General features: G+C 40.0%; 3 protein-coding genes across 4 annotated transcripts in view; all 3 read right to left on the bottom strand.

Annotated features, from left to right (window-relative positions):
- Positions 1–24,522: 24,522 nt before the first annotated feature.
- On the bottom strand, positions 24,523–27,844 carry LOC108346634 (receptor-like protein 33). Its single transcript, XM_052867972.1, is given in 2 exon segments — positions 24,523–26,028; positions 26,030–27,844. Coding segments are annotated over 2 exon segments (3,195 nt in total). The 5' UTR covers positions 27,814–27,844; the 3' UTR covers positions 24,523–24,617.
- A 22,559-nt stretch (positions 27,845–50,403) lies between these two features.
- On the bottom strand, positions 50,404–50,811 carry LOC108346635 (uncharacterized). Its single transcript, XM_017585696.1, has one exon. It carries the CDS (start codon positions 50,809–50,811, stop codon positions 50,404–50,406), a length of 408 nt encoding a protein of 135 aa, XP_017441185.1.
- An 18,288-nt stretch (positions 50,812–69,099) lies between these two features.
- The window catches only part of LOC108346636 (receptor-like protein 7), a 4,311-nt gene continuing 1,321 nt past the window's right edge, over positions 69,100–72,089 (bottom strand). For both annotated transcript variants that reach the window (XM_052868946.1, XM_052868947.1), the window contains 2 exons: positions 70,170–72,089; positions 69,100–69,349 (listed from right to left, as the gene is read on the bottom strand). The exon at positions 70,170–72,089 is cut by the window's right edge. In XM_052868946.1, coding sequence (XP_052724906.1) covers positions 70,191–72,089 — 1,899 coding nt within the window. In that variant the 3' untranslated portion in view covers positions 69,100–69,349; positions 70,170–70,190. The remainder of the gene's footprint in view (positions 69,350–70,169) is intronic.

Genomic DNA, 72,089 nt, shown 5'->3' on the forward strand with positions numbered 1-72,089 from the left:
AGTGGATTGTTTTAGTAAAATGACTCACTTTATACCTTGCCAAAAGGTCGATGATGTTAGCAACATCTCAAGAATTTCTTTAAAGTAGTGGTTAGGCAACATGGTCTACCCAAAACTATAGTTTCCGATAGGGATGTTAAGTTCCTTAGCGATTTTTGGAAAACTTTATGGAAAATTCTAGGAACTAAACTTTTATTCTCTACAACATGTCACCCTCAAATTGAATGCAAACTAAGGTTGTAAATAGATCCCTATTAACTCTATTGAGGGTCATTCTTAGAGGCAATAAGAAGACTTGGGATGGACATCTTCCTCATGCAAAATTCACTTATAACCGAGTAGTCCATAAGATTACCAATCTTTCTCTCTTTGAGGTTGTTTATGGTTTTAATCCTATCATACCTCTTGATTTACTGCCTCTTCCAGATACAACTTCTTTAGTACATAAACAAAGAGTATCTAAAGATGAGTTTATTAAGAAGTTTCATGAGAAAGTCAAAAACCAAATTGATGGAAACATGGTCGAGGAGAAGGTTGATTAGAGTGTCGCGAACTTGATTGAGGCTTCTCGAAGCTTCCTCTGATGCCTACAACCCAATGGAACGAAAGAGAAACTCGAGATCGTGTTCAAAACAAAGAAGAATTGCAGATAACCCTAGGCACGAAGTTCTGTTCGGTGTATATTGAAGGATTGGTTAATGGAAACGCGATAAGCGGAAGAAAAGGAGGATTGAACAGTGAAAACCTTAGAAAAAGGGGAGAAACTCAAAATGAACCAATTAATCGGTTCAAAAGCAAGATTGGTCAGTGTAAAAGTATTTAATCGGTGCAAAAGTAGGTTTAATTTGTTGAAAATGAAGAAAATGGTGAAATACAAATCCTAGCGGAAGGTGTAGATCAACAAATGAATCGGTGGAAAAGGGAGCATATGTTGTCGCAATGGCTGATGCAAGGTTGTTACATGAAGAAATGATAAATTTGTGATGAATTAAGGCTTGAGAATGAAGATGTCCTGAGAGGAATAGTGACATTGAAGCTCTCTTAAGAGAAATGATATGTGTGGCTTGAGAGAAAACGTAAGAAGATGTGGCTCTCGTGAAGGAAGGTTCTCGAGAGAATTAATGAAGAAGTGGTGTAGAGAGAGTTGACACAAGCGCTAGAATGATGAAGCGGATTGGTGCAAAGCGTCATGGAGGAGAGAGGATTTGTAATGGAGCACCAATGGAGAATGGAAAATGAGAGTGAAGGTAGTGTGCTTGGAAGGTGGCTAGAGGCATATCCTTAGGATTCTCTAGCCTAACTTTCAAGGGAGAATTATTTCTGGTTGTTAGAAAATCACTTATCAATCATCTCAAAAGTTTCTAATACAAGGGGTGGAGATGGGTATTTATAGGGACCCATGCTCCTATGCAAGCTGAAAACAGAAAAAAAACATAAAATATATAAAAAAAAGGCTACTGAGGAGGGGTTGTCATGTAGTATTCCATCACAAGGAGTAACTAAAGATGAGTTTATTAAGAAGTTTCGTTAGAAGGTAGAAAATGAAATTGAAAAATAAACTAGAAAATATATTGAATAAAGCAACAAGGGGAGAAAGAAAATGGTTTTTTAGGGAGGAGACTTAGTTTGGCTTCAATTGAGAAAGGATATGTTCCCTCTCAAAGGAAATTTAAACTTGGTCCTAGAGGAGATAGTCCTTTCAAAGTGGTCTAGAAGATAAATGATAATGCATATAGGCTATATCTTCATATTGTGTATGGAGTTAATCCTACTTTTAACGTTTGTGATTTGGTTAGAGCCATGGTGAGGAGAATGGAAGAGGAAGAAGGTTTCTAAAGATTTTAGGTTCATTTCACTTTCTTTCACTTGTGTTAACTCCTTTATTCTATGAATATGAGTGCTCAACCATTGTAAATTCAACTTGGAAATAATATAGAGAAATTCTGCCAAATTGCAGCTCTCCCTTGTTAAGTTCAACAGGATAGTTTTTTTTTTACTTCTTCTAGCCTTTTCCTTGATGGTTGTCCAACCTCCTTCAAGAAACACATTCAAACAACTCCTCAAACTCCATTTCTTTCATCTTTACATGCTTCCACATCCAACGAATCATCTCAATGGAGTCTCCTTCAACTTGTGTGAAGTGGGTTTCCATCACAAATCATTTGACTTTTTATTCAATTCTCATTTTCTATTCTTTTTAATGTGTTTTTTTCTTCTTATATGTCTCTTTTGCTTAGTCTAGCATGTTTGTACTTTCCATTAAAGAGTTAAACACAAAAAAACAAAAAATCGAATTTTATAGTTATTCTAATTACACGAGAATTTTTTTCGTTAATTTTAGGTTTTTCAAATTTTCGATTTTGAGATATACTTGATCATTTAACTTTGTTATAAGTTATATGTTCAATTTAAGTTTATTAGAACTTATTTGCATGTGCATTTAGTATTTTAATCCATTTCAAGATTGTATTCAAACCTATCCTACACTTTCACACATTAACACTTACTTTTGTTTTATCAATTTTATGTTTACATGCTTAATTCATGATTTTTTTGGTTCATTTGGTTCACATTTAGTTTTAAATACATATTAGAGTTAGTTTAAGTGTATAAATCATGCTTAGGAAAATTGCATTGTAAAAATCATATATGAGTTTCTTTAGTTCATTTTTTCATATACATAGGCTATAGTAGAGGTTTTATTTTATGTATTTGTGTAGAGTTGAACCTAGGCTTATGCATCATATTGGGACTCATTTTAGGTTAATTTTAAATTGTGAGAAATCCAAATATATCAATATTTTCTTTTTAGTCCCTCTTGTTTAACCAAACTTTGGTTGACCTTTTGATTATCTAATAAGGAGCTACCACGTGACAACTCTCTCTTTCTCTCAAAATTAGGATTGATTTCAAGTGGTTGATTTATGTGATTTGTGACATGGAGAAGATGAAGGTTGAAGATGATGATGATGTGTCATCATCTAATTAGTCAGATATTTGAATATTTAGGATGTTGAACATGTGTCACGTTCTTATTGGTCATATTGTGTTTATTAGGATTTTGTCACGTGGCAACATATGGTTGGACAAATTTTGAAAGTGGTAAGAGGGGTGAAAATAGATAAATTTGGAGTGTAAGAGTAGGCTTTGTGACTCAAAGTTAGCATATAAATAATGTAAGAGTGTTTCATCCTACACCTCCAACATCTCATTCTGTATCTCCAAAAATTCCACTTTTAACCTTCTAACATCTCATTCTTATACTTATTTTACACCTCCAACTTTTTTAAAAATTTAATTTTTAACTTTAATAAATATCTCTTCATTTTTTTTCCTTTTCTTATTAAAAAATTATGCACCATCTTAATAATAATTAAATTTAAAATTCAAATATTATTTAATATAATTATATATTTTAATAATTATTAAAACATAATTTATATTATAATAATAGTTATATTCAAAATATAAAAACAAAATAAAAATAAAAATAAAAATATATTAAATAATATATTTAAATATATTAAATTATATTAAAAAATTAAATTAAATTAAATAATTATTAAATTTAAATAAAAACAAAATTTTAAAAAGAATCGAATATCAAATAAAATTATATTAAATAAAATATTTAAATACATTTAAAATATATTAAAATATTTAAATACATTTAAAATAATTATTAAAATTTAAATAAAAAATAAAATTTTAAAAACAATTATTCATCTTATATGATATCCGTAAGATAACTTATCAGAGGTCGATTAACAAATTTTAATTTGGTTTTTGTTTAAACTTTAATAATTATTAGATTTAATTTAATATTTTAATTTAATTTAATATATTTAAATATATTTAATGTGATTTTAAATTTACTTTTAATTTCATTATTATTATTATTCATATTTTAATTATTATTATTTTAATTTTTTAATAAAACTATTATAAAAATATAAATCATATTCCAATAATTATTAAAAAATAAATATAATAAATAATATTATAATTTTTGTTTAAATTCAATATTTATTAAATTTTAAATAAAAAAAAAGTGTTAATATATTTTACGGATTTTAAACAAGTTTTTAAAATTTGGTTTTTATTTAAAATTTAATAATTATTTAATTTATTTTAATATAATTTAATATGTTTTGAATATATTAAATCAAATTTATTATTATTTTTATTATTAATATTGTTTTTATTATTTTATTTTTATGTTTTCAATATAGCTATTATTATAATATAAATTATATTTTAATAATTATTAAAATATAAAATTATATTAATAATATTTAAATTTTAAATTAAATTAAATTATTATTAAGGTGGTGAAGAGTGTTTTTAATAAAAGAAAGAGAAAAATGGAAAAAATATTTATTAAAGTTAAAATGAAAGTTTTGAAAAAATTAGAGATACAGGATGCGATGTTAAAAGGTTAAAAATGTAATTTTTGAAGGTACAAAATAAGATGTTGGAGTTGTAGGATGAAACACTCATAATATAAGAGTGTGTAAGATAGAATTTTTTGAAATTTATTGACTTTGGCCTTATTCTAGAAATGTAACTTTAATCAATTTATTTTTACACATTCGAACTTAATCTAAATAATTTATATAACTAAAAATAACTTTGTAAGATATTTTTATTTTGCAAACTTAATAGGTTTAATTATGACAAATCCTATTTAAATTAATATTTTAAACATAAAAATTCAATTAAAATTTAAAATTAAAATTTAAATGAAGTATTTATATACATTCATTAAGGTAAAGAGATAAGGTGAAAAGAATAAGTGAGAAAACAAAATACTACCTATTTTAATTGGGGTTTGATAAAAGAATCTCAATATATTTATGGGTTAAATATGTTTTTCGTCCCTTAAGTATCACACGTTTTAGGATTTAGTCCATACTCAGAACTTTGATGGTTTTTAGTCCTTAAACTTTTGAAACTCTGAGTTTTAGTCCTTCAAATTGAACGGTGTTAAGTTTTAGGGGAGGTGGCAAACGGCGTTGCCACGTGAAAAACCAATTGCCTTCTTCTCTTTCTGCCACGTTGGTTGATTAACTTTGCAAATGAGATTAAGTATGTTAAGTGATTGGCACGTGCTTGATTGAAATCAAATTAACAATTAAAGTTCTTAATTGGGCAATTAGGGTTCTTAAACGGGGAAAAGTTAATTAGGCAATTAGGGTTCTTCATTATCAGCATTGTGGCACTGTTGTCAAAACATGCTCCAGGAGACATTGGGCAATTGGGCAATTAGGGTTCTTCATTATCTTCATTACAAGACTTCAGGAGATATCTTCATCCAAACACACCAGAACCTTGTCAAAAGTGATGGAGATTGGCTGAAAAAAACTTCCCAATCATGCTCCCTGGTGGCGGCACTGTTAGCCACCGCGGCCTTCGCCACATCCACCACCGTCCCCGGCGGTGTGAAAAAGTGCGCCGGCACCCCAACCCTGGAAAACACGGAAGCGTTCAACATCTTCGCGATGTCATCACTGGTTGTTCTGTGCTGTTCCATCTCCTCGCTGGTGCTGTTCCTCTCCATACTCACGTCCCGGCTCAAGGAGCAAGATTTTGGCAAAGATCTTCCTCTGAAGCTGCTCATGGGTTTGACATCGTTGTTCGTATCGATTACTTCCATGTTGCTTTCCTTCTACGCTGGGCACCCGTTTGTGCTTACGAAAAATGCTGATAATGCTGATACGAAAAACTGCATTTTATCAAATAAACGATATATATAAGAAAAATGTTGATAATGAAGAACCCTAATTGCCCAATTAACTTTTCCCCAATTAAGAACCCTAATTGCTCAATTAAGAACTTTAATTGTTAATTTGATTTTAATCAAGCACGTGCCAATCACTTAACATACTTAATCTCATTTGCAAAGTTAATCAACCAACGTGGCAGAAAGAGAAGAAGGCAGTTGGTTTTTCACGTGGCAATGCCGTTTGCCACCTCCCCTAAAACTTAACACCGTTCAATTTGAAGGTCTAAAACTCAGAGTTTCAAAAGTTTAAGGACTAAAAACCATCAAAGTTCTGAGTAGGGACTAAATCCTAAAACGTGTGATACTTAAGGGACGAAAAACATATTTAACCCTATATTTATTACGGATTTAGACAACCCGACACTTCTGTTTCTTCCTAGAGGTTATTACAAACTCTGTTTCAAAATAAAATTTATTGTAGTGTTATGTTTCTAATATGATATTTATTTTAAAAAAAATAATGAAATAAGAGGGTCTTTAACTATAATATTTATTTTAAAAAATAATTAACAAGGATTATGTAGTCTCTAATTACGATATTTATTTATTTAAAAGAAAATAAGTAAATTAAATATTACTCATATCTAACTATGATATTTAGGAAAAGAAAAAGAAAAACAATAAGAGTTTGGCACTCGTTTGACCATGTCAATTATTAATTATATAAAAATCGTCCACACACTCCGTTTACATATTTTATATTTTAATTTATTATTTTTATTTAAAAAAAAAAATCTTCAACGGATGTGGCACATCTGTTAACGGATTGTCACATCCGTTTTAATAAAACTTTTAAAACTATTTTGATTATTATTTAAATAATAATATATAAATTAAATTAATAATAATTATTTTATTAAATAAAATAAAATTAATTTATAAATAATTAAGTAATAATTTTAAATTAATTAAATAATATTTATATATTAATTTAAAGTATAATAAACTAAAAACTAAAAACTTAAAAAACAAAACTACACAGATGCCACATCCGTTAACACCCGTTTTAATAAAATTTTTAAAAAATATATTAATTATTATTTAAATAATAATACATAAATTAAATTAATAATAATTATTTTATTAAATAAAATAAAATTAATTTATAATTAATTAAATAATAATTTTTAAAATATTAAATAATATTTATATATTAATTTAAAATATAATAAATTAAAAAACTAAAAATTAAAAAAAAAGAGACCGGGATTGAGCTGTGATTAAGGCCCTGCTAATCATAGGCCCATGACCATAACTATAAATATAAGTCAAAGGTAAGAGGTAGGCAGATTCATTAATTGCATATTTATTGCGATACTAAAACAATCGACCGCACCTTTTACTAACTTAAGCATTGGAGCACCTTTAACAATACCCTCCTAGGCGCACAAGACGGACGAATTTCGACTTTCGGAAGGAAGGATCACGAGAAGAGACCGGACGGACATTGAGAGCCCACGGATTTAGGTGACTCGACCCCATACAGGAAAATTTTGACACCCACCGTGGGGCCAAGTGACTAAAGATGGAAGATGCACGAAGAGTGACCACTCATGGCAAGCTCGCGGCAAAGTGGGAGGGGCCCTTCAGGGTGACTGAAGACCTTCAGAACGGAGCATATCGTCTTTGCCACCCAAGCGGCAAGACCGTCCCCAATACGTGGAACACTTCCCACTTAAAATTCTACTTCAGTTGAATTTACTCTTGTAATGCCTTTTCCATTTCAGATATCTAATACAATGCTCTCGCTTTCCACTACTCATACTACTTAAACTATTGGCGCATTAACCAAAGAACGGGTGGTGAATGGTGAGCTCACAAATAGAACCAATGTCACCCGAAAACTAACTAAGCCGGACAAGTGGTGAATGACGAGTTCATAAATAGAACCACTGCCACCCGAAAACCAACTAAGTCGAACGGGTGGTGAATGGCCAATTCATAAATAGAACCACTGTCACCCGAAAACCAACTAAGTCAGACGGGTGGTGAATGACGAGTTCATAAATAGAACCACTGCCACCCAAAAACCAACTAAGCCGGACGGGTGGTGAATAGCGAGTTCATAAATAGAACCACTGCCACCCGGACGGTCGAAACCCAACAAAAACTCTTAGCAGCATAATTTTCCAAAAACCATGTATGACAAATATTGTAGGTAAAAGATAAAGTTGACGCTTGGATGATAAAGCACAATTTAAAGACTTCAAAAGTTCATTGACAAAATTCAAGTTTGTAGTTACATTCAGGAGTGAACGACCACCGGCCGATATACAAAATGTTGTAATTCCCACAAAAAGCGAAAACAAAAAACAAAAAACACGCCCCCCACGCTCAATCATTTATCATTCATCATCGTCCTCGTCCGACTGGACATCCTCATCGTCCGCCACCTCTTCATTGACCGGCATCATCTTGTCGTCATAAACATCCTGCCTAATGTCGAAACCAACAGCCAAAGGGTCCACCCCTAGCAAAAAGGCAGCTTGACAGAGGGCCTTGTTGAAACCTTTTTCATGCTCAATCTGAACCTTGTTGTTTAGAGTAACAATGGCCTTGTTGGCCCTCCCCAGTTCGTCGGCCATCACCAGTTCGCCGGCCAGGCGGTCTACTTGCATTTGCAGATCTTTTTCGCTCGCGGTCAACCTCTTCGCCTCTAGGTTCGGGTATCCTTCAGTTGTTGGACGATCGTGTTCAGCTCAAGACCCGCATCGTTCAATTTCTCAGGTAATGTCGACCGTTTCTTCTCGCATTCTTGATGCTCAAGGGTGACAGCATCCATCTGAGTTCGAAGATCCTCCACCATCTTCTTTTCGACGACCAACTCTGCTTGGACATCCCCGGCGCTCCTACGGTCAGCAAACTCGCGCAGATACCAGGCCAGCATAGGCCCCCAACTCGCGAACTCCAGGCCGGCCTCAGTGATGTCCTTTTCCAACATAGGCTCCACCACCGCTCGTTGCAACGAGCTCATATGAAAGCTCACGTGACCCCTAACATTAAAAGTCGGGTCGAAAAGACCGCGCGACAAGGGGTGAGGAGTGTTACCGTCCCGACGACTCTTCTTCGAGGACGACTTCTCTCCCTCTTTGGACTTCCTCTTCTTATCCAAAGGGGTAGCGACGGGGATTACGGCCGCCTCGAACGTCTCCAGGTTTACCACAGGAGGCGGTTGAGTGGCAACTATCACAGGTGGATCCGACTGCGGCATCATCCTCGATTGAGAGCCGATCAACGCATGGCTTGATCCGGTCGACCGGGGATCCCTCCTCCGAGAAGACGACAAGTAACTTGTCTTGCGGTGCGTTGGGAGAGACATGATATCTGAAAAGGAAACATAAATTTAGCTAAGTTAATAGGAAAATAACAAGCAGATAATGGCAAACGCCGTACCGAACACCATTTGGTCAAAATCCTCATGCCCAAGGCATTCAACTAGGTCTCGGTCAGGGAGGCGGCAGGATAAGGCGTCAATGGTCTTAACTGCCTCTATCTCAATAGGGGTCATAGCGCCGACCGGCACAACATTTATCATGGCAGGATCCCTCGTCCAATAAAAGCGGAACAAGGGACCGCCTGACTTGGTATGAAATTGGGAGCGAACACCTTCTTTGATTATTACTTTGAAGTAGCGGTGCTTAAAATTTTTTAAAGACTCCGAGTACGGCTTGAACAGACAGCCATCATTGACGAATGTTAAAGAGACCCAGCCCTGCTTGGCAATCGGCCGAACATTAAAGTAGTGGAAAAAGATGGGAATAGTAGGGGTAATCGCCAATGCCGAACACATCGCCACGAACACTTGAATACAAGCCCAACCGCTACAGTGTAGTTGTGAGAGGGCGACGTTCAGCCTTCGAAGCACGACCGATTGGAATGTAGTAAACGACACCCGAACGAACATCTGGTTGAACAGATGCATATATACAAAAAAAAAGTCTTCGTATGAGTCCCCTTTCCATGAAAGACTCGCTCGTTAAGATGACTAACGCCAAGACGGAACAAACGGGATGACTCCCCGCCTCCCCTGCCCGTCGACTCATCGGAAGAAGAAATACAAACAGTAGACATTTATTAATTACCTTGGAAAAAGAATTTTCAGCCGAACGATAACACTACAAGAAAGTGGTTAATTACCGAAGGTGTATTTTCGAAGGCCTTTGGGCCTTCGGTAAAGTTGATATATCAAAGGCTTTTGACCGTCGGTATTGGTGCAGTGATTACCGAAGGACTTTAACCTTCGGTATTGGTGTAGTGATTTTACCGAAGGAATATGCCCGTCGGTACAAGGTTCGACTTTATGAAATTAGAATTTGGAATTTCCCTCTCCCATTCTCCCAAATTTTGTCTTCGTTAAAACTTCTCCTCCTAAAACAGCAAGAAGCAGTCGACCTTTAATCCTCTCCGAAGGTAAGATCGAGTCCGCTGTCGTGGTCCTCCTGCACTCCCTCGCCTACCTCCCGCGCGCCGCCCAACGCCGCCTCCGTTCCTACCACCTCATCCTCTACCTCGGCTCTGGGGACCGCGTCGTCGACTCCGCCGTTACCGCTGACCTTTGCCTTCGCCTCGTCCACGTCGACACCTCGCGCGCCGAGGAGATCGCAGACACCGTTATGGCACTCTTCCTCGGCCTCCTCGGCCTCCTCCGCCGCACGCACCTCGTCTCCCGCCACGCGCTCTCCGCCTCCGGCTGGCTCGGCTCTATCCAGCCTCTCTGCCGTGGGATGCGCCGCTGCCGCGGCCTTGTTCTCAACATCGTAGAAATCTCTAGGTCGACTAGGTCTTTGTCCACTTGCATCTTGTGAGACTTGATTCTTAATTGATAATATTGGAGCATTTGTTTCATGATTTTGAAGCATTTGTTGTTTTTGTGGCATTGTAACTGGTGTGTGACAGTTTGGATTTTATGATTAGCGTGTGCGTTAACACTATTGAAATTTAACTTACAAGAAACCAAACAAAAAGGTGGGAATACTGGAACAAAGCATCTGTTTGGTTTGAACCCTTTGTAAGTAGCCATTTCTCAAACACTGACAATCAGCTCTGGTAATAATTAATAAGCATCCTAGCATTAGGGAACCCAACCATAAAGACTAGTTGTTATGGGGAAGAACCAACACTTGAATACTTTATCGAGCTTCGCATATTACTCTATGTGAGACTTAAGCACCACATAATACTCAAGTCCCTCCATTCTTTCATCTACTTAAATTCTATTTTCAGGTAAGAATAAGATATTGTGGTCTAACGTGAGACTTTACTGTTGTTTGGTTTAACTTATTTTAATGAAATAATAGCTTATTTTGACAGTTTCTAGAGATAGCTTAAAAAAATAGGTCATTATTTCCCCTAAATTTAAGCTAAGTTGTTAGTGGAAATTCCTGTGTTTTTTTTTAAACCAATGAATTTGTATCCTATTTTTGATTGTGAGAATTGACTATTAGTTTCTATAAACTCTTTCCGTGGTTAAGGCAAAAGCTTCAATTTATCTTAATCGCAACTGTTCCATAATAGTCCTTGAGGACTTTTTAAAATAAAAACTTGAAATAGTAGTCTGTACTTTTTTAGTTCACGTTTGATGATTGTATATTAGTTGGAGAGCCGATGAATCTATTTGTTGGTATAAATTCTTATTGGATAAATTTGATATGATGATACTCTCTTCAAATGGGGCTTGAATTTTGCGTAGTCAGTAAACTTTGTAATATAACTATTTACTTGTTCATATGCTACTATATATTTTTCTTTGTTTCTGTTAGTTATTTATTGTTTGAGTTATCTTACACATATATAATGTATATAATGTTTCCATACGAGCTTTTCTTGTAAATACGGGCAGTAGTCAGCTTTTGGATGATTGTGCTGTAAAATAGCTCTTGATTGATGGAACCATAGCTGGATGTGCTTTGGATGCTGCCGAAGGGCCCCAATGGAACCATAGCTGGATGTGCTTTGGATGGTGCAGAAAGGCCCCAATGGATGGAAGCATGGGTACGGTAAATTTAGGAACGCCCTTCGGTAATTACCGAAGGCTTTTGCCCTTCGGTAATTACCGAAGGCTTTTGGCCCTCGATATTTACCAAAGGGCTAACGACAAGCGATTTACCGAGGGCTCTTTGGTCATCGATAAGCCGTTTGTAATTACCTTTTACCGATGGTTTCGGGCGGTTTCCGAGGGCTTCTGGCCTTCGGTAATGCCCTTCTTTTTTGTAGTGTAACAATTGAAGAAAAAGAGTGTGTGTGAAAGTGACTGAGCCCCATGCTCTTATTTATAGCAAAATTTTAAAACCGCTGATCCACGTCCACCGTCCAAATCTGGCACGATCAACGGCTTAGATCAAACGACGATCCTGCTACTCGAGACAAATGTCCTATGATAGTATGACACGTGTTTTCCCGCTCAAAGTCAAATTCAAAAAGCGCCGACCGACCACTCCTTACTATAAAACCCAACGACAACTAGTTGTTTAGGGCTTGGGGGGCCTAATGTATCAGATAACCCCTAGACGGTCCCAGACATAACACATGGGACGTCCGGCCGGACTTGAGCACTCAACCCGAATGACCATGATAGGTAAGTTTGCATAGGTGATTAAGGTAAAACACCGATTAGAGGGTTGGGCTCGGGATTGGGCCGTGATTAAGGCCCTACTAATCCTAGGCCCATGACCAAAACTATAAATACAAGTCAAAGGTAAGAGGTAGGAAGATTCATTAATTGCACATTTATTGTGATACTAAAACAACTGGTCGGACCTTTTATTGACTTAAGCATTGCAGCATCTTTAACAGGTACCCTCCTAGGCGCACAGGACGGACGAACATTAACTTACGGAAAGACGAATCACAAGAAGAGACCGGACGGACGTGATTGAGAGCCCACGGATTTAGGTGACTCGACCCCATACAAGAACATATCTTTTAAACAAATTTAATATTAAAAATAAATATCAAAAGTAATAAATAATATATAATATCTAAAATACAAATTCTAAATTTAAATCAAATAAAATAAAAATTTAATTACGAACCGCAACTCCAAGTGCAAAGAAGACGAACCGCAACTCCAAGTGCGGAAATGACGAACCGCAGCTCCACGTGCGACGAAGATGAACGCAGCTCCGCGTGCGGCGAAGACGAACCGCAGCTCCAAGTGCAGCTTCCCATCAACCGCAACCCTCTCAATCACACTTCCCTACACGCCACCCATATGCCTGATCTCTACCGTCGCCCACTGCTACAACCTTGCCTCAACATCATGAACGTACATCCTAGAAACAAACACTCCTCATAACCCACAAAATTAGAGGAATCCCGCCAACAGTAAACCAGCTCGTTCAACAAAATCATTGAATAAGTTTAGACTCGATCGACACCTTATGCTCCAACCGCAGTGAAAGGGGCTGAATTCGCATCTCCATCAACGCCCTATTCTCTTCCTCCAACCCCATCGCCTCTCTTTGGCACCCCGCGCTCATAATAGAAGGTTGTAAAAGGCTCAAGGACGCTTGGTCTCCCTTTTTAGGGGCCCTGGGCGTTGGTTGTCATGCAAGCATGCCTGGTTACCCTTTTCTAGGGCCCTCAGCACTGGTGGTCACGCATGGATGCCTGAGCACCCTCTTCAGGGGCGCTGAGGGCCAAAGATCTCGCAAGCACGCTTCGGCTCCCTTCTAGGGGTGTTGAGCGCAAGTCAGCTACACCGTAGGACGCTTGGTTGCCCTCAGCCAGGGCTCTGAGCGCCAATCTTCGCGTAGGCTCGCCTGGTTGCCCTCAATTGGGGCGTTGAGCGCTGGCGACGTTGGCCCATATGGAATTTTGGATCTATTTAAAGGTCTCTACACATTAGGGTTCATATCTTTTGACGGCTGAAGCATATAAACGTGATTTTTGACCCTTTGGACGAAGATTGGGCATGCAGAAGCTTTCCTTTTCTCTTTCTAGGGTTTCCATCTCATTTACATTCTTCCATTGTAAGTCAAGGTTCTCCATGACAATGGAGAGCTAAATTCATTTGTTGTTGGGGAAAGATGTAACCTTTGAACTTCATGTATTTGAACATGTTTTGAATATTTTATGCTTATTTCATTGAAAGTTAGTGATTTTCTCTTATTCTTAATGCTTGTTATGTTTTGGCTATTCATAACTTGATGTTTGGATTTCTTTGTTATTGGGAAATACTTAGGAACCATGATCTGAAGAATTTCACCTAAAGGGAAATATTATCTAGGGATAAAAATATGACGTTTAGTTGTCTTAAGTTTCTCTTCTTAATGGGGAATCTGTGATTAGGGTTTCAAGGGATTTAGTCAAGACTAAGCCTTTTACGCCAAGGGATTGGGTTGTAAGTAATTTTGAAAGTGGCATTAGCATTTCAATGCAGAAGATGAGTTCTAATATGCATGAAAGTGGTGAAGTAGGTGAAATCTAACCCCAACAACATCATCATCTCATATACTTTTGTGTGATTCTTAACCAGTTTAGACTTAATATTTTTTTACTATTTTTAATTTTTGTTTATTCTTATTGTTTTAAGCTAAGTTGGTGCTCTAGTGTTGTGTTCTGTAGTGTATGCAGGGTAAAATCCGTACTAGGAACACAAGATCATCTGAACCTCTCCTTACAGGTTTGAAAATAGAGAAGATTGCTCAAAGGAACAATAGTAGAAGAAGAAGGCAGAACAGAACTTCTAGAGAACTTTTTCCCCCTCTTGAGATTCTTGAACAGACTTTTACTTCAGTATCTAATCAGAAAATAGAAGATATGACTGAAAATCAGAACGGTCGGGGTATGGGTCCAGTTAGATGTACTTTAGAGGATTACTCAACATTCGCTGGACCTCTCCATTTCAATAGCATTGCTCGGCCATAGGTTAATGTTGCAAACATGGAGATGAAGTCTGCCCTCATCCACTTGGTTCAAAGCAATCAATTCAATGGCCTAGCTCATGAGAATCCGTATGAAAATCTGACCACCTTCATAGAGATTTGCAATACCATGAAGAATCATGATGTACCAGATGAGGCTATCAGACTCAGTTTGTTTCTTTTCTCTTTAGGTGGCAATGCCAAGATGTGGGTAAATTCATTCCTAGAAAATAGCTTCACTGTGTGGGAAGATGTGGTAGCCAAGTTTCTGAACAAGTACTTCCCTCAGTCCAAGATAAACAAAGGGAAGCAGGAAATCTCTTTTTTCCATTAGGGCATGGACGAGACTTTAGGCCAAGCATGGGATAGATTCAAAGGCCTATTGCAGAAGACTCCTACTCACGAATTTGATGAACCTACAGTAGTCAATCTGTTTCTTGGAGGACTCAAATCTCAAACTAAATTGATGTTGGATGCCTCAGTTGGAGGTAACATCAAATGGAAGACTCCAGATGAAGCTTATGAGTTGATAGAGAACATGGCTGTAAATGATAATGAAACGCAAAATGAAAGAGCTCAGCTCTAACAAAGAAGGGTTCTTCAATTGCAATCTCAAGATGTTTTATTAGCTCAAAATAAGATAATGACTCAGCAACTTAAGGCCTTGATGAAGAAACTCTCTCAACTTCCTAAAGAGCTTCAAAATGTTTCTCAAGCTCAACATCAAGGTTGTGAGCTATGTGGAGGAGATCATGTAAATGATCAGTGTGTCATGCAAGCCAATGCCCAAGAAGAGGTGCATTATATGGGAAATCAAGGCCGCAAAGGTAACTATAACCAATGGTGGAAACCTCACCCAAGCATGGGTCAAGGGCAAGCTGGGTAATTTAATAGACTACCACAGTAGCAACACCAACCACAACCCTCTTTATTTGATAGGACTACAAAGCTAGAGGATACACTTCAACAATTCATGCAAGTGTTTGTCTTCAATCATAAAAGCACAAAAGTTGTCATTAGAAATTTGGAGATACAGGTTGGTCAACTAGCTAAGAAGTTGGAGGATAAGTTTGAGAAGAATTTTGGGGCTAATACTGAATTTAACCCTAAAGAGGAGTGTAATGCCATTATGACTATAAGTGGCAAGATGTTAGCTGAGAGGGAAATTGAGAGAAAAGATAAGAAAGTTGGTCAGAAGGAAAATACTTTTGGAGAAAAAAATTAAGAGAGAAAAAAAGAGGTTGAGAGAAAAGAATTTGAGAGAGATGAGAGGAAGAACAAAGAAAAAAAATGAACAAGGAAAGAGGAAAAATGAAGCTCATGAGAAATCCATTCCTTACCCTAAAGTTTACTCAAGGAAGGAAAAAGAGAAGCAATTTGAGTGTTTCATGGATATCTTCAAGAAATTGAAGATGACTATGCCCTAGACTGAAGCATTGCAACAAATCCCTATTTATGCAAAATACTTAAAGCAGTTCATCAGTAAAAAGAAGAAGTATTTAGATGAGGGGACAATTGAAGTATAGGGCAATTGTAGTGCCATTATGCAGAAGACTCTCCCTCCTAAATTCAAAGATCCGGGGAGTTTCACCATCCTGTGCACCATTAGGAATCATGATATAGGGAAGACTCTTGTTGACTTAAGGGCTAGCATCAATCTGATGGCCCTATCTTTGCTCAAGAAGATTGGTGGTCTGGAGGTCAAACCCACAAGAATTGTTTTGCAAATGGCGGACAGGTCTATCAAGCATCCTTATGGTGTAGTGGAAGATGTTGTGGTTCAGATTGATAAACTCAAATTCCCAGATGATTTTGTAGTGATGGAAATGGGGGAAGATGTAGAGATCCCTCTCATTCTTGGAAGACCATTCATGAAGACAACTAAGTTGTCATTCATGTAGATGATGGATTTTTAACGTTGAAAGATCAAGATGAAGAGGTGACTTTTAATGTCTTCAATGATGTGCAACCAATTCAAGTAAAACAGATTGGTCCTAAAACAACAGATGAAGTTCTATCAGTGACTAGTCTACCTGATCAAGCTGCCAAGTTGGTCAAGAGGAGTCATAATTGTTTTTTCTCCAAAAATGAAGGAAGAGGATGAAGACAATGAAGAGAAACTAGTCCTCTAAGACTCAGTGTTGGACAATAATGAACTCAAACCTGGAAAACCAGTGAAATTTAAGAACAGGTTATGGGTTATCAAGGCTATCAAAGTAAATGGAAATTTATAGATTGAGGCTCCCTATTCTAGGAGAGTCAAGTTGGTGGCTAGGAAGATGTTGAGATTATGTTGGTGTATTGAAAGAAAGAAGAATGCAAACATCAAAAATCTGAATTGAGCAAAGTGGTGTCAAGCTAATGACATTAAACAAACGTTTACTAGGAGGCAACCCAGCTTCTCTAAACTTTTCTTTTTAATTGAGTTAGTTGTTTGGTTTTGATTTGTTATTATTTCAGTGGTTTTAGGTTATATGCTACTTCTCCCGAACTTTAGTGCATTTCACTTTATGAGTTCATCACTCGCATGTCTTGGCCTGGGGACCAGGCCCAAGCTAGTGGAGGAGGTGGAACGTTCGAAGCCGAAGCTATGGCAAAGGATGATGAGGAAGATTCAGATGTCTTTGAGGGGAGTGCTAGATCAGGATTTATCTTGTGTTTTTGATATTGTTATGCATGTTTGAATTGTGTTTATTTTGTTTTTAATTTTAGTTTGAGTTATGTACTTGGTTAAATGGATAATTTACTACAATGGTTTGGTGTTAAGTGATAAATGGTTTGATGGTGAGAAGTAAGATTATCTTGTGTTTGCTTTATTGTTTTGAGATTCATGTTGAGTTAATGATTGGTTTTGCTCTTAAGCACAAATGGTGGTTTCTCATAGTTGTTTAAGACAGATGCATGATTTCAATATTGATTAATGTGCTTGGCATGATGTTTATCAAAGTGTGGAACCTTTAATTAACCTGTGAGAGGTTGGGCTCCAGAGTTTATTGTTGTTGAATGCTATTGCTTTGGGATCATAATTGATTTTGCCTGAGTTTCTCTATTGAACTATGTGTTTGCTTGTTACAAATGATCAAGGCCATCTGTTCTTCTCCATCGTAAGCCAATGCCAACATTTTAACCCAAAAATTTATTTTATCCTTTGAACCTTGAGCTGAATGTGAAAAAAAAACCTTTGAAATCCTTGCCTTGAATTGAGTTGAGTATGCATGTATGATACAGGAGAATGGTTCAAGTTTGGGATTGTTGGGAATTGAAAAAAAAAAGGAAAAAGAGTATTAAGTAAAGAAAGAAAAGAAAACAAAGGAAGAAGAAGAGAAGGATGGGTTCAATGAATAAAAGTTGGGATTAAGTTGAGAAGTAGTTTCTCAAGTGAAAAGTAGAAAGAGAGATTAATGTTAAATTATGAAGTAAATTGTTCACTCTCTTAACTCAAGGAACTTTGTTGTCCAGAAAAACCAGTTTTCTTCTTAGCCCAGCCACAATTCAAGCCTTAAAAGGTCCTTGTGATGATAACTTGCTTGTGAATGTGTTTGATGTTGTTTAAATGAAAGGCAAAGTTGATTTGTGTGACATTCACTTTCTTTGGTGAGGAATGGTTTCATGCACTATAGGATACCATTTTGCTTGGTTGTTGATCACTCATAAGGCTTTTGCATTTGTTGTGTATTTTTTGTTATGTGAGCGCCATAGATGAAGCTTGATTGGCTAAGACTTCATTATATCTTGACTGATCTTTTTATGATGGACAGACATGAGTGATTACTTGTCTTAGAAGAAAATGCTTTTTGGTGTGCTAGACCATTGTAGTATGTCTATTTTGTTTAAGCTAGGTTATATTTTGCTTGAGGACAAGCAAAGTTTCAAGTTTGGGATTGTGATAACGATTGACTTTACTGCTATCTGTGATGTAATTTTGATATTAAATCAACTCTCTTTGACTGTGAAGCTTGCTTAAACTCTTATTTTTAGTTGAATTTGGTGAATAAGTGATGCGAGGGTCGTACCTCACACAAAAGTTGATTGCAAAATTAATGCAGTATAGTTACTAGGAAGTGACTCCTAGGTCGTCTCTCAAGAACCAAATGTGGTTCAGTCTCAGATTAACACGAAGTAAGGGGTTTTGAAAGTGTTTTTGTGATTGTAATTGAACTAAAATTTAAAACTGGGAATTATACACAGATGTAAATACAAAATTAAAACGATTGGTCACTACAGCCAACATTACAACTACATTAAAGAAAACTTGCATGACTCACTTGTTATAGGTGAATAAGGAAATGCATCTACTGCCTTGAGATGCAACGCGTCAGCAAAATGAAGTATTGTGCAACTATAATAAAAAGAAAATGCAACGACGAATGAAATTTCAACACCAAGCAGCGGAAATAAAATTCCAATTCAGCTAAGTAAAGGACTTGAATTGCAAGGATAAATCAATGCTAGTAAATTTGCAATGATGAGCTAATAAAATAAAGGTACATTCCAGCTGAAGAAGAAAAATAGAACAACATTCAAGCTAATATAAGAAATGAAAACGCATTGGAGTGGGAATGGCATTAAAAGAAAACACGTTAATCAATGAAATAAAATAAAATGAGTGAGCTAACATGTGGAGTATATAAATCCTTCTAGGTCCAAGAGTGAATCTAATAAAACCCAAACCGTGTGCACCGCTCAAGCAAATAAAAGAAATGATCTTCTAAATGACCAGCAAACCGAGAATGGAAGTGAGCTGCTGCACCGTTTCTCCAATTGAAAAGCCTTCAAATGTTGATTTTTGGAGCAATCCGTATGCTTCCTTCCAGGTGGCGGATGCTGCACCGTCTCATTCAATGCTTGCTGGAAGTGATCTTTCAACCGTAGCCCTCCATCCTCCAAAGTGAGAAAGAATCCCCCTGCTCCTTGAGTGCTTCTTCTTTCTCCTCCAAGGGTTTTTAAACCCTCGTGTGCCCTCCTCCGCTTGCTGGATCGTGTGCGTTGGAAAATGCTCGATGCTGTTGTGCTAATCAACGCTGGACAACAATGGAAGGCCTGCTGTCTCCTTTTGCTGCACCTCCCATTCTCTCCAAACACACCTGCTCAAATCCAAGCTGCTGGACCAACTTCCGTGTTGCTGTTGTTGGATGTTGTCCGTGTTCTGTCCACAAACCTGCTGGACCTGCTTGCTGGATGGGCTCTCCAAGTTGCTGCTGGACCGTGCCTCTCCAATTGAAAGCTGGATGTGCACCCTTGCTGCTTCCCATTCTCCGCATGAAGCCCAAGTGTTGCTGGACACACCCCCAATTTTGCTGGACGCACCAAATGAAGGTCTCATCCCTACTGGACCGTGGACGTTCCTCACATCCATGAAAGCTGGATCGCTTTCTTCTTGCTTCCAGCAGGCCGTGTGTTGGCTTCTTCCAAGCTGCTGGATGTTGAAACTCTTCAAAGCTCTTTTCCATGTGGGCCGTGACACTACTTCCATGTTTCCCTTGGACGTAGCTGCTGCCATGCTTCTCAAAGAAACCGTGATCTTTCAACAAGTATGGCCCCTTCTTGTACACACTTCTTCTGTGGAGATTCTAGAAGTATGTGGTGTCTCAAAATATTATTCAATAATTTTCCTATAATTAATAATGCAAATAATTAGCCTCAAATAATTCAAATTAATTAAAATAAGAATTTCTGGTCAAATTAAGCACAATTAGAAAAAATGGGAAAATACTGGACATTTAAGCACAATTCCCTGATTAATTCTAGCACACTAAACTAAGTGAAGTCAAGAAAATATTGACTCATCAATAAATGAATAGAGGTTATATTTAATGATTTTTATCACTGATTCCCTTAATTTTTTATGTTATTGGTATGTTTTGGAAAAGTAGTAAAGTATGAAGGAGTTGGAACCTAGGAAGGACAGCAAAAGCACCAGAATGGAAGCCTATAGAAGGCTCAAGGACGCCTGGTTGCCCTTTTCAAGGGCCCTAGGCGCTGGTTGTCACGATACCACGCCTGGTTGCCCTTTTCTGGGGCCCTCAGCGCTGGTGGTCACGCATGGATGCCTGAGCGCCTCTTCAGGGGCGCTGAGGGCCAAGGATCTCGTAAGCATGCTTGGGCGCCCTTCCAGGGGCGTTGAGCGCTAGTCAGCTACATTGTAGGACATGTGGGTTCCCTCAACTAAGGCGCTAAGCGCCAATCTTCGAGCAGGCTCGCCTGGTTGCCCTCAACTAGGGTGCTGAGCATTGGCGACGTTGGCCCATATGGAATTTTGGATCTATTTAAAGGCCTCTACACATTAGGGTTCATATCTTTTGACGGCTGAAGCATAGAAATGCGATTTTTGACCCTTTGGAGGAAGATTGGGCATGCGGGGGCTTTCCTTTTCTATTTCTAGGGTTTCCATCTCATTTACATTCTTCCATTGTAAGCCAAGGTTCTCTATGACAATGGAGAGCTAAATTCATTTATTGTTGAGGAAAGATGTAACATCTAAACTTCATGTTTTGAATATTTTATGTTTCTTTCATTGAATGTTAGTGATTTTCTCATATTCTTAATGCTTGTTATGTTTTGGTCATTCATAGCTTGATATTTGGATTTCTTTGTTATTAGGAAACACTTAGGAACCATGATATGGAGGATTTCACCTAAAGGAAATATTATCTAGGGATAGAAATATGACGTTTAGTTGTCTTAAGCTTCGTTTCTTAATGCGTAATTGGTTATTAGGGTTTCAAGGGATTGTTGTCTAATAATCAAGACTAGGCTTTTTACACCAAGGGATTGGGTTATAAGTAATTTTGAAAGTGACATTAACATTTCAATGAAAAAGATGAGTTCTAATATGCATGAAAGTGAAGTAGGTGAAATCTAACCCCAACAACATCATCATCTCATATCATCTCAATATAATTTCTTCATTCTTGTTTTAGCTTCAAAAGATCAATTTTACATTCAAGTTATTATGTTTATTTTTATTGCATTCAAATTTAATTCAATGGAATCATTCTTTAGTCTTAATTAGTTAAGGTATTATACAATTGTTTGGTGTTATGAGTTTCTTGAAAAACGATACTTGGTCTTGTCATTTTATATTACTTGATATAATTTAATACACTTGTCAATGAGTTAACAGAAATATTTTCTAAGAGAGTTACAATTAGAAATATAAAAGAAAAAATATAAAAGAAAAAGAAGGTGCATGCTAAGTGAGTGAGGTGCAAGAAGAAACTCCACGTAGAATTATGTAAATGTGACATTGTTTTGTAGTGAAATAAAATCTTTAATATTCTTACTGTCGCTCCATTCAATTTTTTTTATAATATATATAAGGTTTAAACCCTCATTTGGTCCTCGTATTTGTGTGTCAATCTCAAGTGAGTCATCATGTTTTTTTCGGTCTCAATCGGGTCCATAAAGTTGTAAATATGAGCCAATTAAGCCCACTCTGTTAAATTATCACTAATGTCGTTTGTATGTGATAACGTGGTGCACAAAAAATTAGTTCAATAATAAAGATTTAAATACGTGGATATTAGTATTTAAAAAAAACATTTTTTTTACGTGACAAGGGAAAACAGGTGAACATTAAACAAATCAAGTAATTTAGCATGGCTTCTTCCCCAATGGTGTGGTATGCAGCAAGAGCAATCTTTCTCTGGAGTCCCCTTCGGTGATGAATTCTGGAGAAACAATGCATATGTTGCAAAGAGACTTCTAACTACATATTACCCACTTCTATGCCTATTTAGAGTAAGAATCTCAATTCGAAAACTGAAATTTGAAAACTTGCTTTCAAAATACAACTCCATTCGAATCAATCTTCCAAAACCCAGGTTCTCGTGGAACTTCTTCTTCTACTGAAGAGCGAAGTTGAAAGGCTACGACTTCTAGTCAAAGCCCGATTTCTCCCAAACCAATTCCGGAACATTCTACCAATTCCACCTCAACTTTCCCTCACTCTCCCGCTTCCAACTGACAACAAGATTCTCCTAGAACCTTCGCTCGAATTCCCAACATTCTCCATCTCCGTGTACACCACCGGCAAGTGGCTCTTGCCAGCGAACCTACCCACTGCGAATCCGCCGCCAGGCAGCCTCCATATGGCCAACCCTACCACTTCCTCTTCGATCTGGCTTGCAACTCTTGTGGCAGCACACCGGGCACGAGTTTCGCATCGAGAGCCACGGGAGAATGCAATCAGAGTGGTAAAGTTGCTTGCACGGCATCTCACGCGCCAACACACCTAGATCGAAGGCCTCTTTGCAAACGGTGCAATGCGTCTCTGTCTAAGATTTTTTTAAATACTAATATCCACGTATTTGAATTTTTATAAGTGAAGTAATTTTCTGTGCACCACATCATCACAGACAAACAACGTCAGTGATAATTTAGTGGAATAAACTTAATTGACTCATTTTTACAATTTTATAGATCCAATTGAGACCGAAAAAAACACAATAACTTACTTAAGATTACACACACAAAACACGAAGACCAAACGAGGATTTAAACATATACATAATGTCAAATGCACATATGTAAAATACAAAATATAAAAAGAATAAGTTACTCAATAACTAATTTTCCTACCGTTTTCCATTCAATTACTGTTTTCCGGTATCTCTTATGTATAAAAGTTTGGTGAAACAAATCAAATATATTTTTAAGAAAATATAATTTATAACGTTTAAATTACAATACTTAATAATATATCAAAGTATTTATAAATTTTAAAAACTGTTAAAATAAAAAGGTGGAAACGCCTAAATGTGACACATAAATTAAAAAAAAAAAATAACTACTTAATTTTTAAGAAATAGTGCTGAGCAGTTCCTCCTACATCTCTACTTTTCATCCTCTGCACCTCCAGAATGATAAAAGTACTTTCATCAGACATTTGAACAAGATTAAGGTTTTTCTCTTTATTTTACTTTTTTATTTTTATTTCTTAATACTAATAATAATAATAATAAAACATACTAAACATATTAAAAATTTAATATTTTAAATTTAAAACTAAATTAAAAAAATTATTTACTTAAATTTTATAAACAATTTTTTTAATATAATAAATATTTAAATAATTTAATATTTTTAATATAATTAAATATATATATATATATAAATATAATAATTTATAAAATATTATTTATTAAAATAAATAAATAATATTATAAAATTAAAAACAAAATATCTTAAAAGAATATATTAACAGTATTTGGAAATATGGTTAACATATTTAATTTAAATTATTCATTAACCGTATTTCCAATGGTTAACATATCTATTTTTATTTTTTTTTAGTTTTGTAATATATATTTTTTAAATTGAATAATATTTTAATTTAAAATATTAAATTTTATTTTGTAATTTTTTAATATGTATTATTATTGTTATTATGATTATGAAACAAAAAATTAAATTAAAGAAAAATTAAGAAAAAATCTTTAAAAGTCGGTTACAATTTTTATGTTTTTTTAATTTTATATATTTTATTTATTATTATTATTATTATTAGTATTAGTATTTTTATTATTATTATTATATTATTATTATTAAATAAAAAAAAAGAAATTTAACCATCGTCGAATAAGTAAATTTTTTAATCGGCCTTAGAGTATTTTGATATTTTGGAGATGCAGATGAAAATTTGTAATTAGAGTAAGAACTGCTCAACAGTGATTTAACATCATCAACTATTAACCAACGCACCTCCCACTTCTAACAAAAGTAAGTCATGCAAATTTCTCTTAAAAACGGTGTGAAAGAAACTTTTAAAAATGCCTTTTATTCGACATGTCCATTTTTTTCTTCTACTAAACACGAGACCCAAAAGTAAACACATGTGTGTCCTAATAATAATTGTTTTGCTCATTAAAATATAACAACTATTGAATTTGGAGAAGTAAACATGAAGATAGATGGTAGCATTTATTAATAGCTATTAATAAATGCCAGTGACTTTTACTTGTTAATAGTTAATGTTGCCACCTTAGAGTTGCATAGGTTTGACCTCTCTTGGTTACATATTCAAAATACAGTTGAGGGAAGATCGAACAGAGAATTTTGTTAATAACTTTCCAATACCATATTCTCCATTGCTTCCAAAACAGGAGTGGACCAAAAATCATACCATGGCCAAATATCAGTCCAACTTCCACAATAATAAAATTCCAGTCAATGGTAGAAACTGTTGTTTGGTGTTCTTGTAACACCCCTGGCTCTGTACCATCTTGTTCTTCTGTCAATGGAGGACCGTAGAGCCCATCATTTCTTTGAAAGGAAGAAGCTGAAAATGACTGAAGTTGGGTGCCTGTTGGGATCTTTCCCACCAAATGATTAAAGGAGAGGTCCAGGACTGATAGGAAGGATAAAGTTGCAAGTTCTGTGGGAATATTTCCTTCCAGTAAGTTGATTGATAAGTCTAAGGACTCAAGCTCCTTCAGATTTCTAATTGATTGTGGAATTTTGCCAGAAAAAGCATTATTTGACAAGTTAAGTGTATAGAGTGCCTTAAACTCAAATAACTCATTTGGTATTTCTCCTTCAAAATAGTTGGATGAGAAGTCGATCGAAGTGAAGACAGTTAGAATCTTAATCAGATCCATCCGTTGACCTTTTACTGTAACTGTCACTGAATCATGATAATATATTTGGTTACCATATTGAAGAAACTGGTATTGGATATGTTTTACCTTGGATTCAGCTTGGTTTTCATCAGACATCATTGCCTCCCACCTTGTGAAGCAGTTTCCAGGTAGCTTGCCAGTGAAATTGTTGATGGCCAGATCCACTATTTGAAGCATATGCCATGTGCCTTTGGTCTTTGGACATCCAATATGACCATGCAAATTATTTTTTCGTAAGACTAAGACCCGGAGTGTGGATATGTTCTTCAACAAACACGGAAAGCCATCCATAATCTTGTTGTTTCCAAGGTCCAAGACTTCTAATGAAGTACAATTTGAAAGAGATTTTGGAATCTTTCCATCTAATTTGTTGTTATGGAGATCCAGAGTCTTTAGAGAACAAGCATCTGAAAAGGTATCTGGGACAGGGCCCGTGAGTTTGTTCTTTCTCAGATTTAATACCCCAAGGCTCTCATTCATTGCCATTAAACATGATGGAATTGTTCCAGAAATGTTATTATTGGAAAGATCAAGCACTTGAAGATATGAAGCATTGCATAGGGAATTAGGGATACTTCCACTCAAAGTATTGTTTGAGAGAGAGAGAAAGAATGTGAAAGGCAGGTAATTACCAAAGTCTTGTGGAATAACAGAGTTAAAATTGTTGCTTGAGAAATCCAAATAGACCGCATTTTCAGGAACAGCAGGTATTGGCCCCTGAAGTTTATTATGATGAAGATCAAGGACAAACAACTTGGAAGTTCTGAAAAGGTCCTTCCAAATGAGTCAACAAATTATGAGAAATATTAAGCCTTTCAAGATTCTGTAGTTTCCAAATCCAGCTGGGCACTATTCCTTGGATATGGTTATCCGAAAGATCTAGAGAGGCGATTAAGGAGTGATTTCTCAAGAAATCAGGGAAAGATTTCAAGTTGCAGGATGCTAACTTTAGATTGCTAATGCTGGGAAAGTAAGACGGCTCGGCATTCGTAACATTGACATCGACTAATAAGTTGTTGTATGAAAGATCTAATGTGGTTAAATTTCTGAGCTCTGAAAGCTTATCTAGATTCATTGTCCCATTTAACTTGTTTGAAGAAAGTATGAGGATAGAGAGTCTACTGAGTTGGTATATAGATGTTGGAAAAGACCCTGATAGATTATTGCTACTTAAATCGAGGATTATTAATTTAGAAGAAGACACATTTTTGAATTCATCTAGTTGACCAAACTGATTATGGGAAAGCATAATTTTTTGCAGCTGTGGGAGTGTAAAAAGGGATGAAGGAATGCTCCCACCAATCGCGTTATAACCCAGGTCAATGCTAACGAGATTCTTCTGTCCTGCAAAGTGAGAAGAAGACGGAACTTCACCACTCAAACCATTATTAGAAAGGTCTAAGTAGGCAAGTTTTTTGGCCATGTCAACTGATGGAATTCGACCTGTGAAGTTGTTATATGACAAGTCTAGATAACTGAGTTCTGCGAGGTTTGACAATGAATTGGGAAGCGTTCCGGTAAATCGACAATAAGAAAAATCCAATTCAGTTAAGTTCCTCATGTTCCCAATAGAGTTTGGAAATGCTCCGGAGAAGCTTGTGTTACTTACTCTTAAGGTCTGAAGAGATCCTTGGGGGAAGTCTGGAAAGAAACCTTGGAGATTGTTGTTTAAAGATAAGTCAACAACTGACAATGTTACAATCTTGAAGATCTTCTGAGGAAATGTTCCAGTCAACTGACAAGAAGAAAGACTTAGGATGGTCAGAAATTTCAAATAGGCAAATGTTTCTGGCACTGTGGATGACAAATTGTTCCCATCGAGAACAATAACTGATAGATTCTCAAGGCTTGCTAGGGAAGGATCCAGGGGTCCTGAGAGATTGCACTGTGACATGCGAAGTTCTTGCAGGTAATGCAGTGACATCAAAGCGCTGGACCATTCATGTCCTGCAGCTGATATACTTACACCATCCAAATACAGTTGCCTAATACTGGTGAGATTTCGGACAAGCTTTTGTAGATTTGGGTTTTCAAGCTTCAGCTCATTGCTAGTGTAAAACATAAGAAAAGAAGAGAGATCAAGAGTAACCAACCTTGTCATTTGAGAAATCTCTATTGGAATCTGACCCCGAAAGCCCGCACATGATAAATTCAGGTAAGTTAAATTTTCCAACCTATTAAATGCAGATGGAATGACAGAATTGAAATCGTTATAAGCCAAATTCAATTTGTGGAGATGTTGAAGACTGAAAAGGCTACTTGAATTGCCAAAACCACCGGTGATTAATTCTCCACTGAGGTCAAGAGAAGTAACGTGTCCCTCCTTGTCACAAGATACCCCTATCCAGCCGCAGCAATCATTAGTTGGATTCCATGACTTCACTTTGGTGCTGCTTTCAAAGGTGTAGGTGAGGTTGTTTTTGAGCTGGAGCAGCAATGACCTCTGATCATCATGACAAAGGCCAGAAACCACAAAGAGTTCGTTACAGAGGCACAGCCAAAACAATGGCATCGCCAAAAGTGGTGAGACTAGCTCAGTTCTCATTGTAGATGATAATTAAGATGATGACACCTACGCCCACTGACAGAAGTTTTAATTTTATTTAAAGCTTGTCTGTTGTTTAAAAACTCGCAACTTCCATGGAAAAGTATATGATCAATGGTCAATGGTCAACGGTCGATGTTGGCTTTCATTAGGGACCCACCCATCCTCACTCAGACGGAATGTCCCAGTTCCGTCTTTTGAATTTTCGCGTGTCCAAATAACACCACTCCATAGAAAGATAGAAGTAAATAAAAATATATATAATAAATTTCTTTCTAAACTGGGTATCCCTGAACCTCAATAAGCTGAATAATATTCAAGAAGAAGATTTGCATGTTGTTGAACCTCAACTTACCAAGCGTGCAATTAATCATGTCCCATACAACCGGTATTATTAAATAGAAGTGACTATAGACAAGCTATAATAAAGAAGACTCACAAAGTCATTATATTATCTCCTGTATTATTTACACATGGCTTATTTATGTTGCACAAGCAATAAGCACTAAAATCATGTGAGTTGATTATGTTGTTAAAAGTAGATTAAACTAACATTTAAAATTAAATAAAATAAGTTTTGGTCTAATTTTATTAATTTCTTATTATAAATTTAAGTTAGAGTTAATTAAGTTGATTCTATTTGTGATGATTATAGGACAAACAATAATACTTGACAACATAATTTTTCATATTCTGGAATAAGAGATCATTTGTGACCCTTACAAGTAAAAGTTTGTTATACGCACACTGTGATTAAAAATTGACAATAAGTAATGGTAAGTTGTTTAGTATGTTATACAATATTCAACAAATTACATAAATTTAACTTTATTCCGTTTTTTTTTTCAATATTAATGGTTGTATATTTACAAATTAATCAATATCAAAATATCAATTAACTAAAGTATAATCTCAATTATTAATTGTTTCGGATGTGAGGGGCTTCGTCTTCCAATGTCTACTCGTATTTCGTATGTCCAGCCCTCCGTCCTCGCTCCACAATTTCCTTCTCAGTGCGCTGGTGGGAGACCTGCGAAAGATTCTCGGATGCCAAAGTCAATTTGAGAGCAATGGCTTTCTCAATCGAACAGTAATAAATGCGCAGTAAATGCAATCACTCTACCACTCACCCTGGATCTGTATTTATAGTTTTTGCTATGGGCTTGGGATTAGTGAAAAGTTAATCATGGTCCAAATTCAGCCCAATAGCTTTTAACCACTACTTACCTTAAACCTGGTTAATTAGTGACGTGGTCGGCCGGCCTCCCGAAGTTTGGTCTTTCGACCGGCCGGCCCATGTAGATAGTCCAAATAGCTGGTGGTATTGTTGGTCGGCTTCGTGTGAGCTATTGTTCATCCGGATGGTAAGCGGCAAGGTTGCGTGATCGTGGACGTACGGGCATCCGGCTTACCGCGCCCAACCCTTCGTGATGGTAAGCAGAAGGGTAATGTTTTTGGTCCATTGTGGTTACGTGGACGTCCGACCTATTTGGCGTCCGGTCCCTACTGGTACACAAGCCCCCCAAGCCCTAGTATACGCAATGTACGTAGGACTTTGAGCGTGGCGTGGCGAGGGTCAGCGGACTGGTGTTGGGCTGGATTTCATGGGCTTTTGGATTTGGATTTTTGGCGGGAAACACGTGTTGTATCTACAGTGGCGAAAGTTGAAACGGCTTCGAATCTGGAGCGTTGATCGTGTTGGCTTTCAACGGTGCGGATGCGCTCAACGGTTACAAAAATTTCTCTATAAATAGGGGATGTGGGTGCTGTCATTTTCACTTTCTCCGTTTCATTCAAGCTTGATATTCTTTTTCCCTCAGGTAATAAATGGCTGCAGTCCATATTGAATCTTCTTCTGAGTCGTCGGGCGGAGTCCGGGGGGGGGGGGGGGGGGGGGGGGGGGGGGGGGGGGGGGGGTCGGCGAGGGATGATGGCGAGCACAGCGCTTCTCCAAGTTCGTTCTCCTCGCCATTTCTGGAGGAGGCCGTCGGGTCTTCGGGGTCGGATCCGACAGCTCCGGACGCGACGGACGATCGGATAATCCATGGCATCCCCATCTTCTTGCTTAGGGGTGGTATTCGTGTAGATGGGTCCCCATACGAGTCGGACGATGATGGTACTGTGGTGATCGAATATGACTGGGCTCCTTACAACGCTAACTTGTACGCTTCAGCATATGGTACTCGCGACCTCTTGGAGTGGAGGGTCAACCGCACTCATATCGTTCGGGACGTGGAGGACTCAAGACTTATTCTACATGTACGCTAACGTCTTCGCTCTACTGTTTGTCCAGGTGCCTTTTACAGAGTTTCAAATGGTCGTCCTTTGGGAGGCTAACGTGGCTCCGGTACAGCTGCATCCTAACTCTTGGGCGGCCGTGCAAGCGTTCCTAGCTATGTGCTCGGTCGTGGGCTTTACTCCGACGATCCCGGTCTTCTTTCACTACTTCGAAGTCTGTCCGCCTCCCCACGGTGGTTGGGTGTCCTTGAGTTGTGTTCGGGATAGGACACTCTTCCATCCTTTCTCGGACTCGTTCAAAAACTTCAAGCATCATTATTTCAAAGTTATCATCGATGTTGCCGGCCGCCACGAGTTCCACGATGCCGAGGGGAACCCCTTGTTCCCTTTTTACTAGACGAGGGAGCCCTGGAAAATAAGAGCATTCCCTGTGAGAGTGTTAGGTCCGGCCGATTTAGAGGTCGTGCGTACCATTAACGCCCTCCCCCGCCGGATCTCCGCCCGTCACTTGGTCGAATGCCTTTGTCTTGAGGATTGTGAACAAAAGGCGTTCGGTATGGTATTATTATGTTGGATTTATTTGTATTTAGTATGCTGATCTTAACGTTTATGAGTTTATTTGTTTCTTGCAGATCTCATGACGACTCCTGCACCCCGCCAATCCAACTTTATGGCCTCCAGGAAGCGAGCTGGGGCCAATTCATCATCGGCCCGGACAAGGGTTGCGCCGAACGCTCCTCGTCCTCCTCCCGTGAGGCGATCCTCCTCGTCCGGTCGTCTGCCCCCGATATTCTTGGCGCAACCGCAACAAATCCACCAAGTCGAAGTGGTCGGGGGTTCTGTTCCCGTGAACCAGGGACCTGGTTCGGATCCCTTCTCGAGTCTTGCGGTTGTGCTTGTGGATCTGTCTTCTAAGGCAGCCGCCACCTCCGTTGCTCCTTTAGTGCGAAAGAGGAAGGACCCTGCAGGCGAGGGTCGCAAGGACAAAGAAGCTTCGTCATCTCGGTCGGCGTCGAAGAAAGCCCGTAAGGGTAAGGAAAAGGTCCTGTCGGCGCCATTATCAGGCGGGATTTTTAGTGCGGCATTCAGCATGAGTGACTGGACGAAATTCCACATGAGCTCCTCCAAACGGGCCCTTATTGAGCCGCTTTCTAAGGCGGAGTTGCCAACACCATGCTGGAGATGTCGACTTGGGCGGCCTCCCTCGCTTGGTACCTTAAGGAATTTGCCGACCGCCGAGGAGCGGATGATGTTCGTGTTGAACTCTTGGTCGAGCAAAAGAACTCTGCCTCCCTCCAGCTGACCATGGAGCAGTTGCTCCTGGCTCAAGACGATTATGATAAGAAGATCGAACAGCTGGAGGTCGACTTAGAGAAGGCCAAGAGTGAATCTGCTGATGCCAGGGACCGTTTGGCAGTCGCTCGGGGCGACCATGAACGATTGTTGGAGAAGTGTAGCCAACTAAAGACCAAGGTTTCTCGTCAAAGGAGCTATGAGGTCGGGCTCCTCAAGACAAACCAAGCTCTGACCAACGATCTTACCAAGGCGAGGGAGAGGATAGCCGAGTTAGAGGCGGGCATCGTCTTTGAACAAGAGGAGTGGTTTAACAAAGCCCTCCTTCAAGCGTCCGTCCTAGCCAGCATACAAGAGCGGTTTACCTTGGGCTTCGACATCGAGAAGGACATTTTTGATGGCATCCTAGTTGACCTTAACTCCATGGTTGACGACAAGGGGCTTGGGACTGAAGAGCCCTCTGGTGTCGCGGGAGCTGCCGAGGCAGTAGAGGTTGAAGATGATGACGAGGAGGATGGCGGTGACAATTAGGATTTTTTTGTTTTTATACTTAGATTTTTTGCTATATGTATTCTTGAGGTCGCCCGTCCAACATTTTGGGTTGTCGGAGTGTTGGCCGGGCCGTCCTTTCGTAAACGTTTTTTTGATGCCTTAATGAATACAACTTTTTCATTCATCCAGTTATTTTATTTTTGCATGGTTAGATTTAATTTTGCCTCAAGGAAGCTCGGACGGTAGTGGTTCTTCGGAAAGAACTCTTTGTTCACCTTCCGACCAAGTTGACTGGTTCCCAGGGAACTCTCCGTTCATCAACTTGGACTTTTTAAAGGCTCGGATGGCAGTGGTTCTTCGGAAAGAACTCTCCGTTCACCGTCCGGCCAAGTTGACAGTGGTTCCCAGGGGAACTCTCCGTTCATTGATAACAGTTGAAAAACTGTTATTTTTATGATTAAAATTGACACTAAAAGCAACCTTTACACTTAGAAACTAGCTTGAAATCATGCTTTTCTTTATATTTTTGTAAATAAGAGAGCTGGACAGGTTTATGCTTGATTTCAGTGTTTTTGTGCAGGTTTTAAGGTGAATTTGGTGAAAGAAGTGAAGAAGGGGAGAGATGAAATCAGAAAAAACACCAAAAAGTGAAAAAGGAGAAGCCGAAGTCACCGCTCAACGGCAGTTTACCGCTGAGCGGCACTCAGGCACTCACGGGAGATCCGCTGAGGGGCAAAATGGCCGCTGAGGGGAGAAAACAAGACACGCACTTACCGCTGAGCGGTAATTTACCGCTGAGCGGCACTTTAATGGGCTTGGACCTAAGTTTTTGTAATTTACGAATGGTATTTAAGCTTTAGGGTTTCCTAGGGTTAGGTATCTTTGGCTGGGAGGAAGCAGAAACACACTTTTCACCCCTTGGGGGTAGATTGGGAGATGGTGACGGCTCTCCTCTTCTCTTTCTCGGGTTTTTCTATATCTTTCATTCTTTCATTGTTATTCATCTAGGTTCACCATGAATATGGTGAACTAAACTCTGTATGTTTGTTGGGGAATCAATGTAATCTTTTGAAGCTCTCATATATGGAATTTGTTTTTACATCTTTTATTTAAGATCTATGCTTTCTTTCATCATTAGTTAGGGTTTTTCCTCTTTGCTTAATGCTTGCGTTGTTTAACTCATTCGATGCATGATTATTGGTTTTGTCGATATGGGCGCGTACGGGGAAGTCTAGATCCGGGGAATTTCTCCCAATATTATATTGGTTGTCGTTAAGCTCCTGTACTTATGAACTGATCATTAGGAATGCTAGGAATTGTATGAACTCGTGATTAGGGAGAAGCCTTCTTGAAAGGTACTTTAGAGAATGGCATTAACAATGATGATTTGAATGTTGAATTCCTAAAATATATGAGAGTGGATAAGATGAAATTGACCCCTAACAACATATTCATACGTATATTTCATTGAAAGTGTTTATCTTTTGCCTTTGCCATTGATCAAAACTTCATGCATACATGTTTATTTTCATCTTTTGCATACTATAATCCAAATATTTTGTCTTTAAGTCTTAGCTAATCAACAAACCACACAACTAAACTAGGCCGTGAGTCCTTTGGGAAGAACGATACTTGGTCTTACCAAGTTTATTACTTGAACGATTCGGTCATACTTGCCGATTGAAAAACAAGTTTGTGACATCATATTTTGGTGTTCATAAATTTGTCCATCAAGTTTTTGGCGCCGTTGCCGGGGACTCGTGGTTTAACTAGTTAATTTGTGTGATTATTGATTATCTTTGACTTATTTTTTTTTATTTTTAATTTAAATTTCGAATTTTTTTATTTTATTTTATTTTTCTGTTTATATTTTTCAGTTTGTATTTTATTTGATTTTATTTGATTTTATTTTTCTGTTTTCTGTTTTTCTGTTTTCTGTTTTTCTGTTTTCTGTTTTTCTGTTTTCTGTTTTTATTTTCTGAATCTTATATCTTCTCTTATATCTTTTTGTGCTAACCAAATCTTTTCTAGGGTTTTGTGTTCTTGTGTATGCAGGAGGCAATTCGAACTAGGAGCAAGAAAACAACAGAACCTCTGCTTAAAGGATTAGAAGACAGTAGACGGAGGAGAAGAATCAGAACATCTAGAGAACTTTTTCCTCCTCCGGAAACTCTGTTGCAACCATCACCACAAGGTTCTGACAATAGCACAGAAAATATGGAGAACAATAATATCAGAAGAACTCTTGCTGATTACACCAATATAGCTGGACCTTAGCACTTTAACAGCATAGCTAGACCTAGAGTCAATGCAGCCAACATGGAGGTCAAACCAGCACTGATCCAACTGGTAAAGAGCAATCAATTTAATGGGTTATCTCATGAAAGCCCATATGAGCACCTTACTACATTTAATGAAATTTGCAACACAGTCAAAATCAATGGGGTGCCAGACGAAGCGATCAAACTTAGTTTGTTTCCTTTTTCATTGGGAGGCAATGCTAAGCTTTGGTTGAATTCTTTTTCAGAAGGAAGTTTCACAAAGTGGGAAGCAGTGGTAACAAAGTTTTTGAACAAGTATTTTCCACAATCAAAGGTGACAAAAGGCAAGCAAGAGATATCTTCATTTAAGCAGGGCATGGAAGAATCACTGGGGCATGCATGGGATAGATACAAAAGTCTGCTAAGAAAAACACCCACGCATGGTTTTGAAGAACAGGAAGTAGTCTTAACTTTCCTTGGAGGGCTTGGTTCACAAACCAAGATGATGCTTGATGCCTCAGCAGGAGGCAATATTAAATGGAAAACTCCAGAGGAAGCCACAGAAATTATAGAAAACATGGCTACTAGTGATAATGAGTTGCACAGTGAGAGAGGAGCTCCTATGCAACAAAAAGGGGTTCTCCAATTACAGACACATGATGCCTTGCTAGCTCAAAATAAAATTCTAACTCAACAGCTGGAGACTCTGACTAAAACTCTTGCACAATTACCTAAAGAGTTGAAAACTGCTGCACAGGTACAAACCCAGTTGTGCAAATTATGTGGAGGTGATCATATCAATGGTCAATGTGCTTTTCCAGTGGAAGCCGTGGAGGATGTTAATTTCATGGCTAATCAATTTCCATACCGTCAAGGGAATTACAATCAAGGGTGGAAACCACATCCAAGCATTGGTCAAGGACAAACTGGGCAAGCAAATCAATATAATAAGCAGCAGCAGCAACCAACCTTTTGGCAACAGTTATCTATGCTTAATGAAAGATCAACAAGGTTGGAAGAAACTCTTCAGCAATTCATACAGAAAACTGAATCTTCTCAAAAGAGCACTGAAGTTGCTATAAAGAATTTGGAGATTCAAATGGGACAGATTACCAAGCAATTGGAAGAAAGGCCAAACAGAAATTTTGGGGCTAATACTGAGTTAACCCCAGAGAAGAGTGCAAAGTGGTAAAGAGTGTGAATGAAGAGACAATTGAGTTAGAAGAAGGAGAAACAGAAGAAAGAAGAGAAATAGAGAGCAAAAACACTTTTCCTTTTCCAATAAATCAAGAGAAACAAATGGACTTCACAGAATTATTCAGAATGGTGGATAATGAAGCACCTTGGGAACAGATTCTACAGAAAATTGCACTTTACACAAAATCTGATGAAGAAATCTCTACAAAGAAGAGACGTAGAGATGATGAGGTAAAAGAGTGTATAACTGTTAAGAAAGAGTCATTCCCTCCTAAAGCATCAGATCCAGGCAGTTTTTATATCCCTTGTACTATAGGGAAGAAAAAGGTAAAGAAAGCTCTTCTTGATTTAGGTTCTAGTGTTAACTTGATACCTTATTCTTTACTGGAGCAAATCGGCAATGTTAAAGTGAAACCTGCAAAGGTTAAAATAGTAATGGCCGATGGATCTTCAAAGGAGCCATGTGGGATTGTAGAGGACATTATAGTTTGTGTTGGCAAACTTCAGTTCTTGGCAGACTTTGTGGTGATGAAGATGGAGACCGAGAAGATACCTATCATACTTGGAAGACCGTTTATGAAAACGGCTAGGGCTATCATAGATGTAAATGAAGGTATAGTGGTGCTCCAGGACAGAGAGGAGAGAGTGGTGGTAGATGTCTTCAAAGATGAGACGCAAGCAAATGAGGAAGAAGCTAGTTATAAAGCTGCATTTCGAGATGCACCCATGACTAGCCGTAAAGATGAAAATCTTGAGGTTTCAGGTAACCATTGTTTGTTGTTTCAGGTACCCCAGGAAGAAGAGATTGGAAGAGGAGAAGAAATTCCTAGAGACTGAAAGAAAAGAAGACTCCAACTTGGCACACCTGTTAGAATCAAGAACAAGTTGTGGGTTGTGAAGGGCTTTAAAGAGAAGGAGATGATAGAGATAGAGTCTCCATATTCTAGAAGAACCAAAACAGTTCAAAGGAAACAGTTGAGGAGTTGGTGGAATGACAACATCAACTATAAAGAAGATGGAACTTGAACTTTATTGGGTCAAGCTAATGACATTAAAAGAGCGCTTGCTGGGAGGCAACCCAGTGAATTTAAAAACTTTTGATTTGGTTTTGTAATTTTTAATTTGTGAACATTATTTTTGTATTTATTTTGTTGGATATAGCATCTACTGAAGGGTGCTAGGTGGTTAAGTATCTACTGAAGGATACAATGGCTGTAACACCTACTGATGGGTGTTGGTAAGAAAATTTTGCACCTACTGAAGGGTGTTGGTGGATTTTGGGTCAGGCTCGTGACGTTAAACAAGCGCTACCTGGGAGGCAACCCAGTTGATTGAATATTTTTGTTGATTTGTTTTAGTTAGGGTTTGCATAAGCATTTTGAACATTGAATTGCAGGGAGCCAGTGAGGGGCATGTCTAGGAGGCACGTAGGTTAAGAAAAGAAGGAGAAGAACACATCACGAAAGTGCCGCTGAGCGGTACTTTACTGCTGAGCGGTACTTTACCGCTGAGCGGTACTTTACCGCTGAGCGGTACTTTACCGCTGAGCGGTACTTTACCGCTGAGCGGTACTCTCGCAGATTGGGTTTTAGTTCCCCTTAGCGGGACCCGAGCCCATTAGGGTATTTTTAAACCCTAAGCTGCGTATTCTTTCACACTTTCAGATTTTTCTCTGCACAAACACTCCCACATACCTTCTCCAAGGTTTTCCACATCTTTTCACTCTTCCCTCTTAAGAAAATTTCTCTTCCACTCACTTTTTCACTAGTGTGCCATCAAAGTTTGGGGTTGGAAGAGAGCATTCTAGCTTGGAAGCATTCTCATTGCATCTAGTATCTCCACCCAAGTAAGTAAAATGCATTTTGTTCATTCTAGGGTTTTTGATTTTGAATATGATTGTCAAAGCATGAAGATTTAGGGGTTTTGATTTCTTTGCATGATTTGATGATATATTTGATGTTTGAACCGATTAAACTGCATGATTATGAACTGGAAAACTGAAAATTGCATTTGGGTGGAGTTAGGAAAGCTTTAAAACAGTTTTTTCAAAAATCTGCAGAGTTACCGCTGAGGGGTAAACTGCCGCTGAGCGGCACTCTGACAGATTTGATTTTTCTGGTTTTTTGTGATATGGAATGTGGTACTGGTGGCGCTGAGGGGGAATTCTGGCCCTCAGCGGTGGTTTAGCTTCGAAAGGAGTTGTGTTCTGTGTTTTACTAATGATTAACATCATGTTCTGGGTTTTGTTTGTGTTCTGAATGTAGGAATGACATCCTCATCAGGAAAAAGATTGAAAACCATGGCAACCAAGAGAAAGGAAAAGGAACCAGAGCAACCCCAATCTAGCAGGTTCCTATCTAGGAAACATGAGAAGCACTTTAGGGTGGTTCAAGACAGGAGACTTCTGATGGAGAGAAAGGTTGGAATGATACCTAACTTTGCTCCTCAATTTGGAGAGCAAGTGTTAGGGAATGATTGGGGAAAGCTAGCCACTTATCCTACACCTGCCAACATAGTTATGGTAAAGGAATTTTACACCAATGCAAAGAAGATTGGTGATTATCCAGCTGAGAATTATTTGGGCTATGTCAGAGGCCATGCTATCAGGTATGATCCTGATTCTATTAATAACTTCTTGGACACTGTGTGGGCTGGTGAGCAGTGCCAGTTTGCTCTTTGCATGGAGGAAGGTGCTGATTATGAGGATGTGGAGAGAGTATTGTGTATACCTGGAGGACACTTCCAAAGGAATAGATCTGGCTCAGTGGTTAACATTAGGAGGACGGATTTGACTCCTCTTGCAAAGTATTGGATGGCGTTTTCTCATGCCAACATTCAGCCATGTTCACATGTGTCAGATATTACTCTCAGGAGGGCACTATTCATCTACTGTGCTATCAGAAATTTAAATGTTAATATTGGGCTGGTGATAGCTGATGAAATTAGTGTATGTGCTAACACCTCAAACAACAAAGCACCATTAGGACATCCTTCTTTGATCACTCACCTTTGCAAGCTAGCTGGGGTGGACACTTCTGTTCCACCATTTGAGAGGCCAAGAAAAGCTATTAATGAGGCCTATTATAGACAGTACTGTGGAGGTGATGATGTAGCTCAGCCAGTTCCACCACGCCGGGCTCGTAGAGAGAGAGGGCCAGCACAGAGCTAGACATCTGCTGATACACATGAAGCAGAACCATTCCAGATGAGGGACATGTATATGTCTCTTATAGGTGCTCAGTTGCAGTCCATTCACAGAGGGCACGTGGCCACTGCTGAGATGATTGTGGGGATGTATGATACACCTCCAGCCCACAGGTGGACTATGGATGAATTCCATAATGTGGTAGCTTGGCCAGAGGAACCAGTGCATGGAGGAGGAGCTGGAGCAGCTGAAGCTTCAGCTAGAGAAATGGAAGAAGATGAAGCTGATGATGATGATGCATTTGAAGATGATGAAGATGAGGAAGAAGAAGAAGAAGATACAGAGGACAGCTCACACTGATGAGGAGCTGAGATAACATTTACTGATAAATGCTATCATATGATTATGCTTTTGTGGTTTAAGTTTTCTAAACTTATTTGTTTTTGTTTTTAGATTAGGGTTTGATGTACTCTATTGAACACCTGGTTTGATGATGGTTTGCTATTAACTGTGATTGTGTGATAAGTAATGCTGAATGATGCTTATGATTAATTGATGTTGAGATGATGTGCACATTAAAATGCTTATACAGGTGATTCACAAGCTTTGTGAACAAATGCATGATATCATGATTGTGATTGTGAAATTAAGCAGGATGTGTATGTCAAATGTGAATGAGCTTATATGTGAGATTTTGAGCTCCAGAGTTGTTATTGTTGAATGCTATTACTTTGAAAGCATGAATGGTTTTGCCCAGGTTTTCTATGATTGAATTAATTGCTTGTTTTGCATCATATGATCAAGGCCGTTTGTTGGAAACCTTTTTATTGGCCAAATTTGTAAAAATTAGCCCACTAAAAGAGAACACTTTGTGTTCAATCCTTTTGAACCTTTAGCCTTGAACATACACTGAAACCCTTGATTGAAAATCTTTACCTTGAGTTAAGTAGAAAATATTTTGTGGTATTGACAAATGTTCAAGTTTGGGGTTGTTGGAAAATAGAAAGGGAAATTGAAAGCATTGAGCTAAGGGCTAATAATTAAGTATGTGAAAAGAAAAAGAGAAAGAAAAGAAAAGAAAAAAACAAAGCTCAATGCAAAGGCAAAAGAAAGTTGGGAAAGAATAAGATGATTGTGTGTATGATTCTCTTAACTCAAGGGTTTTGTGATCTAGAAAAACCAATTTTCTTGTTAGCCCAGCCACGTTATAAGCCATAGAAAAGTCCTTGTGATGATGCATGCTTGTGAATGTTTTTGATTGTGGTAAAATGAAAGGCAAAGTTGATTCATGTAACATTGTGATAATGGAGTGAATGAGTGAAACACTTTACCTCTTATACACTTGTGTGTTGAGTGAAACACTTTACCTAGTGAGGAAATATTCCATGAACACATGAACATCCATGCTTAATTGATTGATCATTCATGAAAAATAGCATTTGTTGGAATTTAAATGACTTTGTGAACACTAAAGCACGTGCACATCCTTATTGAACTCTTGGTCATAAGTTTGAGTGAAGTTGTTGCTTATCTTGAAAAGAAGATTTTTTTGAATAAAGTGAACCATCATATGAATTGGTTGAAGATTGAGTTACATCTTATTTGCTTGAGGACAAGCAAAGTTTTAAGTTTGGGGTTGTGATAACAGTTGAAAAACTGTTATTTTTATGATTAAAATTGACACTAAAAGCAACCTTTACACTTAGAAACTAGCTTGAAATCATGCTTTTCTTTATATTTTTGTAAATAAGAGAGCTGGACAAGTTTATGCTTGATTTCAGTGTTTTTGTGCAGGTTTTAAGGTGAATTTGGTGAAAGAAGTGAAGAAGATGAGAGATGAAATCAGAAAAAACATCAAAAAGTGCAAAAGGAGAAGCCGAAGTCACCGCTCAGCGGCAGTTTACCGCTGAGTGGCACTCAGGCACTCACGGGAGATCCGCTGAGGGGCAAAATGGCCGCTGAGGGGAGAAAACAAGACACGCACTTACCGCTGAGCGGTAATTTACCGCTGAGCGGCACTTTAATGGGCTTGGACCTAAGTTTTTGTAATTTACGAATGGTATTTAAGCTTTAGGGTTTCCTAGGGTTAGGTATCTTTGGCTGGGAGGAAGCAGAAACACACTTTTCACCCCTTGGGGGTAGATTGGGAGATGGTGACGGCTCTCCTCTTCTCTTTCTCGGGTTTTTCTATATCTTTCATTCTTTCATTGTTATTCATCTAGGTTCACCATGAATATGGTGAACTAAACTCTGTATGTTTGTTGGGGAATCAATGTAATCTTTTGAATCTCTCATATATGGAATTTGTTTTTACATCTTTTATTTAAGATCTATGCTTTCTTTCATCATTAGTTATGGTTTTTCCTCTTTGCTTAATGCTTGCGTTGTTTAACTCATTCGATGCATGATTATTGGTTTTGTCGATACGGGCGCGTACGGGGAAGTCTAGATCCGGGGAATTTCTCCCAATATTATATTGGTTGTCATTAAGCTCCTGTACTTATGAACTGATCATTAGGAATGCTAGGAATTGTATGAACTCGTGATTAGGGAGAAGCCTTCTTGAAAGGTACTTTAGAGAGTGGCATTAACAATGATGATTTGAATGTTGAATTCCTAAAATATATGAGAGTGAATAAGATGAAATTGACCGCCAACAACATATTCATACGTATATTTCATTGAAAGTGTTTATCTTTTGCCTTTGCCATTGATCAAAACTTCATGCATACATGTTTATTTTCATCTTTTGCATAATATAATCCAAATATTTCATCTTTAAGTCTTAGCTAATCAACAAACCACACAACTAAACTAGGCTGTGAGTCCTTTGGGAAGAACGATACTTGGTCTTACCAAGTTTATTACTTGAACGATTCGGTCATACTTGCCGATTGAAAAACAAGTTTGTGACATCATATTTTGGTGTTCATAAATTTGTTCATCATTCATCAACTTGGACTTTTTAAGGGCTCGGACGGCAGTGATTCTTCGAAAAGAACTCTCCATTCACCATCCGGCCAAGTTGACAGTGGTTCCCGGGGGAACTCTCCGTTCATAAACTTGTGCTTTCCTTTGTGTTTATTTGAGATTAATCTTAAGAGAAAACAAACGTCTTGTCATTGAATTAATAGTTGAGAATGAAAATACAACTCTAAGAATAATTCAACTGAAATAAAACTTCAAATGTGTAGCGTTCCAAGTGTTTGGAATCGGTCGTTCGTCCGTGTGTTGTAGTCTATATGCTCCATTCCCGAGTGCTTCGATCACCCAGAAAGGTCCCTCCCATTTTGCTGCCAACTTACCGTGCACGGTCACTTGACGAGCCTCTCCAACCTTTCTCCACACCAAGTCGCCCTCCTGAAACGTCCTCGGTCGCACCTTGGAGTTATATTTTCTTTCAACCCCGCGCTTACAGGTCTCGGTTCTTAAGGTCGCCCGGTCTCGATGCTCGTCCAGAGAATCTAGCTCGATTCTTAGCTCTTGGTCGTTCAGCTGTAGGTCTTCGACCTGTCGCCGCAACGAGGGCTCCCTTAGCTCGACTAGAAACATGGTGTCAGTGTCGTACGTCAGGTTAAAGGGGTCTCTCCAGTCGTCCCATGAGGCGTGCATCGGTAAGCCCACAGGACTTCAGGTAGCTTGTCGACCCATGCTCCCTTTCTTTCCCCTAATCTCCGCTTCAACTCGGCGACCACGGTCTTGTTCATCGCTTCCACTTGACCGTTCGTCTAGGGATGTTCTGCAGAGCTGGTGACGTGTTTAATCCCCAAACTCTTAAAAAATTCGACCAGTTTCTTATCGATGAACTGGCGCCCGTTATCAATGATGATTGTTTGAGGGAGGCCAAAGCGACATACCAACCTCCAGCAGAACTTTTGGACCTGGGCAATCGTTATGGTCGCTAAGGGTTCGACCTCCACCCACTTAGTGAAATAGTCCACAGCTACTAGGAGGAACTTCTTCTGGGCCCGGCCTATGGGGAATGGTCCCACAATGTCCATGCCCCATTGAGCGAATGGCCATGGCGACGCAATCGTATGCAAGGTATGAGGAGGCAGGTGGGTGTCATTGGTGTGCGCTTGGCAGCTGAGGCATCTTTTGATGAACGTCTTCGTGTGTGCTTCCATGGTCGGCTAGTAGTACCCTGCTCTCGTCACCCGGGCTTTCAAAGCCCGCCATCCGGTGTGAAAACCACAGATGCCGTTGTGGAGTTCGTCCATCACATAGCGTGCTTCTTCCTTCCCTAAGCACTTGAGAAGGGGGTGGAGAACCCTCTCCTGTACAAGTTGTCCCCCACTAGTAGGTAGCGGGCGATCCTCTTTGCTTCGCTCGGTTTGACGGGTCGTCCGTCATCCTGTCGGGACATTATTTCTCTGATCTCAGACCGCTAGTCCTTCTCCTCGCTTGATACCGCCAGGTGTAAGGACCGTGCGTCTTTTATAAAAGAAGGAGATGGAGGGAGGTGACAGCTGCACGTTCGTGATGGGAGAGGGGCTCCACATCCAGCGAGGAATTGGGAAAAGAAGGGAGCAGCTGCACGTTTGAATAAAATGGAGGAGGCGCACGTTCAACAAAAGTGGGCAGCAACAGTTGGTGGTGGGTCTCTCCAACTTGAGTGCTCCAGCTAGACTTGGCACTGAGGAATGGAAGGAACGACTGAGGTTCGTCCAGCTGGCACAGTGCATGCTTCTTCTTTCCCTTTAAGAGAAGAAACCATGAATTGAAGGGGTTGGGTTCTGCATCTGGAGGAGTTAGAGAGCTTGCTGCAAGATCTGGGAGAGGAGAAGTAGAGAACTTTTGGAGTTGGAAGGAGATCCGCACACTGCATTTCAAGATTCAAGGAAGTCTTCAAGAGGTAAGGGGAGCTAGATCTTTTGTTTGATTGTTGAAATATACTGTATTTGATGCAAATCTGGGCAATTTGGGGATGAAAAATGGGGTTTGTACGTTTTCTGGAAATCTGGTGCGATCTGCAGAATCTGCAGAACGCGCATTCGTCCAAAATGGCTCGACCAATTAGTGGTCGGCCAAAATATGTTGAGCGTTCGGTTTTGTGTTCAACGAACGTCAGCGTTCGTCCTTCAATCTGAGTGTAGCGTTCGGTCTTTGTGAAATTGTAATATTAAACGTTCGGTTCTGGTGTTCTAAGGTATCGAGCGTTCGCGTTCGTCCTTAGTTAGAAATGTCTTAAACGTTCGGTTTTGTGTTATCCTGTACGAGCGTTAGCGTTCGTTCTTGAGTTAGTAAAATATTAGACGTTCGTCAAAATATTACCCAGAGATGCTAGGCGTTCGTTTCTAATTTGGAACCGTAATAATCCTGAGCGTTCGGTCTTAAGGTGGAAATTCTTAGGGTTCGATGATGAGCGTTCGGTATTAATATGATATTCCTAGGTTTGGAGTTTAAACGGTCGGTTTTGATGTAATTATGATAATAAGCGTTCGGTTTTGAGTTGGTAGTCTCAACTGGTGATTTTGAGCGTTCGGTCTTAAATTAGATGATTACGAGTGAATCTTGAGCGTTCGGTTTTGTTGTAATACTGATTATATGCGTTCATCCCAAATTGTTGTTTTCAGGAAGTGATCTTGAACGTTGGTTTTGATGTATTAGTGATTGTAGTCGTGTGTTTAAATTGGTATTCCTAGGTTTGGATTATGAGCGTTCGGTCATGGTTTAATTCTCGCTTGTGAGCGTTCGATTTTAATTTGGAGTCTTAAGTTTTAATCATAAGCGTTAGTTCTTGGATTTTTGTGATTGTGAGCGTTCGGCCATAATTGGATATTATAAAATTGAAATCTTTAACGATTGGCCTTAGTATATTAGTGAGTATGAGCGATCGTTCTTAACTTAGTATTTTCGGGTAGTTATGTTGAGCGTTCGGTTTTCATTTAATAGTCTTAAGTTTAGATCTTGAGCGTTCGGTCCTGTTCTGTTGAGCGTTCGGTCTTGTTCTAGTGAGCGTTCGATTTTGATAAGGCATTCTCAGGCTTCGATCGTAAGCGTTTGGTATTAATGATAGATAACGTTCGGTTTTGCTAATGTTTATTCCCAGTTAGTGGTTCGTAGCGAACGTTCGGTATTTGATGATGATTGATCTTTGAACGTTCATCCAGACATTGTACGATTTTAGTGAGGTGTTCGGTTATAACGTTCGGTTGGGAAATGTTCAATCCAGTGGGATGTTCGGTTTTAGCGTTCGACTGAATTTTGGAGGCGTTCGGTTTTAGCGTTCGGTCTGATGGTATTAGATTTGATAGCGTCCGTCAAAGAGTGTTCGGCAGGGTTGGTAATTAACGAACGTCCAAATAGTGTTCGGCCTGGTGGTTGGAAATTAGTGTTTGTTCAGTAACGTTCGTCCATGGTGTTCGGTGAATAGCGCTCGCCCGAATAGTATTCTACAAATTGTGTGTGTATTTACCTTGCATAGTGTTAGGGAGTGCCAGCAGACTATGCGAGTGTAAAAATGAGTCGTGTGTATTTACCTTGCATAGTGTTGGGGAGTGCCAGCAGACTATGCGAGTGTAAAGATGAGTCGTGTGTATTTACCTTGCATAGTATTGGGGAGTGCCAGCAGACTATGCGAGTGTAAAGATGAGTCGTGTGTATTTACCTTGCATAGTGTTGGGGAGTGACAGCAGACTATGCGAGTGTAAAGATGAGTCGTGTGTATTTACCTTGCATAGTGTTGGGGAGTGCCAGCAGACTATGCGAGTGTAAAGATGAGTCGTGTGTATTTACCTTGCATAGTGTTGGGGAGTGCCAGCAGACTATGCGAGTGTAAAGATGAGTCGTGTGTATTTACCTTGCATAGTGTTGGGGAGTGCCAGCAGACTATGCGAGTGTAAAGATGAGTCGTGTGTATTTACCTTGCATAGTGTTGGGGAGTGCCAGTAGAACTAAGCGAGCGTAAAGATGTGTGAGTTGTGGTTTAACAAGCTTGTTTTAATTGTTCCTTTATATGTATCTATGTATGATGACATGAATTAACTGTATTACATGTATAACATGCTTTTTATATCCAGCTCACCCTTGCATCATTTGTGTTGTGTGCTGTTTGGGGTATGTTTCTTTGGCGATGATCATCCACTTGGATGGGAGCAGATGTTGTCGAGGCGATTCCTTTGGAGCAAGAGTTGGAGGTTGCTGATGTTGCGGAGTAGTCTTCTTAGGAATTCCCTGATTGAACACTCGTAGTGATCAATCCTTTCAATTGTTTAAGTTTAAATTTTTAATCCTTTTATTTGGATGACTATAATTTCGCACTTAAATTACACGTCATATTCTGACTGTTCTCTTTATTTGTATGCTGATGTGGCCCAATTTAACTTGTTAGCCGTTGCTAGGACTCGGGTTCAATTCCCAAATCCCCGGAAACGGCGCCAAAAACTCGTTAGCTCAAAAAGACTTGTTGGGCTCGATTTCGGCAAGTGCACCGAATCGTTCAAGTAATAAACCGGTAAGACCGGGTATCGTTTTCCCAAGAGACTCGTAATACTAGAGAATTGTGCGATTAACAACTCACATAGACTCAAGAACATAACATCAATTTACAGAACAAGTGCAGAAATGTAAATTCATACATAATTACAAGGTTGGACTTTGGTATTGAAGACACTTGGAAATGGAAAAGACTAGAAATGATATGAAATTACATTGCTAAGGCTAGTTTTCACCAATGCACTCTTGTGTATGACCAATTTCGTCTCCTCTCTATCAATTTACTAAAGTCAATCCACTAAAACACTCTAGCCCTAATTCCTTAGGTGAAAGAGCCTAGGTTTTCCTAATCAAATCCCAATTCCTTGGCAATCTAACAAGCAAAACCCGCATTAAAGAGCTGGGATCTAAGACAACATGTGAATCATCTTCCATTCCTAGAATCAATGACCCACAAGGACTCCTATTTCAGTTCAAGGTTTCATCTTACGTTCCCATAATCCATAAAACCCCAAAATCAAGTCATGAACGTTCCCATTACATGCAAGCTTTAAGATCGGAAACAAGAATACTAGCAATTGATAGAAAAGGCATATATATATTCAAATCATTCAACAATTACACAAGAATTCAAAGGCTACAACTAATCCCAACAAGATGGGTTTGGTTCTCCATTTCCATGGAGAACCCTAAAGCTTACAAAATGGCCATGGAAGAAGATGAAGAACCTAAGAGGAAGAAGGGAGTGTTCCCACGAACCCTAGCAGCCCTCCAAGCTCTCCTCTGAGTGAAATCGCGCCTCCAAAGATCCAAAGACCATAACCCCATCGCGTTTCTGGGTTAAATAAGCTGGATCTGACACATCAGCAAAAGTCGCGCCCGGGCGCGAGCCTCTCGGAAAAAGTCACGCCTGGGCGCCCCATTTCTCACGCCCGGGCGCAAGCTTCTCACAAAAAGTCGCGCCCGGGCGCCCCTTTTTCACGCCCGGGCGCGACCAGCACACAAAACTGGCACCTGGTCACTTTTCTGTGCAGAAACTGGCCCTGGTGCAGTCGCGCTTGGGCGCCCCTCAGCCAGGGGGGGCCCGGGCCTGACTTTTCAGCACTGCTTCATTTTCACTTTTTCTGCAGATCTGCTCGCTTCTAGTGGTTGGTTCAGCCTTAGACATTGTTGGAGAGTCTTCCAAGCTCATTTTTAGCTACAAAATAAGGGATTATTGATGAAAGTACATCAAAGTAGCCAAAAACACAATTATTTAGAAAATAAGACAAAACAAGAGGATTAAGCAAGTTATAAGTAAGAAAGGAGTTGATTTTGCCATTAAAATGATGCTTAAAATATGGTATAATTTAGCATTATCATATGCTGACGTCTACATTATATAATAGTGGTTATTATATAATCGGGACGTTACACCAGGCACTCGATTGAGGGTTGGAGCAGTACTTGACGTACGACAGTCGTTAACTGCCCCTTCTCTTTTCTCGAGCTGAGCTTGGATAGCATATCCTCCCGGGTATTCTCTTCCCTCGGGATGTGTTGGATGTCGACCTTGTCGAATGATCTTGCCAATTCCGTTGCGCGATGGAAGTATCGCAACAACTGTTCTTCTTTCACCTGGAAGTCACCATTCATCTGGTCGACGACCAGTTGGAAATCCGTCCAACAGGTGATCCTCCTCGCCCCCATGTCTCTTGCCAACTCTAGGCCGGCGACCAGGGCTTCGTATTCAGCTTGATTATTAGAGACTTTGAACTTGAATATCAAGGAATGCTCCAACAGGAATCTGTTAGGGCCCTTCAACACTATGTCGGCCCCGCTGATCGACCTACCGGATGCCCCGTCCACGTATAAACTCCACTCGTCTTGGTTGGTGGGGGGTAACTCGGCTGCGAAATCTGCTAAGTGCTGGCCCTTGACCGACTCTCTCGGTTCGTATCGCAAGCCGAACTTTGACAGTTCTACTGCCCATGCCACCATGCGCCCCGCCATGTTTGGTTTCCTAAGGATTTTGGAGATGGGGAAATCGGTTCTGACGATCACTTGGTGACTTTGAAAATATCGTCAGAGCCTTCTTGACACATTTAGCAAAGCCAACGCAACCTTCTCCACTTGCTGATAGTGAGTTTCTGCATCTAGGAGAGTGTGGCTTACAAAGTACACCAGCCTTGGTTAGGGTCGTTCCTGCATCAACACGGCGCTGATGGCCGACTCTGACACGCCCAGGAAGACATGTAGATCTTCTCCCGACACAGGGCGGTTCATTACGGGCGGATTAAGCAGGATGGTCTTGACGTCCTGAAATGCTTGTTCGCACTCGGCGTCCCATGCGGAGCCGACTCCCTTCTTTTTCTTCCGCAGAACGGGTTTGACTCTCTCGGCCAGCTTTAGGATGAATCGTGACAATGTTGTAAGTCGACCGACGAGCCTTTGGACTTCTTTAAGGGTGGCTGAGCTTTGCATCTCCAATACTGCCTCACACTTGTCGAGATTAGCCTCAATCCCTCTAAACGTAAGCATGAAGCTTAGGAATTTTTCGGCGGCTACCCCGAATGTGCACTTGGGTGGGTTCAGTTGCATCCCGAACTTCCTAACTTGGCGAAAGACTTCCTCCAGGTCCCTCACGTGGCCAATGTCATCCGCCGAACGGACGACCATGTCGTCCACGTAAACGTCCATGCATCTGTCAATTTGTTCCCTAAAGATCTGGTCCATTAATCGTTGATAAGTGGCCCAGGCGTTCTTCAAGCCGAAGGCATTACCTCATAACAGAAGTTCGCCCTCTCCGTGATGAAGGTCGTCTTATCTCGGTCTGGTTCGTACATCGGAATCTGATTATACCAAGAATAAGCGTCCAAGAAGCTCAACATCCGATGTCCGGAGGCGCCGTCCACCAACACGTCTATGCTCGGCAGGGGGTGAGAGTCCTTTGGACAGGCCTTGTTGAAATCGGTGTAGTCGGTGCACATGCGTCACTTCCTACTGGTCTTTTTTACCATTACCACGTTGGCTAACCAGGTGGTGTAGGTGACTTCCCTGACAAAGCCTGCTTCCTTCAGCTTTCCCACCTCCTCTTCGACGGCTTTCATCTTCTCCTCGCCCATTCGTTGCTTCTTTTGTGCCACCGGACGAGCCTCCTTGAACAGTGCCAACTTATGGGACATGACAGAGAAGTGGATCCCCGGCATGTTAGCCGCCATCCATGCGAACAGGTCTCTATTCTTCCACAGGAGCGACATAAGCTCCTCCTCTACTCCGGGCTCCAAACCCCGCGCCATGGTAGTCGTTTGAGAAGAATCCTTCCCTATTTTGGATGCGTTGGGTCTCTCCCATAGGTTCCAACCGGTCTTCTGTGTTCGTCCTTGGATCGAGGTCGGCCATGGCCACTTTGGATTCGGTCGCCCTCCTTTTCCCTTGTCGGGTATAAAGCTTTAGACCAGCGGCGTAACATTCTCGGGCCGTCTTTTGATCTGCTCGGACAGTGCATATGGTTCCCTTATCGAAGGGGTATTTCATTATAAGGTGGGGGTAGACACGATTGCTTCGAACACATTAAGGCATGGCTGGCCTAACAGCACGTTGTATGAGGTATTTGCTTCTACCAGCAAATACCGAACCCTCTTTTCCTCGCTGGACCGCCCGGTCCCCAACCTCGTACGCAACTCTATGTAGCCTTTGGTGTCAACCCTTTCCCCAGCGAAGCCCACTATCTGCCCGTTGTAAGGGACGATGAGGTCCTCTGATATATCTATCTGTTGGAAAGTTTTCCAGTAGAGGATGTTCACCGAACTTCCCTGATTGACCAAGACTTTGTTGACGTCGTACCGGGCGATTTCTGTCGTTATAACCATTGGATCATCCTGGTCGGGGTCGGGGGCGTGGAAGTTGCCATCCGAGAACATGATGGGCGGCATCGTGCGACGGGGCTTGTCCACTGAGTGCACGGACTGCAGGGCCCGTACGTGACGCTTCCGAGCGGACAAAGATGATCCTCCCCCGGCGAAGCCAACCGAGATGGTATTAATGTGCCCCCGCAGGTGACGTTCGCGGCTTCTGTTGCGGCTTCTGCTTCGTCGTCGTTCCGAGCGGGGGCGCTCAGCCCGATCGTTCTTAGACCTGTCGGTCCTATACGCTGGCCTTTGGGTGGGTCGCTCTACGGGTGCTTGAGGGCGATCGTCCCGAATGTACTTCTTGAGCTTCTCCACCTGGATCAACTCTTCAATTTATTCTTTGAGGGTCACACACTCTTCGGTGGTGTGGCCCATGTTCTTGTGGTAGGCGCAGTGTTTGCTCTCGTCCACTCCTGATGGAGTAGGCCGCTTTAAAGGTTCGGGAAGCAAATTCGCGCTTAGTGCCTCTCGGAGGATCTTCTCCCTTGGGGCGTTCAAGGGAGTATACTGCTGAAAACGGGGTCCTCGCCGTGGTTCCTTCTGCTTGAACCTGCCCGGCTTTCCTGCCGAAGCGCCTGACCTTCCCGCATCCGCCCATTCTCCCTAAGCTCCTGGGTCTCCTTCTTGTATGATAACTTCATCTCTTCCACCTGATCTTATCCGCCGCACGCTCCCTCAATTCTTCCATAGTTTCGGGAGCCTGTCGGTAGACGCTATCTTTAAAGGGTCCGGGCTTGAGCGGCGGGAGGATATAATGGAGGGCGAGCTCCAGGCTTAATGCCTTCACTCGCTGGACGGTCTTCTGGAATCGGTCCATAAACGCTCTCATCGTTTCTTCCTTACCTTGCTTCAGGGTGACCAACTCGAACACGGTCAGGTCCTGCGCGCTGTTGGCCGCGAACTGCTGGTTAAACAGTCGTTTTAGCCCGGCAAAGTTCTCTGTGGAATTGGGGGGTAGAGAGTTAAACCATTCAAGTGCTTCGTCTTCCAATGACAATGAAAACGTCCGGCACCAGATAGCGCCGTTGCCTGTCCTGAACGCCATCGCGTTTGAGAGTCTTGATGTGGGCCTCGGGATCCGTGGTCCCGTCATACATCTTGAATTGTGGTGCAAAGAACTGTTCCGAAATCTGAACATTCATTATGTTTTGGGCAAAAGGAAGCAATAGTATAGATGAAGGCTCTGGCTTCACCATCATCCGCCTATCTTCGACAGCGCTCTCCGCGTGCACTGATTTGGCCTTATTCCCTTCGGCCTCGGACTCCGTCGCCTCCAAGTTCTGTCGCGTTCGCTATTGGGTTCCGTGCAATCCTCCGTGGCGGCCTTTCCCTTCTCCTTTGCCCGCTCGTCCTCCCCTTCCTTTTCGACGATCTCCCGGGCTATCCGGGCCTCACAATCGGCCTTGACAGTCGTCAATTCGTCTTCGTAACGCTGTTGCAACTCGTCCATCTTTTGTTGTAACATTTTGATCATCTCAATCGGGTCGTCCATGCTCATGTTTCTCGTGGTCACCATTGGATTTTTAAAACTACACGGCTCCACGGTGGGCGCCAAATGTTTCGGATGTGAGGGGCTGCGTCGTCCAATGTCTCCACGTCCTTCTCTACTCGTACTCCGTATGTCCAGCCCTCCGTCCTCGCTCCACAATTTCCTTCTCAGTGTGCGGGTGGGAGACCTGTGAAAGATTCTTCGATGCCAAATTCAGTTTGAGAGCAATGGCTTTCTCTATCAAACAGTAATAAATGCGTAGTAAAAGCAACCACTCTACCACTCACCCTGGATCTGTATTTATAGTTTTTGCTATCGGCTTGGGATTAGTGAAAAGTTAATCATGGCCCAAATTCAGCCCAATAGCTTTTAACCACTACTTACCTTAAACCTGGTTAATTAGCGACGTGGCCGGCCGGGCTCCCGAAGTTTGGTCTTTCGACTGGGGGTTTGGTCTTTCGACTGGCCGACCCATGTAGATAGTCTGAATAGTTGGTGGTATTGTTGGGTTGCTTCGTGTGAGCTACTGTTCATTCGGATGGCAAGCGGCAAGGTTGCATGATCATGGACGTACGGGCGTGATTTTGGATGTACGGGCGTCCAGCTTACCGCGCCCAACCCTTCGTGATGGTAAGCAGAAGGGTAGTGTGTTTGGTCCATTGTGCTTACGTGGACGTCCGGCCTATTTGGCGTCCAGTCCCTACTGGAACAATAATAAATAATTTTAGATTATTTATAGTCAATTCAACCAAGGTACACTCTCAATTAAATTTTATTATGTCTAATTATATCTATTTATTTGTCTCCTTACTAATAAAAATTTTAATCAATCAAAGTAAAGTTTTGACTAATTTTAATTAAAGTGATCACCTTTAGTCCAAATAAAGTCTCAATTATTGATAAAAACTCATTTAATCAACTTAAAGATTTTAAATTAAATCAAAGTAAAGTCTTAATTGAATTTAAAAAACTTCAACTCATATGATTAACACGCATATAGATTTAAAAACCTTAGCTAATTAGCTAAAATGTAAAATCATTACTTTTTATTTGATTCCGAAACAAAACATATAGATAAATTCAAGAATAATAAAAACACTAGTAAAAAAAAGGATTTTACCTCGCGCATTTGACATTGGTTTAGCTAACCGAAGCAAAAAATGACGCGGTGACATTTTTGTATTTTTCATAAACGTATACGCCTCGGTTCAAAAAGAACTGATGCCTAAAACTAGGGCGGTGGCATTTTTGTAATTATCACAAACGTATATGCCTCGGTTCAAAATGAACTGATGCCTAAAACTGGCGCAGTGACATTTTTGTAATTATTGCAAATGTTTATTACCTTGGTTGTTTAAAGAACCGAGGCATAAAATAGCTGAAATTTTTATTTTTTATTTTTTTGAGAGAGTTTAGGCATCGATTCTTTATAGAACCGAGGCCGTAGACCATTGTTGCCTCGGTTAAAAATAATAATCGAGGTAATAACATGTGTTTAGGGTTAAATTTTGTGAACAGAGACATAAGTTGCGTCGTTCCTCTCTTTTCTCACATTTTCTCCTACGCCGTTGTGGAGAGGATGGAGGCGTGCAACTCTCGCCCATGGATGACAACTTAAGGAATTCACGATTGAAGCTCATGGTTATGCTTGCGAGGAAGAAAATAACTCATCCATGTTAATGTAGGTAGGCGCCATGAAAAGGATTTGCGATTTCTGAGTTTGGTTTCTACGTCAATTGTTTTTTTGATTCTATGTGCAGGTTGGGATGGAGAAGATTGAATCAAGGAGGCATGATTTGTTTTCTAGTTGCGCCAATTGAGGAGGACGAACTCACGAAGAAATCATGAATCGCAGCAGTGTCGTTCAAATTGGTGGTTCGGTTGTGGTTCTTTTTTGGTGGTTTGGTTGCGGAGCGGAAAGGAAAAACATCATTGTCATTCAAAAATTGTAACCTTGGGGTTCTATTAAATTAGGTTTCTGAAATTGGGAAATCTTGGGTCTCTATTACGATCTCGGGTTGGAATTTTCTAGTTGTGCGAGCGAGTCCTGTGAAAAAGGGCGCGGATGGAGGCTGCCATGCGTGTAACGACTGTTGGCGTTGGTAGCTCCAACTAATATTGTCCCACTTACTGCTTCGGTTCAGTACGAACCGAATCCTAAAGTCTGGAAAAAAAAAATACGCTACTGCCTCGGTTAGCTAAGAACCGAGGCATAATCCTACCTCATTTTGTTTCGGTTCATAACCGAGGCATAAAGTCTACCCCTTTTTACTTCGCTTGTATATGTCTCGGTTGCAGAACTGGTGCCTATAAGAAAAAATAATCGCTGTCCTTTTTCCTTACAGCACTAGTGAAAAATATAGAAATTATTTTAATCTAACCTTAAAATCAATAATAAAATTATAATGGAATCAACTATAGAAGTTTAGCCTTCTATGAAATCAAAATAATATCGAAATAGAAGAATAAAGCATGGAGAGAGAACGAAATTAGACCCCCCAAAGGGTTTCTAAGCTCCTTCTTTTGTTTTCCCTTGGTCTCTATATATAGGAATTGATCAAACTTTTTTGTTGTTGGAACCCATTTCAAATAATGTAATATCTCCTAAATAATTAACAGATTTGATTAGTTTTAAAAGTATTTGACAAATATTTTTTGTTGAAAATTTAAGATATAATTAAATTAATGATATCTAATAAATTATCAACAACTAAACTTTGTCCAAATTTCCAATTCAGCCCTTCGAATCACACGGTCTAGATTTGTGGACAAATTTTGAGGCACTCTTATGTTCAGATATCATTATTTAAATTTTAACCTTTCTTATTTGATCAGCTGTAACAAAACTTTGGTTGACCCTTTGACTATCCAGTGAGGGCTTACCACATGGTAGCTCCCTCTTTCTCTCAAAATTAAGGTTGCTTTCAAGTGGTTGATGATATAAAGAAGATGAAGGTTGAAGATGATATTGATGTGTCATCATCTGCTTGTACAAAAATAGTGTATAACGTCACACATTCAACGTCCAATAACATATCAGCCAACGTTAACAATGACAGGTGACATTGTGGTAAATAAATGCTAGACGTCGTTTAACACCACAAACCGGCGTCTAAAACAAAATGACGTCAAACCATACATAAGCTCGACGTTAAACAATGAACTTAGTAATTCAATTTATTCCAGTGATTATATGAACTTTTTTCCTTGAATGAGGGAGTTCCTTTATCATTTGTGGTGTTTAGGGCCTCAAGAAAGACCTTACTTAATTCAATTCTTGAGGCCAAAGCCAACATAGGTTGTTTTGCTTGTGTTTTTTTGGTGTTTTTTTTTCATTTTTTGAGTTGGAGGAGTGAGTTTATTGATCATTAATGGTGTTTAGTGCATCAATGAACACCTTAACTCATTTAATTGTGAAGAAAAAATGTCACAGAGGTGATTTTAACAAAGTTATGTGAAGTCCTTCAACATTAGAGGGCAACTTAGGCCTTCGAAATTGATTAGAGGAGTCTTGTAATTGATTACCAAAGACATATGGTGGTCCAACAAGAGAGAAAGAAGAGAGAAGGGAGAGAAGGAAAATGAAAATGGAAGAGAGAGAAACAAAATCAAAATAGAAAACAGGGAGGCAATAAATTCAAGATAAAAAAGAGAGAATGAAAATAAAAAGCCTTTTGCTTTTCCACATCAACATTTTAAAAAATAAACAGGCCAATAGATTGTGACCATTGTTAAAATGTTTTTAACGGAAAGTTGTTGACATGATCCAAAATTAAATTGAAACAATTTTTTTCCTTGGATTATTTCCATCCCATCAAATCATTCGTTACCCAACACAATAAAATGGAGTAGCTTTGCAAACCTTTTGTTTTTTCCTCAAACGTTACCATGATCACTCTTAAGGACAAGTTTGTACGCAAACATTCTTCCAATCTCTTATAAAATTGTAGTAAAAGAAGGCTCATTGTAATGAGTTCAAGAAAGAATGGATAATAAGATTACTCAAAATGTTATTGTGGTCCCTTTGTACTCGTTAAAGACTTTAACAAACAGAAAAAAGGTTAATTGTCTCGATGGTGAACGTTGAATCGGAAAAATACACCGCCGCAATAAAGCTAATAACGTCTTCATGTCGGCGATGATAAAACAAAAGGGAAAGGGATCGTTTCAATCGCAAGAGGTTCAATTGTCGAAAATGATGGTGGTATAACAAAAGAGGAAGGATAAAGAAGGAAGACAAGGAAAATAAAAATGGAAGAGGGAGAAACAAAATCAAAATGGAAAACAAGGAGAGAACTTAAATTCAAAAGAAAGAGAGAAAACGAAAATAAAAAACCTTTTCTTTTTCCATGTCAACATTTAAAAATAAAAAAATAAAGGCCAATAGATTGTTATCGTTGTTAAAATATCATGATTCAAAATTAAATTAGATTGGCAAACCTTGTGTTTTACTTAATCGTTAACATGATCACTTCTATGGAAGAGTCTATCAAGGATAAAGTTGTATGCAAACATTCTTCAGATTTCTTACAAAATTATAGTAAAAGAATGCTGGTTGTATTGAGTTTTGGTAATAAGATTACTCAAAATGTTACCGCGGTCACTTTGCACTTGTGAAAGACTTTCACGCAACCCCGTGTACAGCATACACACCCCTCTCCCGACGATTACTTTGTGCTAAATGGACGTAGAACACCCTACTTTAGTGCTTGAACTCGCTACAAAGACTAAGGAGAAGAGATGAGACGAAGAAAGCACACATTGGAGACTCTGTTCTGAAGTTTTATCTCCCTATCTATATCAGACTCCCTCTACTAAAAAGGAAAAATAAAAACTTTGACTTAACCCCCTTTGTTTCTGGTGAAAGGGACCGAGGGAAACTCTTGCTGCTACCGCTCGGAAACACTCCTCCTTCACCGATCGATCCTTCTCGCTTCCTTTTTACCTCCTGACTCTTCCTCTCTCAACGCCAAAGTGGGGTGACCTGCAGGAAAACAATCTGACGCTCAAGTCCGAATTTATCTCCGCAAGTCTAGTGAAACATTAGAAAAATCAGACCTTACCTCATTAATCAATTGTTATTTATAAGGTTTCAAGGAATATCATCTATTAATTTACCTCTTAATGACGATCAATGCTCACCTTAATTGCTCGACAATGACTATTACATCATTAATTATGCATTCATGGACATTCACAAGTTGTCTCCAACCAACAGCTGGATAGTTCGCGAGTATTACCCAGGCATCCGACCGGGAATGATCGTCTTCCATCACCCTTACGTACCCGGTCGGTCTGATTAATGCTTCCATCGTCCCTGGACAATCGGTCTAACCTACTTGGTAGCAACTAAGCATGTCCGGTCGGTCTAACCTACTTGGTAGTAACACAAGTCCCCCAAGCCCTAGCAAAAAGTATTTTTGTGTAGGGTTTTGAAGTGGTTTCCAATCGGTTCACATCTTCTCTTATTAAGGCCCTCAACCGTGTTGTCGACTTTTGCAAGGGCAGGAAGTCGTAGAGTCACGACTGTTAAATTTAGGCGGGAAAGGCGAAAAGGAACCGTCAGATCACCTAAACCGTCAAATTTTTCTACAAATGAACTATCGGATCGCCCACACCATTAGATCTTTCTGCGTTTGACGCTCCAGATTTGCTTGGTGAATCGCTTTTTATCTTGTATAAATAGCCCCGCTTTTGCCCTAATTTTTTAGTCCTTTCTTCTCGTCGTCATTACTGTCTCGTGCTCATCCTCCTCATCTTCATCCTTTCTTAGGTAATCATGTCTTCTGATATCTCCGATGAAAAGGGCAGGGGGTACGCCGACAATGAGGTTAGTACTTCGTCTTCCTCCTCGGGTGCCATTGCTGGTCAGGGTGTTGTGGCTTCCCCTTCAAGGAACTCCTCCGATCTTCTAGCGGATAGCGATGCTCCTGAGGAAGTCGCCAATCACGTGGACTCCTCTGGCGCTTGGGACGGTAAACCTAGAGTTTGGCCTGTTGTCCCTGGTTATGATTAGATTCTCCATGAGGTTAGGCAAATCTCTTCCTCCTTCCACCATCATCGCCCATTTAGGGAGTTGATCAGTAATATCTGTCTGGTAAAGGCTGCTGAAGACGCTAGACATTTAAAACTAGTTGTTTGCCAAATGACCGAGCGCGTATGCCACGATCGGGGGAATTACCCCACTGACTTCTTCTACGCTTATGCTACCATGTTTAAAGATTTAAAAGTTCTTCTTCCTTTTTCGGACTTCCAAATGGGCGTTCTGAGGGAGCTTAATGTGGCTCCTACTCAGCTGCATCCGAACGACTTGGCATTTATGCAAGCATTCTCCGCCATTTGTACCGGCTTAGCCCTTTGCCTGACTCCTTGGGCTTTCCTTTACTTTTTTCACGTACAGCCTCACCCGACCAAACCTTGGGTTTCCCTTCGCACGATCGGGAATAGACATCTGTTGTCCCTCTTCAACAGCTCGTACAAGGACATTAAAGGGCACTTCTTTAAAGTCGTGCCTTTGGAAACTGGGTATCAAAGTTTCTGTTTCCCGGACGGGCGGGCTAAGTTTCCCTTCTATTGGACCAACAACCCGAAGAAGGTTATTTCCTGGCCCAAGCCACGGATGACACCCGAGGATTTGGACTTAATAAATCAACTATGTCAGCTGCCTCCCAAGTCCTCTTGTCGCGCTCTGATCGGCTTTCTGAACAACAAAAATCTTCCTTCTAATGTGTTCGGTAAGTTATTTATGACCGCCATTTGTTGAGCAGCCATTTGGAACTTATCTAAATTTATTTTTGATGTGTAGATTACTTGTCCAAGATGGATCCAGCCAGAAGCAGCACCTTCGCCCGCCTGTTCGCCCAGAGGGGATGTAAGGAAAACATGAGGGGGCTCATCCCACGCCCCGACTATTGTCGTCGTTCCTGCGACATCCCTACCAATCCAAAAGGCACCACCTCCTTTGCTCGCTGCTGAAGTCCCGTTGCCCAAATCCACTCGTCGCCCTGCCGACAAGGCTCCTCAGTCGGAGCCTATTCCAAAGAAGAAGGGAAAACGGAAGGTCGTTCGGGAATCTTTTGCCGAATCCAAACGTGCTAAGAGGACTCTGCCCGACGGTCCTCCCCTCTCTGGGCCGTTGAGTCCCAACTCGTGGGTGGTGAAGCGCATCCACTTTCATCTTTTCGCTGAGGAGAAGGCTCTAGTCAGCGGGATGACCGAGGAGGAGGCCTCCAACATGGCTATGGAGTTGGCTGCTCGGTCTACAATGTGTTTAGCTTATATCGCTCAAAAGAGAGCCTCGACTTCTACAGAGCTTCAGGCTCTTCAAGAGAAGTACGTTGCCTCCGTGAAGTCCAATCAAGACTTGACCCTCCGCCTGGCCGAGATAGAAAGGATAGCGGACAAGGACAAGAAAAAAGCCAACACTCTGCTGGCCGAGGAACGCGCTGCTCAACGCCGTATGCAACGGTCTTTTGACGATTTAAAGCTTGACCTCCAAAATGCAACTACCTCGAATAAAGACTTGATGGCGAAGAGGGAGGGCCTGTTGGCCGATCGGGACTCGCTTCGAGATCGAGTGTTGAAACTAGAGGCAGACAACAAATTTTTGGGCGATGAAGTGGTGAATGAGCATTTACTTAGTTTCAAGAAAGCGCTTGCCCAGTGTAACCTACTTTTTCAAATTTCGACCGAAGTCCCTCTTCTGGACGTGAGCATGATGGTGTTGGACGGGAGATTAGTTCAGATCCATGCTCCACCTTCACTTGTGGCCGCTCGGACTCCCGTTGAGGTGATCGAGGAGACCGGCGGGGTTGATGTCCAACCTTAGGCCTTTTAGCTATAAAATTTTGTTGCTTTTTTACCTTTGTACCTTATAATAGACTTATTTTGAATGAATGCATGCTTGTCGAGCATTTATTTCGGATGCATACGCTTCATACTTAATTTCACGCTTTATTTCTCAAGTCTTTCAACAACATACCTTGATTGCCGCTCGATTTTAGGTCTTAGGAGCTCTCTCGGAGCGTTCCCTAAGACAAGGGTGAGAGTTCATGAAAGAAATCTGCCTCACCCGCTCGCTTTAAGTCTTAGGAGCTCTCTTGAAGCGTGCCCTGAGACAAAGGTAAGAGTTCACGAAAGAAATCTGCCTCACCCGCTCGGTTTAGGTCTTAGGAGCTCTTTGGAAGCATGCCCTAAGACCAAGGTGAGAGTTCACGAAAGAAATATGTCTCACCCGCTCAGTTTAGGTCTTAGGAGCTCTCTAGAAGCGTGCCCTAATACCAAGGTGAGAGTTCGCGAAAGAAATCTGCCTCACCCACTCGGTTTAGGTGTTAGGAGCTCTTTGGAAGCGTGCCCTAAGACCAAGGTGAGAGTTCACGAAAGAAATATGTCTCACCCACTCAGTTTAGGTCTTAGGAGCTCTCTAGAAGCATGCCCTAATACCAAGGTGAGAGTTCGCGAAAGAAATCTGCCTCACCCGCTCGGTTTAGGTCTTAGGAGCTCTCTAGAAGCGTGTCCTAAGACCATGGTGAGAGTTCACAAAAGAAATCTGCCTCACCTGCTCGGTTTAGGTCTTAGGAGCTCTTTAGAAGCGTGCCCTAAGACTAAGGTGAGAGTTCACGAAAGAAATCTGCCTCAGCTGCTCGGCTGCTATGACATGATGAAATTTTCATAATATATGATGAAAACCATAGTATTATTGATATACGATAAAAATTACAAAGTCATTTCTTAGCTGAAGTAAAACTTTAAATGTGACGCATTCCATGTACTAGGTACAACCTTTCCCGTCGGATACTCCAAACGGTATGCTCTGTTCTTTAAGTTTTCGACCACTCTGAAGGGACCTTTCCAATTTGCAGCTAGTTTCCCAGCCGCCCGGTTTCGTCGGGCTTCCGCCATTTTTCTCCACACTAGATCTCCTTCAACAAATTGCGGGGTTTCACTTTGGTGTTGTAACGTCTCGCAAGAAGTCTTTAATGGGCCTCCACTCGAATCATTGCAACCTCTTTTTGTTCATCTAAGGTGTCTAACTCCACTCGGAGCTCATCATTGTTATTCTGCAAACTTTGAATCCCCCTTCTAATGGTAGGTTCCCCTACCTCTACCGGTAACATAGCATTCGTTCCATATGTAAGGTTGAACGAGGTTTCTCTAGTGGTACCGTGCGGTGTGCAATGGTATCCCCAAAGGACTTCTTGAAGCTCATCCACCCAAGCTCCCTTAGCACTTCCCAACCTTTTCTTTAGCTCCGCGACAATGACTTTATTGGCTGCTTCCACCTATCTGTTCGTCTGTGGATGCTCGACCGAGCTTGTTACATGTTTAATTCTCAGCCTTTTATAAAAATCCCACAATCGTTTATCAATGAATTACCGCCCATTGTCTGTAACTATTGTTTTGGGGATTCCAAATCGGCAAATGAGTGTCCACACAAACTTTTGAACCCTCGTCCCAGTGATTGTTGCGAGCGGCTCTGCTTCTACCCCCTTGGTGAAATAATCAATTGCTACTAGCAAGAATTTCTTCTGAGCTCGGCCTATTGGAAACGGTCCCACAATATCTATTCCCCATTGTGCGAACGGCCAAGGAAATATTAGACTGTGTAACTCTATCGGCGGTAAATTGAGGTTCTTGCCATTCTCTTGACACTTCAAACATTTCTGCACAAAGATCTTGCAGTCCTTCTCTACCGTCGGCCAAAAATAATCTGCTCTTATCACCTTCGCTCGCTGCCTAGTATGCATTCCACATGCCTTTTCGTGCAGCTCCCTCATAATATATTCGGCTTCCTCTGTGGATACGCATTTTAACAAAGGTAAAGAGAACCCTCTTTTGTAAAGATCGTCCCCTAACAGTAAGAACCGAGCGGCTTTCTTGGCTTCAACCACTCGGATATGCGAGCCGTTCTTCTGCTTCTGAATGGTCTCTCTGATGTCCTTCCTCCAATCAGGTTTATTGGAAATATCGTGGACCGACAAGCACTCCACGGAAGGACTCATCATAACTTGCCTTATGACGGAGAATAATTTATCCTTCCCCTTGTTATTGGCTAGTTAGGATAAAATATCCGCCCTAGTATTCTGCTCTCTGGGCATATGCTTAAATTCCAACGTCCAGAATTGTTTTACCAAATCCTTTGTCTTATGATAATAACGGAGTAGTTGATCATCTTTGGTTTGGAAACTCCCATTCAGTTGTCCTACCACCAGTTGGGAGTCGGTTCGGCATTTGACTGAAACCGCTTTTAAGTCCTTAGCCAATTCAAGTTCGGCTATCACCGCTTCGTGCTTAGCCTGGTTGTTGCTTATTTTGAACCGGAAAATAATTGTCTGTTCAACGACAAAGTCGTCCGGTCCCTCCAAAACGATTCCTGCTCCTCCCCCGAACCGCTCGGATGAACCATCCACATAAAGGGTCCATGCTCGAAAGCATTCTTCTTCCCAAGGTAATTCGACCGTAAAATCGGCCAAGTGTTGTCCTCGCACTGGCCCTCGTTGCTCAAATTGTAACCCAAATTCAAATAACTCTACTAACCAACCTACTATACTCCTTGCCAAGTCTGGTTTTCGTAGAAGTTTTGCGATCAGGTTATCCATTCTCACCACCACTTGGTGACTTTGGAAGTACGGCCTTAGGCACCGAGCTGCCATCACTAGGGCCAAAGCAACCTTCTCTATCCGCTTGTACCTTATTTCAGCGGCCTGTAACGTCTTGCTAACGAAGTACACGAGTTTAAACTCGGGTTGCTCTTGAACCAAAGTTGAGCTGACCGTGTCCTTCGAAATTGCCAGGAATAACTGTAATGCGTGCTTTGGATCTGGTCACCCCATGACTAGCGGACCTACTAGTATGCTCTTTACCTCGTCGAAGGCTTGCTCACACTGGTCATCCTAATTAGTATCCGCACTTTTCTTCGTGATTCTCACAATCGGCTTTATCCGCTCGGCCAGCTTTGGAATAAAGCGTTATAGGGAAGTCAACCGTCCTACCAACCTCTGAACCTCCTTCAAATTCTGAGGGCTCCTCATCTCAAGTATCATCTTGCACTTGTTAGGGTTCGCCTCTATTCCTCTAGTCGTTAGTAAAAAACCTAGGAATTTTCCTACTGGTACACCGAAAGTGCATTTCGCCGGATTAAGGCGCATATTATACTTTCGCACTTGATTATAGACTTCCGCCAGATCACCCACATGATCTTCTACTGAACGACTTCTTACCACCATGTCGTCCACGTAGACCTCCATGCATCTACCTATCTGACTGGAAAAGACCCTATCCATCAACCGTTGGTAGGTAGTCCCCGCATTCTTTAAACCGAACGACATAACCTCATAACAATAGTTAGACCGCTCGGTGATGAAGGTCGTTTTATCACTGTCTGGAGGAAACATGGGAATTTGATTGTATCCCGAATATGCATCCAGGAAACTTAACACTTGGAACCCTGATGGCCCATCCACTAACGCATCAATACTTGGTAATGGATAAGAGTCCTTGGGGCAAGCTTTTTCAGGTCCGTGAAGTTCGTGCACATTCTCCACTACTCGTTCGACTTTTTCACCATCACAACGTTCGCCAGTCATGTTGTATACTTGATCTCGTGGATGAAGTTTGCTTCCACTAATTTCTTTACCTCAGCTGCCACCGCCAGTCTCTTTTCTTCCCCCAATCTTCTCTTCTTCTGAGCCACCGGTTGGGCTTCTTTAAACAACGCCAACTTATGCGACATAATCCTTGGGTGGATTCCTAGCATATCGGCTGCAGTCCAGGAAAACAAATTCTTGTTTTTCTTCAACTCCGCTCCTATCGACCTGGCTTGTTCCTCCTCCAACTCACTTTTGATGGTAGTAACATGTTTCTCCTTAAGCCCGAGGCTGAAAGGCCTTGTTTCACCCATTAGTTCCATCCGATCATCGGTATTAGTTCTCGGATCTAAGTCCGCCATGGCTACCTCTGAGCGTCTTCTCCTTTGCCGGTTTGGTGGGTCAGATGAGGATGGCTGAACCTTCAACCCTGCCACATAACATTCTCTAGCAATCCTCTGATCAGACCGAACGGTGCAAGTGATCCCACTATCTGATGGAAACTTAAGTGTGAGGTGGGGTGTGGAAACAATCGTCCCGAATGCATTTAATCACGGTCGGCCCAGCAACACATTGTACGATGTGTTCGCTTCTACCAGCAAAAACCTGGTCTTCAGCTCCTTATTTCGCTCGGTTCCCAAGCAAGTTCTTAAATCCACATATTCTCTTGTATCCACCCTTTCTTCCGAAAATCCTATTATTTGCTCGTTATACGGAGCTATCAGATCCTCGAATAAATCCATCTGTTGGAATGTCTTCCAGTAAAGGATATTAACAGAACTTCCTTGATCCACCAACACCTTTCCTATGCTGTACCGAGCAATAACGGTTGTTATTACCATCGGATTGTCTTGATCAGGATCAAGAGCATGAAAATCTTCATCGGTGAACGTGATTGGCGGCATGGAGCGCTTCCTCACATCTACCCGGTGATGACTCTTTAACTCCCTCAGGTTTCTCTTCCTATCCGATGCCGAGGACCCTCCAGCAAAACCTCCAGAGATAGTATTTATCGTGCCGCACAATTATCGATCATGGCTGCGACTTCTACTCCGCCTACGATTTGGGCTTCTATCATCTCTTCTATCACTTCGTTCCATCCTAGCCCTCCTAGGGGAACTTCTCGTCCTCCGGTCCTCCTTAACAAACTTTTTCAGGTAACCCGCCCGGATCAGCTCCTCCACTTTATCTCTCAACACCGTGCAGTCTTCGGTGCTATGTCCTATGTTTAGATGGTAGGTACAATGTTTAGTCCTGTCAGCCTTGGATGATGACCGAGAAGGTCTTAAACGAATAAGATCTGCACTTAGAGCTTCTTCCAAAACTCTAGCCCTTGGCATATTTAACGGGGTGTACTTTTCGAATATAGCCCCTTTCGGGCCATCTCTGTACTTCTGGCCTTTTGGCCGTTCACCCGGTACGAACGGTTTTTTGCCTTCCTTCTTCTCTTGCCCTGAAGTTGAGCTCTGCTCCTGTTGTCGCCTCTGAACCGCCCTCATCTCCTCTATTCTGATGAACCGTGCGACTCTCTCTTGCAACTCATACACGGTTAATGGGGGTTCTGCAAACAAATTATTGGCAAAAGGTGAAGGCCTCAACGCAGTGGCCAGAGTGCTAATTGTGAATTTCTTGCCTACTCCCCTTACTTGCTGAGCGGTCTTATTAAACCGGTCCATGAAAACTCTAAGGCTCTCTCCCTTCTCTTGCTTAATATTCGTCAACTCCAGGTATGTCAAATTGCGAGCTTTGCTAGCAGAGAACTGTCGTTCAAACATATCCCTCATGGTACCAAAATCGTTAATGGTTCGAGGTCTGAGCGAATCGAACCATGCCAATGCTTCTCCCTTTATTGACAAGGAAAAAACTCTGCACCACACATTTTCGTTGGAAGAGTAGATGGTCATAGAGTCAACGAAGGACCTTAAGTGCTCCTCCGGATCACCTGATTCATCATACTTCTCCAAGATCGGAAATGCTCTCTCTAGAATTTGTTCCTCCATTACCACCGTTGTGAACAGATGAAGTGCCCTCGCTCGGTCGGCTGGGACCGGGCAATTTGCGGTCCGATGCGAGCCAGCCTCGCTATGGTCCTCCCCTTGATGGCGAGCCTGACCCTCACTGTGGTTATGATTGTCACCGGTAGGCTCTGTGTCTTCTTCCGAGTCCGGCTCCGTTTCCGGCATTTCCACGATAGGCGGTGTTGCAGCGTGCGCGGAGGATTGTCGATTGGCTTGTGCCCCCCTAGCCGCATCACGCTCGCCCCTAAGGGTTTCAATCTCTGCCTGCATTGCCTCCATCCTTCTTCTCATCTCCTGCATAAACGCTGCCGGGTCCTACTCCATCCTTATGGCTTCAATAGGGTGTCTTTAGAAATCCTCGGGCCCCACAGTAGGCGCCAAAATGTTTCTGCTGAAAGGGACCGAGGGAAACTCTTGTTGCTACCGCTCGGGAACACTCCTCCTTCACCGATCGGTCCTTCTCGCTTCCGTCTTACCTCCTGACTCTTCCTCTCTCAATGCCAAAGTGGGGTGACCTGTAGGAAAACACACCGACGCTCAAGTCAGAATTTATCTCCGCAAGTCTAGTGAAAGATTAGAAAAATTAGACCTTACCTCATTAATCAATTGTTATTTATAAGGTTTCAAGGAATATCATATATTAATTTACCTCTTAATGACGATCAATGCTCACCTTAACTGCTCGACAATGACCGTTACAAATGCATTCATGGACATTCAAAAGTTGTCTCCAGCTAACGGCTGGATAGTTCGCGAGCATTACCCTGGCATCCGACCGGGAATGATCGGCTTCCATCACCTTTACGTACCCGATCGGTCTGATTAATGCTTCCATCGTCCCTGAACAATCGATCTAACCTACTCGATATCGACTAAGCATGTCAGGTCGATCTAACCTACTTAATAGTAACACCCCTTTTGCTCCAAAATGTAGACTTAACGAACAAGCTTTCCAAACTCTCATTTGGTTCCGCCCAGCGCCAACATCTGAATCAGTAGCTCTGCATACTCCATGAACCATGGTTCAGTGCAGCAGCTAGGTCAAAGTACCCTTTCGAAATGGGGCGCGGATTGCTCTTTGAGTACCTAGTTGCAAATTTTGGTATATCTTGCATCAAAGAGACAGGTAAAACAAATTGAAATATTTTTTATAAAATATTTTTTAATATTTTAATAATATTTAAATAATATATCAAATTACTTTTAAAATATTTAAAACGTACGAAAAGACAAACGTGTGTCTTTTCTAATTAAAAACATAACAAAAGTATACTAAGAGAGTTTTTTTTCTCATTATATACCAATAATATTTTTTTACGCAAACAGCCAATGCATATTTAAATGAACTTCCATTACATTTTGCATCACTCAAAAAAATTGACACATAAATTAATTTTTTTTTTACTTTTTATTCTCTTTAAAAAATAGCATTTTCACATCTTTATGCAACCAACACGCTTCCGTCTGTCATACAAAAGTAGCTATTATAATATTTTAATATAATTTCTTTAATTTAATAAACTTTTGAAATTACTTATATTATAAAATTTAAAAAATGTTTAGTTTATTTTGATGAAATTTAATATATTTTATTATTTTTATAATTATTATTAAATTAATAATAAAAATAATAAAACTAAAAGTATTAATAATAAAATAATAATAATATAAAATGTTATTTAATATATTATAAAATATTAAATCATATGAAATAATAAAATAAATTAGTTATTTTTTAATTTTAATTTAAAAACAAATAAATAAAATGTCAAACAAATAATAATATTAATAGTAATAATGTAAAATTTAATTTAATATAGTATAACATATTAAATAATAGAAAAATAAATTAATTATTTATTAATTTTAAATTAAAAAAAAATTTAAAAATATGTTAAAAATATTAATATATTCTTCAACGGTTTTCGAAAACTGTTTAATCCTTCAACAGTTTTTAAAACCATTTAAGTTTTTAACGGTTTTTAAAAATTGTAAAAACTTTAGACGGTTTTCTGTTTCAATATATATATTTTCACAAAAATCATTAAAAAACAAAATCAGAATTTGATTTTTGTAAAATCGATATATTTTTTGTGAAAATTTTTTAAATAAGAAATAAGAATTTGGTTACCTAAAACTGGAATTTTTAACTTTTACAAAACCGTGTGTAAATATTAGCTTACTGTCCTCGTAAAATAAAAATAAAACTTTTTATATAAGAAAAAAGATCTCCATCCTTTCCATCCACTAGTACAATATTGGCTTTTAAACTCGCACATTATACTTCATTTGACACCAAACCGCTGTCTATGACAAGGCGGTGGCAAGTTTGTAATAAAGTCGATCTTATATAACTCGGTTGCATGCTGAACCGGTGCAAAAGCCAGATACAACCTCGGTTGCACATAAAACCGAAGCATAATCGGTGCCTAAAAGCTGACAGAGAGTTCAGAATTTGGACTGACAATTACGAAAAGGTGATACTACCTCGGTTGCCTGCAGACCCGAGGCCGAAAGCCTAAGCTAACACCTCGGTCAACTTAGACCCGAGGCATAAAGCCTGAACAAAACAATGTTCGGCTTCGGTTCCTTCCAAACCGAAGCATATAGGCTTCAAAATTCTCAGAGTTGGTTCATTTCTTCTCACGCTCCGGTTCTGCTTCTTCTTGTTTCTCTTCGTGCTGCCACTGCTCATTTCTTCCTTGCTTCTTCGGTTCTTCTTCTTCGAGTTGCTCCTTCGCTTTGCCGCCACCACCGTTGTTCTCCCCAAGGGCTGCCTCCACCAACGTCGCCGTTGCGAGTCCTTCGTCGGTGTCGTTCGCTTCGTCCTTTGTCGCTGCCGCTCTCACCTTTGTAGTCGTTGCTGTCGTCGCCCACTGTCATCGTCGTTGGTGCCACCAGAATCGCGCCATGGAACCCTAAATCAGAATCCCAATTGGTCGTTGTTCAATCGAATCAGATGCACGAGTGGGTCGCTCATCGTCTCCTCGGCCACCATCGCCCATCGTCTCCTCGGCCAACCATCGCCCATCGTCTCCTCGGCCACCATCGCGCTCAACAACGAGTGGGTCGCCTCCGCCTCCGCCTCGGCCACCATCGAGCGTTTCTCCCCCAAAGGCGAGTGGGTCGCCTTCGCCTCGGCCATCATCATGCGTTTCTCCCCCAACGACGAGTGGGTCGCCTCCGCCGATGCCTCCGATACCGTCAGGATCTGGGGCACGCCGATGCCTCCGGAGCTTCTCTTTTGTTGATAATGTTGTATACTGTGCAATGAAGGTGCGAGTATTGAGTATTGTGTATTGCTTTGTTGTGTATTGCTTTGTGATGTATGTTGGAATTTCTGAAATGTTGTTGTGTGTTGTTCTTCTTCCTGTGCGATGAAACAGGCTCTGGATTGGTTGAGGATGGTTGAGGATAGCCATTTACCAGCTCTGGGTTGGTCGAGGATGGTTGAAAAAATTGAAAAAAAAAACACGATACTGCCTCGGTTACATAAAAACCGAGGCATAATCTTATTTATTTTTACTCGGTTCGTAACCGAGGCATAAAACTTACCATTTTTTACCTCGGCTGTATATGCACCGGTTATAGAACCGGTGCCTATAAACAAATTTAACCGGTGCCATTTCGTTTTATTGTACTAGTGATCCCATGAAACTATACCCTTATCCAATATAATAAAATTATCAAAGAATTGATTTAAAAGAAAAGTCAAAGTAGAAAAACTTTCTGAATTCGAACTAACAAAAAAAAAAAAGAATCAGTTTAATTTTCCAAATCACTTGGAAAGTTTTCAAATCATTCGAAAATATAACAAATAACACACTGAAAAGATTTCATATCATGCATATATGGAATATGGAAGAAGATCTACTTAGACAACTTAAACTACTTAATAGACAACCCAAAAATCTATTACACTAGTCTTCAAGTCTAGTTTTTATACTAGTCCCCGAGTCTAATTTCATATTGCTATATTAAGTTCGGTTTAATATTAACCATCAAATTCTGGTTTCTCTAACCTAAAATAAAATAAATAGAAAAAAAAAGAGAAAAGTAAAAACAAAAAGGAAAAATAACATTCTCCTATCAACCAAGCAAAAATTAAACTGGGGTAATCCTTTTCCTTTAATTTTTCTATTCCATCAAATCGTATCATTACCTAACACGATAAAATTGTCAAAAAAATGTCAAATTAAAAAGATTATGTGAATTCAAAATAACAACGAAAAAGGAATCCATTGAGTTTTTCAAATCCCTTAGAAAGTTTTTAAATCATTACAAAAAAAAATAATGAAAAAGTAACATATTAAAGACATTTCATGTCGTGCATACATGATCCATGACATCAACCTCATGAAATAAAGAACTACTTCGACAACTACTTGAAACTCAATCCATAAGTTCAGTTTTTACATTGACCCCAAATCCACACTGCGTCGCCTATTAAGTCTGGTTTCATTCGCTCCGTCATTGCCCAATTTCTCCGACCTAAAATTAAATAAATAGAATAAAAAGAAAAGAAAAAAAGAAGAAGACAAAAGAACATCCTCCCGTCAGCAAATTTACCAAACGTGTGTTTTTTCTAATTAAAAACATAACTGAAGTATACTAAGAGAGTTTTTTTCATTATATACCGATAATATAATTATATATATATATATATATATATATATTTACGCAAACACCCAATGCATATTTAAATGAACTTTCCATTACATTTTGCATCACTCAAAAAAATTGACACATAAATTATAACAAATTTTTACTTTTTATTCTCTTTAAAAAAAATAGCATTTTCACATCTTTATGTAACCAACACGGATGTCACACAAAAGTAGCTATTATGTCAATTATTTTTTCTTATCGAGAGACAATAAATACACAGAAGATAATAACATAATATTGCGTAGCTCATTCAAATATAACAATATGCTCTCACTGTTTTAAAGTATGAGTTTTGGAAATCTGTTTTCTTGGAGAGAAAATTCAAACATTTATTGAATTTGGAGACGTAAAAATAAAGAAAAATGATAGCATTAATCATGATTAATAACTAATGCTGTCACGTTAGAGTTGCATAGATTTGACTTTTGGTTGCATATTCAAAATATAGTTGTGGAAAGATCCAACAGATAATTTTGTTAATGACTTTCCAATTCCATATCCTCCATTGTTTTAGACATAATAATATACGTACGATTGTTTTAAAATATGATGCTTGGAAAAGTTAATTTTCTTTAAGACAAAACTCAAACATTTATGGAGAAGTAAACATGGAAAGAAATATAGCATTTATTATGACCTTTACCTGCTCATTTCCTATTAATAGTTAATGCTGCCACCTTAGAGTTGCATAGGTTTGACCTCTCTTAGTTGCATATTCAAAATACAGTTGAGGGAAGATCCAACAGAGAATTTTGTTAATAACTTTCCAATACCATATTCTCCATTGCTTCCAAAACAAGAGTGGACCAAAAATCATACCATGGCCAAATATCAGTCCAACTTCCACACTAATAAAATTCCAGTCAATGGTAGAAACTGTTGCTTGGTGTTCTTGTAACACCCCTGGCTCTGTACCATCTTGTTCTTCTGTCAATGGAGGACCGTAGAGCCCATCATTTCCTTGAAAGGAAGAAGCTGGAAATGACTGAAGTTGGGTGCCTGTTGGGATCTTTCCCACCAAATGATTAAAGGAGAGGTCCAGGACTGATAGGAAGGATAAAGTTGCAAGTTCTGTGGGAATATTCCCTTCCAGTAAGTTGTTTGATAAGTCTAAGGACTCAACATCCTTCATATATCTAATTGATTGTGGAATTTTTCCCGAAAAAGCATTATTTGACAAGTTAAGTGCATAGAGTGCCTTAAACTCAAATAGCTGTTCTGGTACTTGCCCTTCAAAATGGTTGGATGAGAAGTCGATCGAAGTGAAAATAGTTAAAATCTTAACCAGATCCATCTGTTGACCTTTCATTGTAACTGTCACTGAATCCTCATAATATAGTTGGCCATATTGATAGATCTTATGGCGGATATTTTTTTCCTTCGATTCATCTTGGTTTTCTTCAGACATCATTGCCTCCCAGCCTTTGAAAAAGGTTTCAGGTAGCTTGCCCCTGAAATTGTTAAAGGCTAGATCAACTATTTGAAGTACGCGCCATGTGGCAGTGGTGTTTGGACATCCAATGTGACCATGTAAATTATTTTCTCTCAAGACTAAGACCCGCAGTGTGGATATCTTCCTCAACAAGCACGGAAAGACATCCATAATTTTATTTTCTCCAAGGTCCAATACTTCCAATGATGTGCAATCAGAAACAGATTTCGGAATCTTTCCATCTAATTTATTTTGACGCAGATTCAGAGTCCTTAGAGCACAGGCAGCTGAAAACTTATCCGGGACGGGGCCCATGAGACTATTCTTTCTAAGATTTAATAACTCAAGGGTCTTACTCATTTTCATCAAACACCAAGGAATTGTTCCAGAAATGTTGTTATTGGAAAGATCAAGAAATTGAAGATTTGAAGAATTGCAGAGGGAATCAGGTATAGTGCCACTCAAAGTATTGTTTGAGAGAGAGAAAACAATTGTTGAAGACAGGTAATTACCGATGTCTCGTGGGATAACAGAGTTAAATTTGTTGTTTGAAAGATCCAAATATAATCCTCTTGCAGGAAAAAATGGTATTGGCCCCTGAAGTTTATTATGATGAAGGTCAAGCTCTAGGAACTTGGAAGAAAAATTCTGAAAAGGTCCTTCCAAATGAGTCAACAAATTATGAGAAATATTAAGGTTTTCAAGATTCGGTAGTTTCCAAATCCAGTTGGGCACTATTCCTTGGATATGGTTATCCGAAAGATCTAGAAAGGATATTGTGGAGTGATTTCTCAAGAAAGCAGGGAAAGTTTTCAAGTTGCATGATACCAACCTTAGATCATAAATGGTGGGAAAGTAAGATGGGTCAGCATTTGCAACATTCACATCGACTGATAAATTGTTGTAGGAAAGATCTAACTTTATGAGCTCTGAAAGCTTATCTAGATTCATTGTCCCATTTAACTTGTTTGAAGAAAGTATTAGGACATAGAGTCTACTGAGTTGGTATATAGATATTGGAAAAGACCCTGATAGATTATTGCTACTTAAATCGAGTAGTTTTAATTTAGAAGAAGACACATTTGTGAATTTGTCTAGTTGACCAAACTGATTATGGGAAAGCATAATATT

The sequence above is a fragment of the Vigna angularis genome, chromosome 9 (assembly GCF_016808095.1).
Source record: "Vigna angularis cultivar LongXiaoDou No.4 chromosome 9, ASM1680809v1, whole genome shotgun sequence".
Taxonomy (NCBI): Eukaryota; Viridiplantae; Streptophyta; class Magnoliopsida; order Fabales; family Fabaceae; genus Vigna; species Vigna angularis.

Bases quoted from the DNA above. Each gene is read 5' to 3' on its own strand.
- LOC108346635 (XM_017585696.1), bottom strand. From the start codon at position 50,811: ATGGCGTTCAGGACAGGCAACGGCGCTATCTGGTGCCGGACGTTTTCA.